The sequence below is a fragment of the Salvia splendens genome, chromosome 19 (genome assembly GCF_004379255.2).
Source record: "Salvia splendens isolate huo1 chromosome 19, SspV2, whole genome shotgun sequence".
In the NCBI taxonomy this organism is placed as follows: Eukaryota; Viridiplantae; Streptophyta; class Magnoliopsida; order Lamiales; family Lamiaceae; genus Salvia; species Salvia splendens.
Window position 1 is genome coordinate 18,908,598 of NC_056050.1, and position 72,089 is coordinate 18,980,686.

Sequence of the window (72,089 nt, forward strand, 5' to 3'; positions counted from 1 at the left end):
CGCATTGCACAGCCCAAACGGCATCCTTCTATAAGCGTATGTGCCAAAGGGCAAGTAAATGTAGTCTTCTCTTGATCTTCGGAATCTACATAGATATGGAAGTATCCACTGTACCCGTCAAGGAAGCAAAAAAATTGCTTTCAAGCCAATCTCTCCAGCATCTGGTCAATGAAAGGTAATGGAAAAAGGTCCTTCCGGGTTGCTTCATTCAACTTCCTATAATCGATGCACATCCTCCACCCAGTGACAAGTCGAGTGGGCACCAATTCATTCTTATCATTCTTAACTACCTGTATCCCTGACTTTTTAGGTACCATGTGAACCGGACTAACCCATTCACTGTCTGGTATAGAGTAGATGATTCCAAGGGAAAGCAGCTTTAACACTTCCTTCAGAACTTCCTCTCTCATGTTCGGATTTAGCTTGCGTTGGGGATCTCTACAGGCCTTTGCACCTTCCTCCAGCCTAATGTGGTGCATACAAAGATCAGGACTGATTCCAACTAGGTCTGAGAGAGTCCATCCGATCGCCTTTTTATTCCTTCTAATTAACTCTAGCAGGTCTCTCTCTTGTTCCTCGATCAAGTTACTGTTGATGATGACCGAGAAAGTCTCGTTTTCTTCTAGATAAGCATACTTGAGTCCTGGTGGGAGCGTTTTCAACTCCTTCTTGGGGGTGCTTGTTTCCTGAGGCAAGGGATCATTTTCTTCATCAGCTTTCATTCCCTTCCCAGACCTGGGAGAATTTTCCATACTAGCCACATGGGCTGATCCCCTAGACCTGGCTGACTCTGGATTCGCACAGAATTCCGAAATAGCTTCGGCCAGCTCTTCATCTGTCAAATCCCTTGTGTTCATTGCCTCACACCATTCAGCTACCTCTCTGTTAATAGAGTGACTTAATTCTGAATTAACAACCTGCTCCTGCATCAACTCAGTCTCAAGATATTCCTGGACCAGGGGGTTAATGACATCGATAGCATGCAAATTCTCAACATCTAGTGGTTTCTTCATTGCCTCATCTATGCTAAATGTATATTTTTCCCCATTATAATCTAGACATATGGTCCCATCAAAAACATCAATTATGGTCTTAGCGGTATGGAGAAAAGGTCTCCCTAAAAGCACGCCGCTAGACTCAGCAGACTCGTTATCACTCATTATAATAACATGGAAATCGGCCGGATACAGAAAATCATGCACTTTGACAATAACATTTTCTAAAACTCCCTCCGGACAAATGCACGATCTATCCGCCAATTGGATTACCACCTTTATTTCTACCATCCCTACTCCTACCAGCTTCTTGTAAATGGAAAGCGGTAAAACATTTATCGATGCCCCTAAATCACACATAGCATGCTCAATTCTGACATCACCGATTGAAATGAGTAAGGTAAACATACCTGGGTCAGTGCATTTTGATGGCATCCTTCGCTTCTGAATTACTGTTGATACATTTTCTCCAATCAGAATCTTCCCACTGGGTCTGGTCTTCCCAGCTATGAACTCCTTAATGAACTTACTGAATACCGGCAACTTCAGAGCCTGCAAGAATGGTAAATTGATCTCCAACCTTCCAAAGATATCCATAAAATCCACCGGTTCATCCTTCTTCTTCTTAGCCTCTCCTCGGTGTGGGAACGGTTTCACTTGTTTTGTTGCACCTGTAGAATCTTCAGCTAAAAATTTGCCCGGATCCCTCCTTATTACTTCATTTTCTACTTTCGGCTCTGGGTCTAGGAAAAAATGGTTCAGCCGTACTTGGTAAAGGTCTCCCTAAATCACCTTCCTGAAGGTCATCTCTATTCCTAGAACACCTTACTTCCAAATTCTCGGACTCAGGACTCAGATCCTTACTCTCATTGCCCTTCACGGGAGGCGTTTCTTCCACCTTCCTCATCGTTGGACCTTCATAACCTCGCCCAGATCATAAAGTGATTTGACTGATGTTAGCTCTGTCTTGCGGCCTTACTGAGGCAGGAATCTTCCCCGCGTTTCCTCGCATCTCGCTCAAGGAGGTTGCGATCTGGGACATTTGTTTTGCCAACATATCCATTGCCGCCTTTTGTTCCAATTGAGCATCCTGGAGTTTATGCACCACGTCATTGTTGGACTGCAAGTTGCTCTGCATATGCTGTTGAGAACTGACTAAATCATGTACCATATCATCTAAATTCCTTGGTGGTTTAGAATTAGGCTGGCCAGAACTTGGTCCTGGACCCAAATGTGGACCACTTCCTTGACTCTGGCGAATGTTTCCTTGACATCCTGAATTATTGTTGTACTGACTTCCCTGCCCTTGTTAAGTGGTTTGGAAATTCCTTTGGTGCGGTGGTACATAGGAGTTCCCTTGATGGTTTTGGTTCCTGTTCCCCCAATTCGAATGATCTCCCTAGGTCCGATTGTTCCAGCTGCCCTGCCCTTCTTGATTCCTTCCAGACCAGTTACCCTGCCTCTCGGGCTGAGGTGCAAACTGGATATTCTGTTGTGGTGCTGGCTAGCTCTGTTCGTTGTCAGGCCATCTAAAATTGGGATGGTTCCTCCAGGGTCCGTCTCTCTGTCTTTCTAGGTTCCAACTCCCATCGGGATTCCAACTTCCCATCGCATTAACCTAGGTCTGGTACTCTCCCTCCTGGGGACCGTAACATTGCTGAAGTTGGGTATCTCCTAGACCTGGAGGCTTATCTTTCACTTGTGCAGCTGGCGGAGTGGTTTTCTCTATTGCATTCAACAATGCTTTTTCGAGCCTATCTATTCTTGCCTCAACTCTCTCGTCATCCTGCTCTCTCAGGGCATTTGCTGATCCTATTCTCATAGCATTCCTCGGGCTGTCATATGCCTTTTTAGCCTCTATCAACTTTCCCAGAATCTCTCTTGCCTTGCTACCCCTCTTCTTCGTAAAATTTCCCCCGCTCGAGGAGTTCATCAAATCCTTCGACTCGGGGTTTGCTCCTTCAAAGAACAAATAATAAATCTCTGCCTCGATCATTCTGTGATTCGGGCAGGCATCCAGAAACCCCTTGAATCGTGACCAATATTGGCTCAACGACTCGTCGTAGTCCTGCTTGCACTCCACTATCTCCTTCTTCAGAGCATTTGTCTTGTTGGAGGGGAAAAAGTAATCTATGAACTCCAATTTAAAGTCTCTCCATGTGCGGATAGAATCTGGGGGTAACCTTAATAATCACGTGTTGGCTTCCCCCTTCAAGGCAAAAGGAACCGCGCTCAGGCGATAATCCTCCTCCGTTGCATCATTTGGCCTCTTCTGAATGCTACACAATTTGCTGAATTCATTTAAGAACTCATACGGGCACTCATTCCTACGCCCAGAGAATGTTGGTAGGATGCCGAGCACGTTCATCTTGATCTCAATGGCTCTCTGGCACGGATTCATCACTATAGCCTGGGCTGGCTCACCATCTAGATGGGCAGTGAGCGAACCAATCTCCGGATCTAGATCTACTACGTGTGCCATGTCTCCGATCTCTGCCTCCTCTGTCTCTGTTTCTGAAGACGATTTAGGATCCTCCCTTCCTGACGTACTCCAACTCTCGTCGCTTCCTGAACCAAACGGAATGGATCTCCCGTAGATAACCCCGATATGGTGGTAACTGTAAATGCTGTGTCCTTGACTTGCCAAATAAACTGATCGTTCATCCACTCAGATGAGTCACCCCAGTGTCCAAACCGTGAGCCTCTGCTCATAAGCTGAAATTAAAGAAAAAGAAAGAGAAATTAAAAACTATGTACGCCAAAATCTCTAAACACAATCACAAATTACGCCATCCATCCCCGGCAACGGCGCCATTTGAAAAAGCTCGAGTGAGACGATGTATGCGCGTTCTAATGTTCTAGGTCGAGCTACTAACTCCAATGAATCCACTAGATCACTAGGTCTAGGAACTCGAGGGAATATAGAAGACTCAGTCGTTGGACACACAAAGCTCGTGTTTCAAAGATCCCTCAACCCGTTATACTATAGACTAGTATAGAGAAGCAGGGGTCGATCCCACGAAGATGGACACGTAAGAAAGCATCTAAAGACTTTGGTTTAGAAAACGGCTGCTGCCACGCAATTTGGGTTGAGGTTAACTACTATTACACCTAGGCACATAATCAAACACTAGACCTAGGAACTGTAGACATCATGCTGGCAACGAACATCAAAATAACCAACTAACTTTCTAGACCGAGCAAACAACTTCCTAATATAACTAAACAGAAAGCGAGTAACAGTGGGGACCATGTTCCAGAAATAACAAGTACGGAAGAAAAGCTGCAACTAACTAACTAAGGATTTATCTAATAGCAACATGCATCTCATCGGCTAAATCAAATACGAATATGAAGAAAACAGAGCACATACCCAGATTCGAATAGAATATAGAAGTTTGGACGTCGGAAACTTGCGACTAGCCGGAAATAAAACAGATCAACATATACTAGACGGAATGAAATGAACACACGAAAACTAGGCATAAATCACGATCACTCTGTTTCAGCTTCAACGCCGGATGCTTAATCCACTCCGGATCCAAGCAATCCGGTCCCAACAACAACCAAAATCAACTCCATGATTCTCGATTCAACAATCTGCTCCGATCAACACTAGATTCCAGCGAGTCTACTCAAACTCAGCAACCAATCACGAAAATCAAACATCCAATTCAACATTCACAACTAGCTCAAGATAAATGACATCCATAATCGAAATCAACAGCAACATTGACAACTACATACGTCTCAGCTAGTGCTCACGGATTGACATATTGTCCATAAAGATAAAACGACATTCTCTTAGTATGTAGAAGCACCTGAAACCTGCTAGGTACCAGCGAACTTGGTGGAACTCCGAGAATTAGGCTAGGCAATGCTCCTAAGATGCACACTAAAATGTAGAAAGCTGGAGAATGAATGCAGATGAATTTATACAGTATTCTCTTCTACTCCAAACTCATCACCTATTTAAAATCTAAGAAATACCAAATAAAAGATCTTTTCAATCAAAACACCTCACATAAAATTTAAAGGTTACACCAGGTGAAAGGCCAAAAGAATTTATCACATTAAAAGGCCTAAAGCCCTCGACTACCTCACGCTACAATACTATGTTGTGGGACAAGCTATAGCATTTTTTAACCAACTAGGTACTGAAGATACACTCAATGTTGAGGATGGAGTAATAATTTAATAAGTGCAACTATAACTGAATGTTATGTTTGCATGATCTGGTGTACATAATACTCATGCAATTGATCACAATGGTAAATTGATTGCAATTCAAGAACAGACACCATAAAAAGCTTATCGATTTCATTTATCAAATTAAACAGTACCCTTATATAGTACTCTGATAAGTTCATTTCATAAAAAATAGTACTACTAGTACATACAGAAACCATTACATAGCCGTGAACGCACAAATTATTGGAATAAGTCAAAAACCATACCATTCATCTCCTATAAAGATGATCAATAAACTTCTTCAAATTGTTGAAAGACGTTCCACCATCGGCAACACTCTTACCACACATTTCCTTCAGCTTCAGTGCATTTTCCTTAAACTTATTATCAAAAAACAGCATGTCAATTTTGTTCTTGATTTCATATCTTGATCTAATCCCCTCTTCATCAAAATCAATTTTCAATCCAATCCCCCACTTTTCACAAATGTACTTCTCATTATGGAACTGGTCAGCAAAATAGGGCCAACATAGGAAAGGGACCCCATTGGTGACGCCTTCGGTTGTCGAGTTCCATCCACAGTGAGACACGAAACAACCAATGGACGGATGTGAAAGGACTTTTTTTTGAGGTGCCCATTCCACAATCTTCCCGAGCCCAGTCCCGAATCCAGGAGGGTACACGATCGGTGACCCATTGGCGAGATCGGGCCGGACGACCCATAGAAAAGCCCGGCCCGATAGCTCGAGCCCGAAAGCCAACTCATCCATCTGCTGCTGAGAGAAAACTCCCGAGCTTCCGAAAGAAACATACACCACAGATCTATCCGGTTGGGTATCCAGCCAGCGTAAACAGGATGAATCTTCAGAGAAGAAATTGGTGGATTTGACACTGTTTGAGTCGAGTAAATTTAAGGGCCCGACTGGCAAGACGTTAGGGACCAACTCAGTAGCTGCAGGTTCGAGCTCATGACAAGAGTTGCAAAGCAACCACTTTGCTTTACTAGCGTCTTTGAATCCTTTGGTTGTAAATTCGAAGAACACCTTTTCTATTTCCGGGTCTCTAGAGAAACTCCATAGAAACTCACCATTCCTCCAAGCAGGTATATCGTTTGAGAGACTAACTACAACCCCATTTTGGAGAGATCCTGCATTTAATTTGTTAGGATATGATATTGTCTGCTTTGAGTTAAGTCCCAAGATATTATTCACACAAGATAGTAGTAATAGTGATAAAAAAAAATTAAACAAAAGGGATGATTAAGTATTACCATTTATATTAAGAATTCCTTGCTCTAAGAGTTTGGGAGTGTGAAGCATGAAGGCCAAGTTGGCGACGGAAGGTGTGGAAAAGGCGACAGGCTCGGCTCCCATCTTGTCTGCAATATCGAAAATCCATGAAAATGCGATGTCAGCAATGAAACAAGTAACCTTCTCGTAAGGATTGGAGGTGTTGATCCGTTGAATCAAATCGGTTAAGGTTTGTGGCATTGTCCTTCGGAGATTTTCGAGCAGCATAGAGAGGTTGTTTGGATCGTCTTCAGGAGTGAAACCGTCGGGAATAGTTTCCATCACTATATTGTGGCAGGAATCATCTTCTTCGTCTTGTCGTTTTTGAGATGCGGAAAGCATTTTGTTATGGATAGAATGGGCATTGACAAAGGTGACTTTAAAGCCGTGTTTGGCTATTTGGCGACAGAGGCTCATGAGCGGCTTCACGTGGCCTTGGGCCGGAATTGGAACGGCCAACACATGAGGTCTCTTTCCGGCCATCGGAGCTCCTTCTTTTCAATTCCTACCGACTAGTCGGACATGGATATAACGACGCTTATCAAGTTTCAACTTTCAACCACATATTTCTTTACATGCTCAATGATATCTTATCTTGTTCGCTTCCTAGTTTTTTATTAATCTTGTAATAAAAGTGTTGGGACAAATTTAAAAATGCGGATAGAACTAATAATTATAGTATAGTTGTTATTATACTAATAATTACTCTATGCGTCCGTTATTAGTTATCACTATTTTTTTTATTTGTCCCTCAATGTTTATTACTATAAAACTAATTCATTATGTTGACATTGTTGTGTTGACATTTTTTATTGCTGTTATTTTGTCATCTATTAATATTTTCTAACGATTCAAATCATACTTTGAAGTTTGTATAATATATAGAGTTTGCATTTTATCACATCCGATGGATTCATGTGCGAAGTGGTTGAATAAGTCTTCATACTTCTTTTGCATTACTTCATCCGGTCCCCATTAAATGTCTCATATTTGACCGGTGTGGATTTTAAGAAAATTGTTTGACTTTGTGAAGGAAAGTGAGTGGAAAAAATTAATGGGATGTCGACCCCACTTTTATATAATAGTTTTATAATAATTGTGAGTAAAATAAATTAGTGGAATGTAAGGTCCATTTACTAAAAGTAGGAAAAATGAAATGTGACATTTTTTGGGAACCGTTCAAATAAGAAAATGTGGAACATTTAATGGGGATCGGAGGAAGTATTAAATAAGACATGCATAGACTAAATTGCAACACTAACATTCATCTTCTATAGTCGAAGGCTCGACCTTACTCTTTATTTCCTATGCTTTTTTTAACCTAATTAAGTTTATGCATTGTTCAAAACATCTTCAATGAGCTTTTCTTTATTAGTTTTAGTTTGGATTTATTAATTCTCGATTACATATATTACATTAATTTTTTGAACTATTACTCCTTCCGTCCCACATTAATTGGTACCGGTTGACTTGACATGAGTTTTAAGAAATGTAGTGGAATGAAAGTCCTACTTTTATATATTAATTTTAAATTAAAATGTGAATGAAATAAGTTAATGGAATGTGAGGTCCATTAAAAAAAGTACTAGTAAAAAGGAAATTAGTGTCAATTAATGGGGGATGAAGACAGTACTAATATTTATTTTATTAATATAATCAAAATATAAAAATCAAATGAAACACGGTATTCAACTACTCTTCCTATTATGTTGTATTGGTTTTTTATTCTTAGAGCATCCACAACGGTACTCTCCGTGGAGTGATGGCTTGTCCCACTAGGACGAGACACCGACGTGACACCGTTGTATGCATTTCTCCACTGAGGGCGGCCCGCCGCCGAGATCTCATCCCTTGCTAGCGAGCCATGCACCCCCTCACACGTGGCGAGCTGTGGAGGGGCAGTGACGTCCAATCGCCTCTCCGCAAGTGGGCGTCGATTTTATTATCGTTTTTTTAAAAACGATAATGGCGCACATATCTTAACTTAATTTTCAAAAATGTAATTGTCTTTTAGTGTAATAAATAAATTAATAACGTGATTATATATGTAAACCAATACTCTCTATCACAAGTTAGATACTACATTTGTCTCATTATAAGTGAGGTATTTTTTAGGTCGTTATTTTGCGAATATGAAAATAATATAGAAGAGAGTCGTATCTACATTATTCTATTACTTACTTTACTTTCTCTTTAGTCTAACTACTTATTATCATTTTCGCAAAACAAAGGCCGAATAGAAACGCCTATAATGAGACGGATGGAGTATATATCATATCTGGGTGTTGACATGAGATTTTATGGAATATATTGTTTGTGTGTTAAAAGGAGAAAAAAATACTCCATCCGTCCACGAAAAATAAGGCACTTTGTGAATAACACGAGGTTTAATGTAAAATTGGTAAAGTAAGAGAGAAGTAGTGCTAGTGGAATAAGGGGTCCATATTATTTGAATGTGTCTTATTTTTCGTGGACAACAAAAAATGGCAAATGTACCCTATTTTTTGTGCACGGAGGGAGTATAATTTTATAATTTCTAAAGAGAGAATAAAGTAATAAAAGAGAAGGAAAAAAGTAGAGGTGGAGGAATTTTCATTTTAGAAAATATTTTATTTTTATTGGGACAACCGAAAAAAGATAAGATTTCATGTTTAATGGGACTATGGGTGTTTAAACGGTTCTCTGGTTCTTGGTTAAGAAATGAAAAGTTATGAGCAAATGAAAAAGGACTATGATTTATGAAAAAGTGAAACTGGATAACCGGTCAACCGGTCCGGTTAGAATCATAACAGGCCGAATAAGTTTCTCAATGCTTACTAGTGAACTACACTCCAATTTACAAATGAAAAATTATGATGTAAAACATCAATATTTCAATACAAACATCATGTCTCTTTGCGCCCCAGCACGAAAGATAGCATTTCTGATCCAAGTAGAGCGAAAAATCTGAAGCCCTTGGTTGGCAGCAAGAGACCTCACATCCACACAGGTTCAAACAATAAAATTTCATCACCTGCAGCTCTATAGCTTTTACCTCATCTTTTTATGGACCAAAATTTTCCGCGCTCAACCTGGGTGCTTCATATTCCCTATGGTATGCGCTACGCTACAAGAAGTATATTAATCAGGTTCTACACATACAAGGTGTCAAGGGGTTCTCCCAGATGTCATAGTTGGGGAAAGTTTCTTCCGGTAGTGCAGTTCGAGTATGGTGGGTCATGATCACATCTTCTACAAATGTGGCCCAGCCCATGTAAGGGTCTCCTAAAGATTTGGACATCAGACCCTTGTCTGGTTTTATGGATTTTAGGTGGTGACCTAGATACCTCCGGTTCCCTATAATTAGTTTAGCAAAGTTTCCACCATGTGTCATGACGAAGACATCAGACTTCAAACAGACCAAAAAGTCTAGAGCCGCCAAACTGGTCACGTGCTTTCTAAATCCATCCAACTCCAACTTGGTCGTTAATTCCTCCTTTGTGACCTGTAAGGGATCCTTAATGAAACTAAAACTAAGATCTCATAGTATCTTGTTTCTTTAGAATTGAACTTACAAGATTTGGGAACATGTTCCTCAGTGGTGCCATGCGGTTCTGTCCACCATACACCTGTCCAGAAGCCACATATATTTGTGTTTCTTTAGGATAGCCCATAGCACGAAGCATCACTGCTACTTCACCGGGTTCAAGAGGGCAACGTCCTTCCTTTCGCTTCTGAAGAGCCAGTGCCCAAAGATGGGAACCATCCTGTAATGCCAAGCCCAAGAAAGATATCACAATACTTGCCTGAATTAAAATCAAAAGAGAAAAAACTCAACTTGAGAAGAACAATACCTTGAAGCGCCGGGGCCATTCTTTAAGTCTGTAAAGAGCCATCAGAGCTTTCTCTACCCTAGTCCCCACAAAATCACAGAAAGAGAGACCCACCATACCTTTCTCAAACCTTAAATGAAGAGCCCTGATATACAAGCGAATATAGATAAAAAAGATTCTGAAGACCTTTCAACTGAAAGGTCAAATCTGTAGCAATTATTACTTTATATATTCTGGTTTCGGGAAGTAGCAATTGGATAGTGCATGTCACTTACATGAAAGGATTAGAATTGCCAGTCCGATTTCTCATTCTTGATACTAGTGAATCAGCCATATTTTCAATTTCGGGAAGAAACTTCAAAGCATGGTAATTCACTCTGCACCTTAGCCTGTTGATTTCTTGAGGAACATTATCATACCTTGTGAGCAAGAAAGGTAGGTCATGTCAACACTAACACATATACTGTCTTTGATGCACATGGAGTAGGACAGATGTAAAAACAAGTCAATTGAAACAAACAACTCACCCCAGTCGATCAACAAAAGGTTTCAAGGCCATTATCTTCTTTTCTTTGACCCGAGGCAAAACATTGTCAATGTAGAACTGAGCGGGAGCATACTTTGGAATGTTCTTTACAGTACGTCTGTTATGAGTAAATGCCAATAAAGTAAGATCCGCAAGCAACAAAACTGTCCGTTCGCATGATATTATAACCAAAAGGATCAGTGAAGTTCATCAAAAGCTAACATTTTTGCTTCTAGTTACAATGAATTACTGAAAAACCTTGGTGTATATATAAAACACCATTGCTAAGTATCACAGTTTAACTCCTTTTTGCATCCTACACAACACAACCTATGCTGATAATGGACAAAAATGCACAGTATAATTTTTTAACAAAGCACTCAAAAGTGTCTGTTTTCGAGCAACTATTGGATAAGAATAACTCCATAGTTATACATATGGAAAAACTAAGATTCCATTTCCTTATCAGATGTTTGAAGTAATAGAAATTATTCCAAACACTCAGTGACTCAGCAAATCTTCTTTAGATGGGAGCCAGGTGGGGCCATTTTTTAATCTTTCATAGGTCGGTCACATGTTTACAGAATTTGTAAGCAATTAAAAAAACCAAACCTTATACTAGAAAACAGCTCTGCTTTATCTGAAAACCATTCCGGGATATCTCTGACAATTGTAACATCATCCTTCAAGTAATTAATAAAATGATCTACATCAAATATATCTTCGAATTTCCTGCAGTCAAAAGGTTAACAATAAGCGACCCTATGTAGTAACAGAATAATGTACATCAAATATGTCCTGAAGTTTTCCACAAACAGCTATACATCATAGAATCCTACAAAAGAATTTACATCACATTGCAAAATGATTGTTGGTGTTTCCTAAGCCATGAGTGTAATGTATCTAACAGTAAGAAGTAAGAACCCATCATCAACTAGAACTTGACTAAAATAAAAGATATTTAAGTATTAACAGCAGCAGGCTTGATAGAGGTTACAATGGAAAGATTCAGAAACCAGAATACTGCATAGCCAGTGCATTAAACTTAAGTATATCAAGCTGGCTAAAAAAATAGAGGAAGCATTTTAGGAAAAGGAAAATTTTGTGTTCTTGTTATTTTCTGCGCAGTCCCAGAAAGAAAGCCAAAGAAAGAGCTAGGACACATTTATTGGTAGCAGGCTGGCAGCATAACACAAAGTTCTCTTTAGTATTCCAGTAATCTGGCAGTCATTATTGCAGTATACAGATAAGTGGACAATCAATGCTAAAGTAATATAGAATGAAATACATTTTGTATCATAAGGATTGCTCACCCACGTTTGATCTTTCCATATCTGGTCTTGCTTCAGCACAGGCAAAATAAGAGTAGCATTCATGATCTTTGCCACAGCAACAGCATTGCATATCTGTTGAAATAATTATGAATCTAAGGCAAGTATTTGAAATAAAAGAGTACTCCACGATCCATGCAATATCAAGATAAATGAAGAAATTTCTAAAACAATCTTAGCAGCATAAAAGTGACCGCTATCAAATAGAGGAAATCAGTTGCATGGTTAAAAATTTATTTAAGTCAAATAATTAAATGTGGCAGGTGAACTTATATATCTAAATAATGTCTTTCATAACAAAAAACTTGATGCAAAAGATGGTTTAAAATTTTCTACAAGAATCGCTTACAGCAATTCTTTGCTGGTTAAGACCTCCCTCCGCATGAATAAATATATAACCACTTGTTGAATTCTCAGATGGAAGATCTGCAAGGGAAAGAAAAAGGTTATTATTCGTGCTAATATTGACAAATGCACATTCCGAAAGTTTATCTGAGCAAATGCCATACTATATATATAGTATATTCTACAAAATGAGATAAGTACACAGTTTCCTGTTAAAGTTTTCACTTAAGCAGCCAGAACATTATTTTCTGCTTTTACAAACCATCAAGAAAGAGCTGTAATCTAATCCCCGAACCATAACAAATGGCAAATAAAATCATTGGAAAGATACACATGGTAGAATTCATGAATTATGTACAAACAAAGCATTGAAGTGGCATCACTATATTCTGTGACATAGTCTATATAGTTATCAGTACACAGCCACTCACCCGTAATTCCATAATTCATTTATCCCAAGGCTGAGTCTTCTGGTGTGATATTTAAAGTTCACATCTAACATACTGATATTCATTTTGTTAAATCATCACATGAGTAGTCATATGCGTCAATGAGTTGAGGTTTTAAATAATGAGTTTAATAAAATATCATTAAACAATTTAGCCATAAAATTTGAAAAAGGGTTTAAATTCGTTGCTGATGTCTAAGGGTAACTGCACCAGTTTTATGATTTTTTTCATACATCCATCCACATATTTGAGTACCTAAAATTACACCCTCGCGCCTTTCTGCACAAGGTTTCCATGATGTAGTGGCTGAATAAGGATTTTCCCAGAGTGAGGGTAGCTCCTTAACCTGCTTATAATGAAAGTGATGATATTAAGAAAACAAAAAATATAAAGAAGATGAAATGACAAAGAAGTGGATAACCATTTTAGCTTACACGAGGGCACTGAAGAGTAATGCCATCTTTTTTGCACAGATAAGGAGCATTCTGCAGCCAATGCGGAAAGCAGGGTCAAAGGCTTACAGTGATTAGAGCATGAAGGAAAGCATGGAATCATAAAGTGCCAAACTTCTAGAAACAAAATAATAGCAAATGAGATCAGAAGCTAGCATCCCAATTGAATTCATAAAACTAACTAGAAACAACGAAATCAAAATAGCAATGAACTTCAAGCCACAATGCCAAAGAGAATATAGAGTTCGAAACCCCAAGACAAAAATTCGCACATAAACAAATAGGCAACGCAGGAAGAGGGCATTTCGGCATATACCAATCGTTGAACGAGGGACAAAACTGTAATTACACCCGCGAAGACGACAGCGACGAGCACGATAGCCGAGATCTTAGATCTATGGGGATGCGCCTTATGGAGATCGTCATTGGGAGAAAAGAAGTGCGGGAGGAAAGGTTGGAAATAGGAGCAGAATGAGCGATCCCTGGAATGCCGATGGCGGCCGTCATGATCGTCGCCGGAGGCAGCGGCGGAGCTGTGGTCGGACGAAAATGGGGATGAGGCCACAGCGGAGGCGGAGGGGGACGAGGCGGCGCGATTGCCGATGGAGCTCGAGTGGGGGAGCTCCGCCGTCGCTCTCTTCGGGCTGAACGCCAGCTTGGAATTCGGGATGCTGCTCCAATTGGCCTCTCCTTCGATTTTGTTCCCGTACAGTGCGCAGTGAGCTCTCGAGTGTTTCTGTGTGTGAGATAGGGGTGTACATTCGGGTTTCGGTTCGATTTTTTGTCAAAACCGAACCAAAACCGAAAAACCGAAAAATCCAAATCGAACCGAATCCGAAAAACTGAAAAACCGAAACCGAAAACCGAACTTAAAAAACCGAAAAACCCGAACAAAACCGAAAAAAACCGAAAAACCCGAAAAAATAAATATAATATTAATATATATATGTGTGTAATTTATTTTATATATACTAATAGAATATTTATATATAATTTAAATTAATAATACATATAATATATATAATATAGTAGAATTTATTAAAAGAATATACTATATATTATATATAATATAATATATTAAATTAATAGAATATATATATAATTCGGTTTTTCGGTTTTTTGGTTTTTTTCTTCGCCCGAACCGAACCGAACCGAAAAACTGAAATTTTTGTATTTTCAAAACCGAACCGAACCGAAAAAACGAAATAATCAAACCGAATTTCAAAATTTCGGTTTGGTTCGGTTCGGATATTCAGTTTCCGGTTTTTTTGCTCACCCCTAGTGTAAGAGAGAGGATTGATTAGGAAATGCTGACTCAGCTCACAATTACTGTAAAATTGATAAACAAAATTGAAATATAGCAAAAAATAGTTGAAATCCTGATTAATTACTCGTTGGACATTAATTAGGGCCACAATTAAGAGAGAAAATCGGATTTGGGGCACTCTATCACTACAATAACAAAAATGTACCCACATTGATATATGTTCTACATATGAGAAAAATGCTAACCGAACTGGCGTTTTATTAAGTGAAAACGGCAACCGTGATGGCGTTTTACAGTTAATTTGTGAATTTTTAAAAATACGGTACTTATTTAAACTCACCAACTAGGTTGACGTGTTTTGTTTAAAAAGGCCATTTAGGATGGCGTCTATTGATTAGAACATGCCAGTCGCAATGGCGTGTTACGATCCGAAAAAAAATAAAGATAAATTAAAACACGCCAGTCGCAATGGCGTGTTATGATTGAATTTCCGAAAAAAAGAAAGATAAATTAGAACACGCCACTCTCAGTGGCGTTTATTCACAAAATAGGGCAATATATCGGGATTTCTTCCCCAAATCAACAAACCACACCCAAACAGCAGCAGTAGCGGCGATTTCTTCCCCTTCGACGCCAGTCCCTTGCAATTGCATCAACAAGGAGTTAATCAGTGTCATTCTTCCGTATATTTGATATATCATTCGGTTAGTATTATTTTTGACAATTATGGTGTAATTGTTTTATAGTTAGTTAGGGTTTGTAATGAGTTGTAAATTGAGTTGATCATTTGTGTTGTGTTATTATTTTGTGCAGTGGGTTGTTTGAATGCATTATTGTTGATTAATATTTGACATATTAGTTTTTAGTTATGGTATACATGTTATTAAAATTGGGTTTAAACTAGGTAGTGTTGTTCTAGCTTAAAAATTGGGCTACTTGATTTGGTTTATGTGGATTTTAAATTGGTGTTGCATTATTTGGGTTTAGGTGTTACATTATTTGATATTGGGTTCAATAGTGACAAATTATTGAAATTGTTTAGGTTGAATTGTTAATGTTGTGTAGGTGAATTGTGTTATAATTTTGTGTAATGTTGTGTTGGTGAATTTGTGCATTTTTGTATTGTGCATTATTTGACATTGGTGTTCCATTTTGTGATATTGACTTAAATAGTATCCAAGTATTGAAATTTGTGCATGTTTGTGAATTGTTTAATTTGAATTGTGAATGTTGTGTAGGTGAACTATGGCATCATCTTCAAGTGCTCGTCGAAGACTCTTATGTGGTCCTGAGGACCCTTCCGTATTATATCTTCAGAGACAACACGTCTCTATTAATATATGGGCAGGAGTTCCATCAGAAGGCGTACGCTACAGGAGATACGAAGGAATCATTTGGGATGTTCCCATACATCCTCGTGTTTTGGCAGTGATAGACGAGATGGGGTTCGGCGGGATATTGAGGTGTGGTCAACCAAAAGACATTGACTACCATCTTATCACCGCATTGATTGAACGATGGAGGCTAGAGACTCACACGTTTCACTTTCCAGTCGGTGAAGCGACAGTGACATTAGAAGACGTGGAGGTCTTATGAGGCCTCAAAGTTGACGGTGATGCTCTGACGGGTTACATCCCCACTAAGGATGTCAACTATTGGAAGCAAATTTCTCTGGATTATCTTGGCTTTATTCCAGATGCAGTTGATTTGAAAGAAATGGTTTGGAAGCAGACAAGCTTATCAAATCAACTGAGGATTGAGTTGAGTGATGAACACAACCAATACATATATGTTCAACGTGCTCGTGTTTAGTGTCTGCTGTAACTTGGTGGTCTGATGATCTCGAACGCATCCGGAAATAAAATTTCATTCTTCTACTTGCAATTTTTCATGGATGTAGAACGATGTGCTAGCTATAGATGGGGTGATGCGACTCTTGCATGCTTGTACCATAATCTATGTGAAGCTGCCCTTGCTAGAAGGACCGATGTCGGGGGAGCTCTTACTTTGTTACAGTTGTGGGCTTGGGAAAGAATCCCAAATATTAGACCGCAGATGCTAAATCTCGCGCCTATTGACTACGTACCATGTGCAGTCGCGTAAGTTGTTCACTAATTACTTTTTATAGCATAATTTTTATTAATTTCCGTGTTATTCGCTCATAATTTAATTTTTTTAGATGGACTGGTCCGGCCTCATATGTAAAAGCACCCGGGCATTGCATTGAAAATTTCAGAGATCAGTTCTCCAGAATGCACGCCAACCAAGTAATTTACGTAACCTAATTTGTTGTTTGTTTGCTGTTTTGATTGAATTTGTTTTGACTAAATTTGTTTCATCTGTAGTTTATTTGGAGGCCTTATGTCATGCGAAACCTGCCGGATGTTTGTGTTGGCGGTCGTCCTATATGGACGTCGATCACAACCCTTATTGGCTGGAATCTGGTTGAGCCACACTTGCCACAACGAGTGTTGCGACAATTTGGGATTGTCCAATCGTATATCCCGCTTGTCAACCAGTTCCACGGAACTGATTTTGTGAAACAGGATCGTCGTGGCAAATCTGGTCGGAATTGGGTTAAGTACCACGCCAATCATATACAGGATTGGGACAATAGGCACAACATGGTGTGGACTGATGTGGAGTACTCAACTGAGCCTATTGCAACTGATGAGTATATGTATTGGTTTCGCCGGATAACCGTGGTGTACTTAACAAAACCTGGTGTGCATGCTCAGGAGGGCTTCCATGAAACGGCATCCTCTCATAGCTACGCGGTAAATTGAAACAACTATTAATTATTTAAATTCATATGATGAAATGTAATTAACTTTGAAAATTGTAGGTGGAGACACTTCACAAAATACGCCACTTTCTAAGTGGGCAAGACATGACAGGACGACCGGATTTGTTCACAATTTCGAGGATGGTTGAAGATGGCCTGCAGATATCCGGGGAAGCTGAGATGATGGACTACCGTCCTTCCCAACGCTCTGAGCAGGACATTGAAATGCCCGTGAGGCAAAAAGGGAAGCGACGTAGAAAGAAGAAAACTGGTGGAGAGTTGTCATCTTCAAGGATGGATGCTCATTTGCTAGATGATTCTGATGACGATTTTATGCCTCCACCTCCACCAAGATCTGCAGTTCGAGGTTGTCATTCTGTCAGCCACACTGATGGTACATGTGAAGATATCGGTCTCAGTGATGTCCACCATTCTCTACCTCGGTCTTCTGTGCGAGACGAATTTTTTAGGTGATTTAGAGAATGTCGTTGTTCAAGATACTCCTCCGTCTAGACTCCCTACCTCCAGAATCGGGAAGGGAATCCGTTGCCTGTTTATGCGGAAAAGGCGAGACGATTGAAATCCGTGTTTGTGAACCTTATTTGTTTATTCAGTTGAACTTCGTGTTGTAAACCTTGTAATCATTATCTTTGATAATTTTACAACGCCTTTCTGTTCTTAATTAAATTTTTTATGTGGGAATGATTGCAATATTTTGAATATGCATTGTAAAAAGCAGGATTGAGTAGAAAGGCTCTAATGAAAGTGTAAGGTAAATGTTTTTCTGGTTGGCGTGTTTAAGGAAAATGCCATTCAGGCTGGCGTGTTTAAGAAAGATGCCATCTCGGTTGGCGTGTTTAAGTAAAAACGCCAACGGGACAGGAGTTTTACACTCTGATGTTTCAATCGAGTTTCAGCCCAAGGGAAAGGCAACCACTCTGTAATAACTCGCCGTTCTGGTTGGAGTGTTTAATGAAAACACCATTCAGGCTGGCGTGTTTAAGAAATACGCCATCTCGGTTGGCGTGTTTAAGTAAAAATGCCAACGGGACTGGCGTTTTACACTCTGATGTTTCAACAGAGTTTCAGCCCAACGGAAAGGCAACCACTCTGTAATGACTCGCCGTTCTAGTTAGCGTGTTTAATGAAAACGCCATTCAGGCTGGCGTGTTTAAGAAAGACGCCATCTCGGTTGGCGTGTTTAAGTAAAAATGCCAACGGGACTGGCGTTTTACACTCTGATGTTTTAACCGAGTTTCAGCCCAACGAAAATGCAACCACTCTGTAATGACTCGCCGTTCTGGTTGGCGTATTTAAAGAAAACGCCATTCAGGCTGGCGTTCTACCGAAAGACGCCATCTCGGTTGGCGTGTTTAAGTAAAAACACCAACGGGACTGGCGTTTCTATTCATAAACATTTTTCAATTTTTCATTTTTCCATACCCTGCAATACAATAGGTAACATATTGACTACTACATAAGTCCACAGAAGTAACATATTGAATACTACATAAGTCCACACAGTAATCAATACATAAGTCTAAGTAGTAATCGATACATAAGTCTAAACAATCAAGAAGTCGGGCAGTTGCGCCTGTCGTGACCAGGTTGACGGCATTGTTTACAACGTCGTCGAGCTCGTGGCTGGTCAGCTTCACGGACATCCATCTGATTAGGAATCCTAGTTGTACATTACCGACCTCGACTTCGAGGCATTAACTGAGTTCGTGAACACTGCAAAGTCCATTCAGACACGTCCCAATAATATGGGTGTCTGAGTGGATTGAACACCCCAGAATATTGGTGTATCCAAATACTTGTGTGGTATACGCGATTCACAAGCGACATCATGTTGTCGTTTCTAAACCGCACAACTGCCGTTGCATGTGAACACGAAAGTCTCCACATCTGACACTTTTGACATTTGCAGTTCGACTCCAAGTACAAGACCTTCCACTTGTTACCACCCTTTCCCCAATTCGACGTCTTGTTCGAACCACATAAATCCCTCGAATTGAGCTTGGTGCTCTCACATTATGTAACTGACCTTTTAAATCATTTTTGCACACCTTTTCATGCGCCCACAGGGTAAGTTGTGTCGCACACTGTCTTGATGCAATTGTCCTCTCATTGAACCATTCTATTGTCCTCCAAAATGTCATATCAATGCAAGCTTTGATTGGGAGTTCTCTTGCGCCTCTCAACACATTGTTGTAAGATTCCATCATATTAGTAGTCATCTCACCCCATCTCTTATGTTTGTCGTACGCCAAATTCCAACGGGCAAACATTTCTTATTAGCATCAAATCCAACGGCAATAAGAATTTTACCTCGACATCGTCCACGTAGATGAGTTCCATCAACTGTTAAAACTGGTTTGCATAGTTGAAAAGCCTCCACAGCTGGTCCAAAAGCTCAAAATACGTACTTGAATACCTTGTTCATATCGTGGCTTAATCTGTCATCATGCAACCATTCGACAATTGTACCAGGATTTTGTCTTTGCATTTCATTCAAATAAGCCGGTAAAACTTTGAATGACCACTCACATCCACCATATACAAGCTTAATAGTTGTCCTCCAAGCATACCATGCTTTCTTGTAACTAATTTTCACATGAAATCTATTTTCAATATCCGCCACAATAGCTTTTACCTTGTAGGTAGGATCGTTTTCTATCTGACGTCGAACACTCAATGATATCATGGACGACGAAAGATTAGCGTGCCCATTATAATTAAGATCCCCCATACAAGTATGAGCAGTGCTAAACACTCTAATTTGCCAGTGTTCATCATGCTTTCTCAATGTTGCTCGACACTCCCACAAACATTTCGGTAATGACTTATCTTTCGGATTTCCTTGTGGCCACTTATAAACTGCATGTCATCTCTTTCCTTTACTTTAAGCAACTGTATATTGTCGGTTCTTTTCCAAATGCCAAAAAGTCACAGTTGTCTTCAATTCCAATTTCATTCAAAATTTAGTATGCAAACCGACATTGCTAGGATTTTTTTCACTCCAATAATGCACACTCGGATCAGCAGGCTCAAAGTTCTTTGGATCAAAACTATCATACGTACCTGGTAAGGTGCGAAAATAGTTTATTCCACGCTGTGGGAACAGTGGAACTACTCTGTTCTTCCTCCAACTGCTGTTTCTCCAACCACTATTTCTTCAGCTGCTGTTTCTCCAACTGAAATGGATGGTCTTGAATCAACAAATTGTTCATCATCAGACCATCTAAGTCTATACTAACACTGTTTACATCTTCAGAATCATATGGCGATTGTGGCTCAAGAAAGTCGGCTTTATCAGGACTTATAATGTCATCAACCACATGACAATTGTCACTGTCCCCTAAACGCACGCCTCTAACATTAAAATCTTGTATTGCAGTGAAACTTGGTTCTTTGGCTCTCGTAGACGTACCAACATTATAACTTATGACATGATGACTTATTTGTTGAGTAATTGCTGAATACTCAACAAATAATTCAATTTGACCTCCTGTAGCCATACTCTCACTGAATATTAGTGGCATACAAACTTCTTCTAGTAGAGTACCTATAAACGTGACTTCAGATCTAACGCATATAATACGTTTCCATATTATTTGAACTTTGTTTTCAAATATGCTTATCCTCATCCTTTCACAAATTATTTCCATAAGCTTATCATAGGAAACACTTTAATCCAACATAATGAATCCTTTTTAAAAAGGAGGATCATATGAAATAACTGCTCCGGGAATTATCTTTTCCCCCAATATAAATTGACACACCACGTCATACTATCTGCAATAATGTAAAACACAAATAAATATGTATTATTTTTACATTTATCATTATGTAGAGTAAGCTAAAATTGGTCAAAAATTAGATATTAATTACATCAAATATATACTATCATAACAATCCATCAAATATTGATCAAAAATTAGATATACTAGAATATATATATATATCATAACAATCTATCAAATATTTCTATTAATTACACTACAATATATACTATCATAAAAATCCATCAAATATTGATCAAAATTTAGATATACTAACCGAATAGGAAGACTAATGTTTGGTAGAATGAACCAAAATCGAAATCTTCACCCTCAAATCGACGATTGTGTCGACCCGAGCAAGAGTTTCCTTAAGGTTTTTCGCATTTGGGGAGAGTTTTCGCAATTGGGGAGGGAAAGTGATTAGAGTTCGCGTTTTTGGAAGAAATCTTGCTGATATCTGGTTCAACGCTAACACGCCAACTTGGATGACATTTTTAACATAAAAACGCCAACGTTGATGGCGTTTTTAACCAAAACACGCCCACGTGGATGACGTTTTAAACAAGAAGAAAACGCCATCAACGTTGGCGTTTTTAGACAAAACACGCCAACCTAGTTGGCGAGTTTAAATAAGTACCGTATTTTTTTAAATTCACAAATTCAATGTAAAACGCCATCACGGTTGGCGTTTTCACTTAATAAAACGCCAGCTCGGTGGCGTTTTCACTTAATAAAACGCTAGCTCAGCTGACGTTTTTTCCATATATAGAACAATTAACAAAGTGGGTACATTTTTGTTATTGTAGTGCTATACTCCCATAGATCCGATTTTCTCCAATTAAGAGCCCAAACTATTTGGAAATGGAATCATCTTCTTTCTCCCAAAACCCCTGATCCAATGCTGATTCGCAGAGCCGCAGCGCTGAGCGCCGCCACAATCCGCCATCTCCGGCGCTTCTCCACCGCCGCGCTCCTCCAAGAAATTGACGCTCCTCCTATCTTCACCTACCTGGAAGGATTCCCCCGCCCCGACCCGAAATACGACTAGAGGAAGGCCGGCCGCGTTCCTAGCATCGTCTTCGAGGCGGAGGATGGCCAGCACGGCGGCAACAAGCGCATCAATTCAGTTCAGAGTAATCAGGTGAAGAAGCTCGTGAATCATTTAGGGCAATCCTTTTTCCTCTCCAGGCTCTTTGAACTCGAGGTCCGCCCAGAGTTCGGCTCTTCTGAGGTCGTCGAGAAAGTACGCGTTCTGCTGCGTAAGGTCTGTATTTTGCCGCCTAGCATTGCACAAAGTTGAAAATTTCTTCTGCTTTATACACTGTTGAAACCTTGGATTGGTTTGTTTTGATTTTGTGAATTGTTGAGATTTCTGTGCAGCTAATGAACCTTTTAGCAATGAGCTTGAGTTCTGAATTTAGGTAGAGATGATTCTGCATCTAATAGTGACATTATCGATGGTTTGGATGGTTAGAAAGGATTATGAGTTGGATTACATAAATTTATTATTTCTACTAATTCTATTGAGTTTTTATACTGCACTGGTTGGAAATTCTTGGGTTATGCACTGATATAATGTTTCTTGATAAATATCATCCGAGCACGGATGCTGTGCTTAATGTTACATTCATAAGAGCTCCATTAAGTGCATGGTTGAAGGTTGATGTTCCTTTAGTATTTAGAGGAGATGATGTTTCCCCTGGGCTGAAAAAGGGTACGTTTGAAATCTTATCGTTTATTTCCATTTTATGCAAAGTTCACATTTCTCTTCGTTTTTCACGTTTCGATAATTTTTGGGTAAAATAGATTAAAGCTAGAATCAATTGGACTCCATGTGCTAGTCACAGTATATAAAAAGCAGCATGTAGCCTTGACACTCATGTTTGGGTTGGCATTTTTGGGTTGTTTCTTGCTTACTGTCATAAGCTAGCTGCAGCCGTATCTGTCCAAGTGAGCCCTTAACCTTTAGATTTTTCCCATGCTGTTCTTGACCTGACTTTCTTGATTTGGAATAATTCTTTTTCCCTCCAAAATGATAGGATAAAAGAGTATTAGGAACTAGAAGAACTAAAGTGAATTTGAGGTTAGAAAGACCTAAAACTCAAACCTTGAAACATGTTGATGGAGGAAGAAGTTGAAGACATGATTAGATTTCAGAATAACAAGGAAACATACGAAAAAGTAATTCACTGAAATGTGTTTATGGGCAAGAATGTCATGCTTTTCTGATTCAAGTCTCAATTTTGTTTCACTACCTCATGTTGAAGCTTGTTAGACTGATAAATTTCTGCCACGACACTTCTGCATTTCTACTTACGCCTTGCCAATTGTTCTTATTCTGCAGGGTCGTCTCTAAACATTATCAAGAGAACTGTTAAGTTTCTCTGTCCTGCAGATATAATACCTCCTTTCATAGACGTTGATTTAAGTGAGCTCGATGTAGGCCAGAAGATCGTTGCTGGTAACCTTAACGTTCATCCTGCTCTCAAGTTGCTAAGATCGAAGGATGAAGCTGTTGTCAAGATAATGGGCGCCAGGGTTTCTGACCAAAGGAAATCCAAGTAGGTTATGAGGTTCCAAATTTTGTGTTGGTAGAAAAATCTTTGATTGGAAGAGAATCCATTAATTGTACAAGGCAACTCTGCTGATTGATCTTTCCATTTTTGGGTTTTAGAAGAGTTGTTTTAGTTGAACTCTATCTAGGAGCGATGATTTTCTATCATCTACAGAGCTGCATTCACGTCCCCTCGGGACAGAATACTCGTGCAACGTGTTGCAAGCTCCTTGGGGAGATGGGATTCACTTGTTAAAGTTTAATGAAAATTGAATTGGAATGTATAGATGTAAACCAACTTGCAATATATAGATATAAATCAACAAAGGATATATTGATGATATATTCAACCTCAATTTTAAGGAGGAAAAAGTGTTTTAGAAAAATATTACATCAAACATTTGCAGGAACAAGTTTAAACCATTGTGATTCTGGATCTTGATCAGCGCAAGTAGGTAAATCAGCAAGATCATTCCCAACACACATGCAATTCTTAGTCACAAGCTTAGAATCTGAAGCATTCACTTCCAAGCACAAATATTCCCCTTTCCCATCTTGGGCAGCTAAATGAAGACCAGAACTTGCTACGATCTTCCACTTGCTCGAACAGTCCTCCGAAACACTAGCCACCGCCCCGTCTCCGGCCACACCAAGGCACCCTAAATGATAGGGCCGCCATCTTGGTGTTCATCCCACCAGCTCGCATTTTTGCAGCTAGCTAGAACTATATCATTCTCCACAATTTGCACGCATTGCCCACTCAAGGGATGGAACATTTTGTAATATGTTTCTTGCTTCGACTCGAAATCTAAATAACACACAACAATACTAGTATTACATAAAATGTGATATGAGGTTTGATTAATAGCGAGTGTCTTTGTTTTGAACGCAGTTTTTATAAGATTATTTACACTTCAAGAAACTAGAGGTTCTCTGATTACTCACCAATTCAGTCATTCTGTATACGTTTTTGCATCAGAAAGTAAAGTTCAAGATTAATGTAACAAGAATTGTTAGAATGGGAAGATTTCATCAATCAATTAAGATGATTTGTGGGAATCAATTAAGAAGATTGGGAACATATTTGACTTAGAATAGATTGGTGTTATTTAGGAAACCTTTCATGTACAAATGTATTGAACCTCTATAAGAGGAGATTTATACAATGAATAAAATGTAACAGTAAAGTAATTCTCCCTATGTTCTTGACCCTTGTATCGTTTAACAAGAATTTCATACCTTGATTGATCTGCTGAAGGATTTGCAACCTATTAAGAAATGTAAGGTTTCTTGGATGATCCCAGTTGATATCAACCACTCCATAAGACTCATCAAGATTAAGTTTACCTTGTCTGAGTATGTAGCTGCCTTGTAAAGCCCAAAGAGCCCAGTCGACATCGGTCTCGGCCACAGCAGCCAAGAGACAAGTTATGTACCTATTGCTTACGACATTATCACCACTTTCGCTTGCACCGAATTCATTTAGAAAAAGAGGGAAGGAGTTGTTCCCTTGAGTCAAGTAGAGGTAATTGTTTTGTGCACTTTTGGTGATAGCTGCACATAAATTGTTGGTTTGGGATGCCAAATGTGTACCAGTGTGCTTCGAAGACTAATTTGTTGGAGAAATACTGCAAAAGGTTTGGACTTGAGAAATCCGAGGTTGAGGGCGTAGTTCAATCCTGAGACAATGAGTAGAAAGTCTGGGCTTTGTGTGTGGATTGTGTTGGCTCCTTGTTGCATGTGTTTGTACTAGTCTGCCTCAGTTTGTTTGCTTCCTCTTAACTCATTCCTCATGCTCATACCTACAACCTGTTTTATGTATGTTTTTACAATTAATTAAAGTAATTTAATTGTCCCATTTAAATTGATAATCTCAACTCATTATTTCATAAGCCGCTATCTAAATTAAAAATTTATTGCATAACAAACACACCAACATAACTCATTATTTACACCACATGCGCTATTGAGCTCATTTCTCTTCCCATTACTCTATTACACTGAATATTATCTCTCTCATATTTTTGGACAAATACATCTTCAAAAACTATATAGCATGTCTTATATTCTATTATAAATAGTATTTGTTTCTTACCATTTATATACCGATCCTAGGGCCAATTGAAATAAGATGAAGGGATTATATTATTCTAATTTTTTTTAATAAAAATAAAATTTATAGTACAACACTATGAATCATAATTATTTTTATTTTAAAAAATTGAAGCTAATCAAAATCCTTAACCCTGAATTTATTATCCCTATTGAATTGTTAATTAATAATATTGCAAGTAAATGATCGAATATTATTATATACCCTAATGGATCGATAAATCCCTAACAGATTATTACAATATTATACTAAAGCATACGACATTATAATTCAAGAAACAAAAGTTATGATACTACAAATTTTGAAACACTGGACCATAGTGAACCTTTTTGCATTTTAAAGATCTAATAATGAAAGTGAGATATATAGAATATTTGAAACTATAGATCCCAAGTGAAAAGAAAGTGTCATTTCTAGATTAAAAATCCAAACAAACACTACATTCAAAACATTAAGGAATCAGATTACTTTCATAGTTAGAATCCTGACAAACAAATACGGCGCAAGAGTAACAATAGTGATTTACTCACCGCAGGATGATCCTTGTATGTCGTCGCCACTTGAGCTAGTCCTTGCAACCACTCCCTCGGGTCGAAATCCGCGTCCCCAAAAAATCCATTCCCGTCGTTGTCCCCACAGCACCAATCCGGTCGGCTAACATGGTTATCCAGCACCACCATCACTCCATTCTTCCCAAGCTCATCAACCACAGCCCTATGAAGCTCAAGCACAGTCATGTTCAAAACCTGAGGATTATTCTTAGCAATGCCGTCTCTCGCCGCCGCCAGCTCGTACTTATCCAACGATTCTGAAACCCTAAGGCTTCCATAATCGGGCCTCGTAAACATATACGTCGCCCAAGTAAACCTCACGCAGTTAAAACCATATTCACTTATCTTCTTAATTATATCATCGAGTGGTTGCTTTTCTAGGCCTTCCGCGATCATCGGCTGTAAGTGCGCGGCCCAGCTCACGCACGCGAACTTCACGCGCTGTCCAGTCACGTCGTCGACTATCCATCGCGAGTTTTGTAGACAGCTTCGCTGAATTGGACAAGGCAACGGCTTGCAGAAACAGAAGCGCCAATAAAATGGCAATTTTTGTCACCATTTTTTTTTTTCTTTTTATGTTTGAATTATGTGATTGACTGTGTTAAGGTTGTTCTTATTTATACAGGATTAACGAGGTTTGTTTGAACTGAATGCAGACAATCGGATCTGCTTGTTATTGTGGAAACTCGGTTAACCATATTACTGTAAGAGTTGAATGAAATTACAGATTACAGATTTCCGAATGAGGTATTATATGCTATTATTACCATTAATTTAGCTAACAATATATCTGGAATTCTAATTATTACCATAATATCATTGGTCTGAATACGAATTGATCGTGTGATATTAACTATGAATTGCTTTGAAAAAGTGCGGAGTTTTCGTAATCCTATATTGCTGGTATGATTGATAGTATTCGAGAAGGATTAGTATTGTTACAAGCCATCTCGACGTGCCAATGCAGATAATAAGATCCCCAATAGATAGAAATATCTTAAACATAATGAATAGATTCAATTAAAAAGAAGAATGAATTATTCGTAATTCGAATTTTGATGTTTAAGTCGATATAAATGGAGTACTTATGATAGAAACTAATTGAAATTATAATGAATTTTAATTAAATTACAGTTAATTTAATTTAATTTTGAGTCCATTAAGGGAGACAAAGTCCAAATCTACTAATATCCCGAGTTCAAGCCATCATAATTAGAGTTCTGTGCGGACGTCCGCCATTGCGTTGACTCCCACGGACGTCCGCGCGGAATTCCCGTTTATTGAATTAAATGTTTTTTTTCGGTTCCTATAAATACATCCCGTTGAACTTCACTTCATTCGCACCACTTGTATTAATAAGTTTTTCTCTCTCTAAATTTCTTTTATATATAAAAGAAATGGCCGGATACTGCTGGCCGGTAGTGGCCATTACGTATACAAGTGGTGCGAATGAAGTGAAGTTCTCTCTAAATACGGATACAAGTGGACGGATACAAGTTTTTTCTCTCTCTAAATACTCGTTGAACATGTCGGCCGCGCCTCCGTATGCCAGCTGCCTGATTGAGGCAGTGCATTTCTGAATCGGCGTGTCGCCGGGTTTACAAGTTTTTCTCTCTCTAACATGCTGCTGGTAAACCCGACCACACGCCAATTCAGAAGTGCACTACCGCAATCAGGCAGCTGGCATACGGAGGCGCGGCCGACATGTTCGACGAGTACCTCCATATCGGCGAGACGACTGTCCGAGAGTGCCTGAAGTATTTTTGTTAGGGCGTTAGGGAGATATTCGGGGATAGGTATCTTCGGAAGCCTATCCCCGAAGATTGTCAGGCTCTGTTGGATATTCACGGGAATCAGCACGGGTTCCCGGGGATGTTAGGCAGCATAGATTGTATGCACTGGGAGTGGAAGAACTGCCCGCCGCCTGGAAAGGGATGTACACTACTGATTTCAAGGCCAAGAATCCCACGATGATCCTTGAGGCGGTAGCTTACTACCGTTTGTGGATTTGGCATGCCTATTTTGGAGCAGTCGGGTCGAACAACGACAACAACGTCCTCCAGTCGTCGCCCCTTTTCAATGACCAGTGCATGGGCGTCGGTCCGGCCGTCAACTTCGTCGCCAACGGCAACCAGCACAACATGGGCTATTATTTGGCGGATGGGATATACCCGATGTGGCCCGTCTTTGTGAAGCCGATCAGGTGCCCAGCAGATGAACAGAAGATATACTTTGCGCAACGTTAGGAGGCAGCGTGCAAGGATGTGGAGCGGGCATTTGGTGTGCACCAGGCTCGATGGGCGGCAGTGACTGTGGTACGTTGACAGCATCGGTTGTGGTACGTTGACAGCATCGGCTGTGGTACGTTGACAGCATCGCCGACATCATGTACGCATGTATTATCATGCACAACATGATCGTCGAAGATGAAGGTCCGACACTGACTGATTGGGCCAATGATGATGCTGATGCTGCGGGTCCAAGCCACAGCGTGGCCACCAGCAATGTACGCATGGGAATACCCCATGACGAAGTCGATCGAGTCCGTGCATTTGCCGACATGCGCCAAAAACAAGCTCATGTTCGACTCCAGAACAATATTATTGAAGAAATATGACAGCGGAGGGGTCGTCGTTAAAATGTATATTTTTTAATTCGGTGAAATGTACTTTTCTTTTTTTAATGGAATTTTTTCTCTATTTGTGTTGAAATTTTATTTCCGTAAATTGTTTGATTCCGGAAATTGTTTAATATGTGAATTTGTGAATTTTTTAATGTGGGAATTCCGTCGGGAATTCAGCAGGGGAATTCCGCCACTGTGCAGTGGGAAGTCCGTATGACGTGGCAGTGCAGTGGGAAGTCCGTATGACGTGGCAGTGCAGTGGGAAGTCTGTATGACGTGGCAGGAGGTGTTTTTGGGAATCCCGCGGGAAATTCCGCCGGGAATTCCGCGCCACTGCTGATGCTCTGAGCGTGACTTTGTGTTTCTGTGAATATCCGCCGCTCCTCCTCCGTCTCTAAATTCTCAAACCCAAAATCTCTCCACCTCTCATCACTGATTCACCAAGCCGTTGCCTCCAGCGGCTAGCTCCGGCCCAGAGCCCCTCCACGCCGGCAGAGACGTCTCCCCTCAGTCCTCACGCTTCACGCCGTCGCCATTCCACAGCTTCATGCCTTCGTCTTCACGGCTCCAGCTCCAGGTAACACTCTACCCAAACCTTCAATTGCAAAGTTATGTGACCCATCTGCCTCTCTGTACCTTTATTGCGTGGAATATAATTTTGTATTATTACAATATTTGTTTAAGAAGCAATTTAAGTATTTAATTTTATATTCTTTTAAATTTTGTGTGAGTTCATACCTTATATGGCTTTCGGGAATATTGTGTGTGAGATATTGGAAACTTGGAATCATTGGCATCACTTTTTGCATGGGTCAGTTAGATATTCACCCTTGATTAACAATTGAACAAGATTTGGTGGGCACCAAATAATATTTAGGAAGAAATTACCGAAAAAGTCACAAAATTTTGTCTTGATTAATTATGCAATTCTAAAAAATATCTAGTTATACCTACTTTGTTGTTTTTTTAATTACAGTCAGAGAGTAATTAATTCATTGTTTATTTATTAAGTTATCAAGTTCTTGATATGGAAGTGTGATTATTTAGCTTGTGTTTAAATAGGTAGTATGTGTATGCACTTAAGTTTATTCAACAAATTAAGACGTCCAAAAGATAGAACAAGGTTATTAAAACTATAATGAATATGCATTTAAGTTTATTTTTATTGATTATTTCATTTATAGTACTTATATAATAACTCTTTTGTGTAGGTATTGCATTGATGTCTACTCAAGATTCAACAAATTACTCAATTTCCATTATTTGTTGAAACTTGGAAGATATTGAAGACTTGTCACGGAACTTTATTTTGGATTTATTGATATAACTAGAGTTAACCCACGTGCGATGCACGACGGAATATTTTTTCCGTTATACTGTTTTGAATTGTTATTGATTAATTAAAATTAGAAACAATATAACTATATAAGATTTAAAAATAGTAAAATGTACTACTATAGTAATAACAATTCAATAAGCATATACTCCTCAATTCATTTCACACCTAAAGACATAAAATTAATGGAATCAAGACAAAACACAATTATTTGGGGAGCGAAGAGAGTATATCACACTTTTGAAAAATATGATTAAAACAATCCTTCATATCTCTCTACTAAAAATAATGAATCACACTTTTAACAAAATAACTATATTCGAGAATCAGGAACTTCATGTTTCGAGTTAAAAATGTTACTACAATTTTTCCCTCTCTAAGAATTGTTAGAAATGTTGGAATAAAACTCTCGAACCATAACACGCGGTACTCTAACTATTGTAATCAAAGAAAAAAAACAATGAAAATTATAAAATAAACCGAACTATAAGTCTTGTAGAGAAAAAACCTCTTCTCGCAAGACAAATTACATCATGGTTAATGCTCATGGATTGACATATTATCCCTATGGATGAAACAACTTCCTCCTAACGTATATAACATCTCAAACCCACTAGACACCGATGAACTTGATGGGGCTCCAAAAATCATGCAATACAAAGTTACTAAAATGTACAATAAAATGTTGAGAGCTTGAGAGTGAATGAAGAGTGCTTTTGTTGGTATGTATTCATCCACAACTCCATACCTTTGCCTTTTATAGGCACAAAATTGGGACACGAGAGATCATGGAATTAAAAATTAAAAATTATAAAAGTAAGACAATAGAGGTTACAAAATTTGTTTAATGCTCATTATCCCATTTAAGATTTGTAATCGCCAATTATTGATTGTAATCTAAATAAATATTCAAGATTTGTAATCGCCAATTATTGATTGTAATCTAAATAAATATTCATGATAGTTATTGAAACTGCTACTCTTTGCATGTTTTCCTTCTTCTCTTCTTATCGTTGTGAACTGCTCAAGTTGGATTGTCGAATTGATCAAGCTGGCTAAATTGTCAGTGAGTGGATCCAGTGAAGACTCAGGCTGACCAAATTGACTTAATCCTGCTCAAGTGAGATGAATGGAGGAGATCAAAAGTGTTTTTAAAACCTTAATCCACAATACTATTAATTTGTATAGGGAAGTAAGGATCGATCCCACAGAGATGATGCGTTTTACATTTGTTATGGACACGAAATTGGAATGGCTACGGCCATGCTTTCCAGGGGTGGGTTAAGTTAAACTACTTGACTTGAGAGACTAAACTAACTAAATTGATCAACTGGCTTAAGCTTAGCTAAAATCTACTTGATCAACACATATAGAAACTTTCCTGAAATGGACAAACAGAATAAAGTGGGCGATTTGTCAGTCGCCTGCAAAACGTACGATAAAGTAAAACTTTTCTAACAACTTCATCTTCTTCACAGAATCAACATAAAAAGCAGAGTAAAACAGATTTGAACAATTACGAACGACGAAACATCATAACAACTTATAAATTTAAATATGCTGCTAAGATCTAAACTACGCCTACATAATTAAGAAAACTAAGCCATAACCATGCAGAAATAACAAACAGCTATCAGATCTAAACATCCTAAAATAACTTATCCATAATTTCCTTTGCAACCTTGACGAAACTTAACTCGAAACTTAGATCTAACCAAATCAACACATAACGAAACACTTGAGCTAAGATATGCATCATGGACAGAAAATCAAAAGCAGGTCAGAAATATCATGCATGGTAAACAAGGCGTATCAACGGGAACTGAAACCATAACTCTAAATTACTAAATCAAACGCAGCAAAAGTCGATGACATCAAAAGTAAACTGAAAATAGACAAACAAAAGTAGAAATTGTTCCATCGCTCCTTCACGAAGTGGTATTACAGAACCAAAATGATTTAAGTGATAAAACCAGGACCAAACTAAGACTAAACTAAACTAGATCGGGAACCAAGTGTGTGTGTGAAGGAATTAAGGAAAAATGAAGTGAAGCGAGCTCCGATTTCAGCCCTAGAAGAGAGCTGAATTCCTAAGATGTTTCTCCCTGTATCAACGTGTGTGTCCCCCCTTAACTCTTTTACTCGTGTTAGGCTTTCTTTATATAGAGAGGCATAGGGCTCAGATCCCTAGGGTACCATCCTCTCCGAAATGTCATTCCTGCGCTTCACTTTTGTGGTGGGGTCTTCAGCTCTATCTCCCATGCGGAAAACTCTTGCTAGCTCCGTTTGATTCTGACTTGATTCAACTCAGCTTTGCAGTTTTTTGACTTCATTTCTTGATCCGTTTATCCGCCCAACTGATCTGTTCATTTACTGAATATGGCGGATTTTCACACACACACCTTTCCCCCCTCTTCTACCTAATCATGCTTGTCCGTTTTTCAAGATAGCTTTTATCCTTCCGACTGTTGAATTCGCTCAGTCACTCAATCCTCACCAGAATTCTTAGGACCATTCACTCATTCATTTTTTTCATACCATTGATGCTTGAGTTATGTTGACAGAAGCTAACTCCTTAAGGTCTTTATTTAGGTTGTAATGGGGTAAGGGTTGTAATGTATAAATGTGAGGTTCCTATGGGTTCTAAGTTCATAGTGTATGAAGAAGTATGAAGGACATGTGAACTTAGGGGACAAAACTAGATCAACCTCCCTATGTGCAATTTTGACACCCTTGGCCATTTCGGCCTTATTTATCTACTTTTTCTTAGGGTCAGGTTACATCATTTCCTGCCCTCCTATTTTCTATTTTTTATGGGTCAGGTTACAATGTTTCCTGCCCGTTTTCTTGCTAACTTTTGCTTCATATTCTCCTGTTTCACAACCTATTTCTTATTTCTTACCCCGAATGGTGAGTTGCTCCAACCTATCCCTTTGTTCACATGACATGAAAACTTAGGGTTTTCAAAAGAAGGGATAATTGCAATTCAGGCTCAAGGTGTGTTACTAGGGGGGTGCCCTTACAATAAGGCAGGTTCTTCTGGTTCGAAAGAATTAGACTCAAATGGTTATTCCTATTGCCTTTAGTCCTTACTAGCTTATGTCGTTTCCTCCTAAGCATCAATGGCAGCCCCTCTATTTTTTTATTTTAATAGAAAGTGTTCTACTTTGGCTTCTAACTCACATTTAGAGGGCTTCACAGAGGGATTAGATTAAAGCTATTTCTATCTTTCTCACATCCTCCAAACAGATTTTTGCTTATTAAAGGAGAGAATCTCACATTTCAACATGTATCCTCTCTCCAATCACTCTTAGTAAGTGAATCTTGTCATTTTTTTCTTAAACCAGTTCATATCTATAAACACATAAATTCTAACAACTAACAGAAGATTCCTAGCTAATCAACACACAACTTTGACACTAACTACACCACTGTTCCCCCCTCCCACTTCGTTACAACTTGTCCTCAAGTGAATTTGATGAAGTGGAAACATGGTGTTTAGTGTCAAAACAGAGAAACAAACTTCTCACACTTAGACCAAGCATTGGGCTAAGTGGGAGAAGTTAAGACACATCAAATTGAAACCAACATGACATAAAGGAAAAATAGAGAAACTTCTCACACTTAGACCATGCAATGGGCTAAGTGGGAGAAGGTCAAAATAAGCATGTATAAACACAAACGTACTAACACAAACAGACAAACTTCGCACACTTAGACCAGGCACTGGGCTAAGTGGGAGAAGAACACATATTAACAAACAAACAACAAGTAAACATGTGGGCAGAAACATAGTCAGGAAATATCAACATAAAGAACAAGCCACCATGTTTACACATAAACTTCTCACACTTAGACCATGCAGTGGGCTAAGTGGGAGAAGAACAAATAGAACATAAACAAACGTATATACAAGCAAAGATGATCATGCTCAAGTTGAAAAGGACTAAATTTTGAACCAGAAACTAAAATTTACTTAGTTCTGCTAGGAAAGTTCTTTTTCTGGCTCCCATGGGAGCCAGATTATCTGGTCAGCTTGGTCCTCTTGGCCGTGGACGAGTCAGGAATTGTGGAGGGTGGTTGGCTGGTGGTGGTGGTGGTTGGCTTCCTTTTCCTTGATGTTCCCGCAAGGTCGGTATCTGGAACATTCTGCAGAGGTTCATTCTGCCCTAATGCCGAGACCGTCGGTGAGGGTTGGTTGGAGGATTGAGTCTCACTCTCCATCCAGCCCCCTCTGTGTACGAAAACTCCTCCTAATCGCACTCTCACTTAGGGTTTCCTTGTCATCCCCTGACTCCCCTTCTTTCACATTCACCACTTCTAATGCTTTTCCTATTAATTCTTTCCCAACTGACTTCAGAGTCCCTTTTTTCTTTTCTCCCAGTTCCATATTTTCCTCGGCTATTTCTTTCTTCGCCAGACTCCATCCCCTCTTCGATCTCCACCTTTAATTCAAGATTATCGGCAGAACTGGTGGTTTCTGACACTAGGGTGTGAGTATGAGAAGTAGTCGATGTGCTGAGAGGTTGTGCCGCTGATTCTGTCGGGATTAGGTCTCTGGTTGGGAATTCGAGGGGAATAGGAGTTGGTTGCTCTTCCTCCTCCTTAATTTCTCGACCAATTTGGAGAAGACCTCACTCATTTTGCCACTAGGGTTGAACTTCCCCATTACTTCTTCGAGAATCTTCAAGTACGTGCTGTTCACGGACGTCTCCGTTGGCTGAGATGTACCTGAAGTTGGTGATACCATTGACTGAGGAGTCGGTGGTGTCATGTTTTCTGTGACTGGAGTCGAAGGAATTAACTATGCTCGCCGTGGTGTGGATGGATTCTTGGTCTGACTGGATGCAGATGATTTTTCCATGGGTGGTGGTGTGGGATGACTTAGCTTGAAACTGAGAGATAAGAAATTAGGAATTTTGGGGGTGGGGGAAATGTTAAGGGTTTGTTGAAATGTGAAAAAGTGAGAGAGATGAGGAAGTTTAATAAATAGATGTGGCGGGGGAAGAGGGAACGGTCTCCATGATGTTAGCAACCGTTCACCTTCTACGCTAGAATTTAAATTTTAAACTTTTCCACTTTCCCTCCCTTTTTACCTCTTTCGGTTAAAATCAAAAGCAGTAATTCTCTCTCTTACCTATTCAGTCAAATCCTTATTTGAAAATTAAACACCATAAACAAAATAAAAGATTCTCTGGGGTAATAGGCAGAGGACTTTCAAGATTCGAAAAAGTATTGCGTTGAAATTAAAATCCCCTCCAGATACATCCAAAAATTTAAAAATATTTTTACTACTTTATGAAATTAATTTGTTTCGAAATTTTCTTAAAAACAGGAATTAAAATAAAAACATTTATTCCAAGTCGTGGATAATTCTCGGAATCCACTTCATCAAGTGCTTGTGTATGTGAATTGAGCTGAGTAAGTGAACCCCTGAGAATTTTCCAACGATCACTTATTTACTTGATCAAGCTAAGTATGCGCAGTGAGACATCTCTGGCTACACATACTGTTGATTTATTTACCAATTTTCTTTTAATGCGGATTAACAAAGAAAACGTTATAGAGCAGGATACTCTCTCGAAACTTTGCAATTCCCAGGATGTAGTGGATCAACAAAGTTCCTAATTGCTTCATGCTTGTGTGAGCTTGACTCGCTTCAATTTCCACCGAGATTTGAGAAGTAGTACTTCCTACCCAGTTGATCATCTTTGCAACTATGTACTTTTGGTTTGGCAACTTCATTTCCTTTTCGTAGTCATCCATCCTCTGGGTCCTGTCGCCACCCTTGCAGTTAACTGGATCAAGTGGTTTTATGTTCTTTTCCAACTTGATCAGCTCAGAAATAGGTGAAACGTTATGGGAATGGTCATCAATTGGAGATCCTGAATTAACTCTTCTTCTTTCTATCCACTGATTTTTCTGAGGGTGCTTCACCATCATGGCTGCCCTCTTTTTCGCATGATTCTTGTAAGTCCCCTGAATCATTTTCTTCTCCTTGGGACGTAGTCCAGGGTCAGGAGGTTTTTCCATCCTAAGCGGTCCAGGCCATTGTTCCAGTTGTACCCAGTAAGTAAACCTTGCAGCCTTCTTCTTGGTCTTTCCTCCTTCAGCTTCGGCTCACCTTCTTCGCAACACCCATCAGGTTTGTCGATCACTGGAGGTGGTCTCTCTGCCGGTGCATTCTCTCCTTCCATTAAAACTACAAATTTCTCCACCTTCTCACCGAGCACATGCACTTTTCTTGCCTGGAGGTAGAATAGTGTATTGCCGAATTCCACACCGCGCTTGACAACCCCATCTTCTTTTTCTTAAGTTTTATCCTTTGCCTCCTCTGGATTGCCTGTGAAGTTTTATCACAGGAGGTGCGGTAATTGACTCTTCTTCGGCTAGTGTCTCTTTCTCAGCTAATTCTACCTTGACAACCCCTACCTCCCCTTGTTTCTCCGGTAGTGCCTTTTACTTTTTCTTGGGCTCGCTCATGCCTTCTTCATCTGTCTTCATTCTCCCCAGGCCTTGTTCTGTCCTCTTGTATCCCCTTCAGAATGTCAGCTAATAGAGATGCTTGCTTGATCATCTCGGCCATGCTGGATTTCTGCTCATGATGAGTTGTGTGCATCCCCATCGCCAGTTTATCATTTGACTTTATGCAGCTTCTCATATTTTGTTGGGATACGATCAATCCCTCGATCTATTCCTCTGTAAATTCTGCATATTGATTCTTGTTCAAGGGTGATTCAAAACCATGTTGAGGCTGATATTGATGTGGATCAGGATAAGCTTGGTCTTGGTAATAATGAGGATCTTGAGTTGGCCAATCTTCATGTGACCATGTCGGGAAGTGATCCCCTGCATCGGTAGCACAGGTCTGACAAGGATGACTTGGAGGTAAAGGGTAATGACTGGAATGTCAGGTTGGTATGTCGGTGGACTGAATTCATAGCTTTAAAATTCAGGGTGAGGTTGGTAATATGGATATCCCATTGGCCAGGTGGGCATTTGGGTGGAAGTCGAATAGGATTTTGTATGGTCTGGAAAAAATGGGGACTCTTCTGTCCAACTCCATTGAGATGGAGCTCTTCTGTTCTCACAATCTCCACCGTGTAGGTATTCATATTGATGCACCTCTCCTTATCCTCTAGGATTCCAGTTCCTATTCGAACTCCAAATCTCACCCATATTCTCGTGATGACTCTCCTGGTAAGTCTGGATGTAGGTTTGGATTGGAAAGACTTGAGGCTGGCTTGACTCAATCAGTGACTGGAGTGCTTCTTCTAGCTTGTCAATCCGGCTCTTCAGCAGATTGTCATTGTCTTTTGTGGGAGTACTCATAACTTTCCCTTGCGATGGGGTGATCGATGTATAATCGTACTCTCTTTTTGTGTTTAGAAGCCTTTCTATGACAATCTTTGCTTACTCAACCTGAGTTTGTAGAAACTTCCCCCGCTTGATGAGTTCACTAGGTCCTTGCTCTTTGCGTCCATCCCTTCGTATAACCTTGAGTAGACCTCCACTTCCATCAGGTTGTGATTTGGGCAAGCATCCAGAAGACCTCTGTATTTGTGCTAGTATTTGCTCAAGATCTCACCATACTCTTGGATAGCTTCGCTGATTTTCTTCCGGAGTGCATTTGTTTTCGCCGCTGGAAAGAATTGGTTTAGGAATTCCCCTTGAAATTTCACCACGTCTTGATGATGTTGGGTTCCAATCCCCTAAACCAGGTATCTGCATCTACCTTGAAAGAAAGGGGAATAGCTCTCAGCTTGAAATCCTCCTCACTTGACCCCTTTGGCCTTTTCTGCACTCTGCAGATTTTGCTGAACACATGAAGGAATTCAATTGGGCTTTCAGTACTAGCTCCCAAAAACATAGGTAGAATGGTCAGCAAATCTGGTTGAACATTTATAGCTTCTCGTTCCCAAGTGGTGGAGATGGCAGGTAGTGTTTCATTATCCAAGTGGGCACAGAGTGAACCTATCTCCAGATCTTCTTCCTGGCCACAAACCATGGTGGTCTTCTTCTTGTCTGGGGTGGCTATTGATTCAAGCGGACTCACGAGGGTGATGTCCTCACTTTCTCTGTTGTTGGCATCCGAGTTGATTGGTGGAGTGGGAGGTGATTCGTCTTGGACAATGTTTGGCTCCACTCCCTCTTCTTCCTCTGTTTGCCTCCTGAACTCGGTGCCTTCGAACTGGGGAAAACTATAAAACAACAAAAAGTTTATTTACAAAATTTAAGCTAAAATCCTTTAACAAAACCTAAGACGCTTCACCCATCTATGTGTTCCCTAGCTCTAGTTTCCCCCTTGGTTCACACCAGCGGGTTAAGCAGTGGATCCATATAAATTAGGTCATTGATGCTTCACAGTTGTTTCCCTGGGCTGTCTCTCAACTGCAATCAAAAGAAAGAAATAGAAATATTAAAAATATTTACACCAATGTGTCTTGCAACAAATGCATGTTAAACTCCATCATCAACGAAGCCATTTGAAAACTGCAACATTTTGCATGCTTTCCTTCTTCTCTTCTTATCGTTGTGAACTACTCAAGTTGGATTTTCGAATTGATCGAGTTGGCTAAATTGTCAGTGAGTGGATCCAGTGAAGACTCAGGCTGACCAACTTGACTTAATCATGCTCGAGTGAGATGAATGAAGGAGCTCAAAAGTGTTTACAAAACCTTAACCTACAATACTATTAATTTATATAGGGAAGTAAGGATCGATCCCACAGAGATGCTGTGTTTTACATTTGTTGTGGACAAGAAATGAGAATCGCTGCGGCCACGCTTTCTAGGGGTGGGTTAAGTTAAACTACTTGACTTGAGAGACTAAACTAACTAAACTGATCAACTGGCTTAAGCTTACCTAAAATCTACTTGATCAACTCATATTGAAACTTTCCTGAAATGGACAAACAGAATAAAGTGGGCGATTGTCAGTCTTCTGCAAAACGTACGGTAAAGTAAAACTTTTCTAACAACTTCATCTTCTTCACATAATCAACATAAAAAGCAGAGTAAAACAAATCTGAACAATTACGAACAACGAAACATCATAACAACTTGTAAACTTAAATATGCTGCTAAGATCTAAACTACGCCTATATAATTAAGAAAACTAAGCCATAACCATGCAGAAATAACAAACAGCTATCAGATCTAAACATCCTAAAACAACTTATCCATAATTTCCTTTGCAACATTGACGAAACATAACTCGAAACTTTGATCTAACCAAATCAACACATATCGAAACACTTGAGCTAAGATATGCATCATGGACAGAAAATCAAAAGCAGGTTAGAAATATCATGCATGGTAAACAAGGCGTATCAACTGGAACCGAAACCATAACTCTAAATTACTAAATCAAACGCAGCAAAAGCCGATGACATCAAAAGTGAACTGAAAATAGACAAACAAAAGTTGAAATTGTTCCATCACTCCTTCTCGAAGCGGTATTACAGAACCAAAATGATTTAAGTGATAAAACCAACACCAAACTACGACTAAACTAAACTAGATCGGGGGGTAGTTGGGGAACCATCGTTGATCCTCCTAAAAAAAACTAAACTAGACCGGGAACCAATTGTGTGTGTGAAGGAATTCAGGAAAAATGAAGTAAAGTGAGCTCCGATTTCAGTCCTAGAAGAGAGTTGAATTCCTAAGATGTTTCTCCCTATACCATCCTCTCCGAAATGTCATTCCTGCCATTCACTTTTGTGGTGGGGTCTTGATAAGGATAATTTCATGCATCGTTCTAGGGATTTTATTTCATTAAAACGCTGGGTCTAACGCATGTTTAAAGCCAGGTGTGTGAAGGTTTTCGCTAGATCCAGGAAAGGAAGAGGACGCTTGCATGGTCCTAGGAAACTGGCGAAAGAGTGGACATTATGAAGAAAATTGCTTGACAGAGGAAGCTTCGGAGTTGAAGGGTAGAATAGGGATTTCTACGAAGACTCTAGAAGGCTATGTCCGCATCTATAAAGGAAGAAGCATGCAAGCTGGAGGGACATTCTCGGTTGGAGGCCTCGCTAACAGCTTGTAACTTAGTCCACTTTTCACACACTTGGGTTCTTTTTGAGGGGAGATTCAGGGTGACGCACCTTGGGTTCACATCAGGCTTTCTCACGTTCTCGATTGGGTTGTAACACCGTCCTTCTGTGGGGTGAAGAAACAATTTAATTTCCGTTTTCGTACTTTGCTGAATATTTCTCTTATCTTAATGCAAGTTTCGTTTTCTCTTATGTTGATTGTGTTGATTTCTGTTTGTTGATTGTGTTTACTTGAATTCTGGAGTTGGACTTGTTGAAGTTGTTTGTTTTCGTGGATTATTGCAGGTTCGTGGTTGGATCTGGGAGAATGGAGTTTGTTTGTGGATGAATCGGGGTTTTGTCTTGCTGATATTGTAGGATTGTCTGTGATTGTTGGAATTCGGAGTTGATCGGAGCAGATCTGTAAGAATCGGAGTTATGGAGTTGATTTTGATGGTTGTTGAGTTCGGGTGGCTTGGATCCGGAGTGGATTGAGCACTCGACGTGAATCTGAGCAGTGTTGATTTAATTTCATGCCTAGTTTACGTGTTTTCATTTCGCTTCGCCTAGTTTATGTCGATCTGATGTATTTCCGATTCGTAGCAAGTTTCCGGCATCCTGATTTCTATATTCTGTTTGAATCTAGGTACGTGCTCTGTTTTCTCCATTTACGTACTTGAGTCGGTTAGGGAAATGCATGTCGTTGTTAGTCAGGGCATGAGTTAGATGTTGCAGTTTTTACCGTACTTGCTATATTTGGAGTCGTGGTCCCCACTGCTTTTATTCTCTCTGTCTAGTCTTAATTTGTGAATCGTTTACACGGTCTAGGAAGTGATTTTAATACCTCGCGATCATGACGATGTTTGTTGTCAGTGTGTTTACAGTTTTCTAGGTCTAGCATTTACATTTCGTGCCTAGGACTAGAGTTAGGTAAAATTCTCAACCCTTTGCGTGGCAGCAGCCGCTTGTTTCCAGAGTCTCTAGCACTACTTCACGAATCCATCTTCGTGGGATCGACCCTGCTTCCCTATACTAATCCATAGTATTTGGGGTTGAGGGATTTAATTGTTGAAGGGGAGTCGAGTGTGTCCAACGACAGAAACACTCTGTGTTCTTTGAGTTCCTGGACCTAGTGATCCAGTGGATTTAAGAAGCGCGGAGTCTTGACCGAGCATCTGCATTAACTTTCTCTGTGCACACTTGCTCACTCCGCTCCTGAGTCATCTCTTAGCGAGCACTCGCGGGCACAACCTTCAAATGGCGCCGTTGCCGGGGATGGATGGCGTGCTTTGTGATAGTGTTCAGAGCCTGTGGTGTAAATAGTTTTGATTTGTTTTCTCTCTCTTTTATTTGTAGTTTATGAGCAGAGGCTCAAGATCTACCTACTGGAGCAACTCATCTGGGTGGAAGCACGACCAGTTTAACTGGCGGATTAAGGATACAGTCTCTACTGTGACCACCAGATCAGGGTTCACCACGGGAGATCCGTTTCCGAGTGAATCTACTAGCGACGAATCTTGGACGTCGTCAGGACACGAAGATCCAGAGTCACTACCCGAATCAGGAACAGAGTCAGAAACATGGGAAGCAGAAGGAGTAGTCATGGCGCAAGTAGTAGATCCAGATCCAGAGATCGGTTCGCTCACTGCCCATTTAGATGGAGAACCAGCTCAAGCAATAGTGATGAATCCACGCCAGAGGACTATTGAGATCAAGACAAACGTACTCGGCATCTTACCAACGTTCTCTGGGCGTAGGAATGAGTGTCTGTATGAGTTCCTAAATGAATTCAGTAAGTTGTGTGGTATTCAGAAGAGGCCGAATGATGCAACATAGGAGGATTATCGCCTACGTGCAATTCCATTTACCTTGAAGGGGGAAGCTTACGTGGTTATTGAGGTTGCCCCCAGATTCTATCCGCACATGGAGGGACTTCAAGTTGGAATTCTTAGATTATTTCTTTCCATCCAACAAGACGAATGCCCTGAAAAAAGAAATACTTACCTGAAAAAAGAAATACTAGAGTGTAAGCAAGATTACGAGGAATCGTTGAGTCAATATTGGTCGAGATTCAAGGGGTTGTTGGATGCATGCCTGAACCACCGAATGATAGAGGCAGAGACCTACTCTCTGTTTTACGAAGGGGCAACTCCTGAGTCAAAGGACTTAATGAATTCCTCGAGTGGAGGGAATTTCACAAGAAAAAGAGGAAGTGAGGCAAGAGAAATCCTGGGGAAGTTGATCGACGCTAAAAAAACATACGATAACTATAGGAATGCAGTGAGGAGAGGATCGGTGCATCCTGTAAGAGAGTAGGAAGATGACAAAGTAGAAGCAAGAATTGATAGGCTCGAGAAAGCTCTTTTGAACGCGATTGAAAAGACGATTCCACTGGCTTCACAAGGGAAAGAGAAACCTCCTGGTTCAGGAGATAATCAAATTCAGCAATATTACGGGACCCAGGAAGGAGATTATCAAGCCCAGGTCAATGCAATGGGAAGTTGGAATCCCGATGGGAGCTGGAATCCAGGGAGACAGAGAGATGCACCCTGGAGAAACCATCCAAATTTCAGATGGACTGACAATGAGCAGAATCAGCCGGCACCACAACAAAGTCAGCACTTTGTACCTCAGCCCGAAAGACAAGGTAACTGGTCAGGAAGGAATCAAGAGGGGCAGGGCAGCTGGATCAATCGGAACCAAGGAGACCACTCGAGCTGGGGAAACAGAAATCAGAACGGTCAAGGGAACTCTTATGTACCACCGCACCAAAGGAATTTTCAGAACAATTACCAAGGTCAAGGAAATCAATACAACAACTCTTCAGGAGGTCAAGGAAACGTTCGTCAGGGTCAAGTGAGTGGACCGACTCTGAGCATAGGGCAAGGGCCCAGTCAGCCATCGAAATCACCAAAGGGTATCGATGATATGGTGCACGATCTCGTCAGTTCTCAGCAGCATATGCAAAACAACCTGCAATCGAACAATGACGTAGTGCACAAGCTTGAAGAAGCTCAACAGGAGCAAAAGGCAGCAATGTATATGCTGGCCAAGCAGTTATCCCAGATAGCTACTTCTTTGAGTGATATGAGGGGAAATGAAGGGAAGATTCCCGCCTCCGTAAGGCCACCGGATAGAGCGAATATAAGGATATGATGGGCCAGAGGTAAGAACGAAAGAAACGACAAGCCCCAAAGAAGGCAAGGACGAGGCTACAATTCCTAGGCCTAGGAACTTGGAGGGAGGAACTTCCTGGATCAAGGATGACCTTAAGACAGGGGATGTGGAGAAACCCTAGCCAAGGTCAGCTGAGTTTTTTTTCCTCGATCCAGAGCCGGAGTTGGAGAATCGAGCATGCTATGTGTGATTTGGGTGCATCGATAAATGTGTTACCACTGTCTATATACAAGAAGTTAGTGGGGGTAGGCATGGTGGATACGAAAGTTGTGATCCAATTGGCAGACAGGTCATGCATTTGTCCTGAAGGGGTACTTGAGAATGTGATAGTGAAGGTACATGACTTCTTGTACCCAGCTGATTTCCATGTGATTAGAATGAGCGATAATGAATCTGCAGAATCTGGCGGTGTACTTTTAGGGAGACCTTTCCTACGTACCGCTAAGACTATCATTGATGTCTTTGATGGAACCATTTGCCTTGATTATAATGGGGAGAAATATACATTCAGTGTAGATGAGGCAATGAAGAAACCTCTTGGCGTCGAAAATCTGCATGCTATGGATGTTATTAACCCCTTGGTCCAGGAATATCTTGAGACCGAATTAATGCAGGAACAGATTGAGAATTCCGAGATGAGTCATGCCATTGATAGAGAAGTGGCCAGTTCGTGTCAAGCAATGAACACAAGTGAGTTATCAGATGAAGAGTTAGCTGAAGCAATTCTGGAATTCTGTGCAAACCCGGAGGTAGCAAGGTCAAGGAATACACCTTATGTGGCGAGTGTGGAAGGTTCTGCTGGGTCGACGAAGGGAATGACAACGGAAGCAACAGAAAAAAATCCCTTGCCCCAGGAAAAAGACGTTCCCAAGAAAGAATTGAAAACACTTCCACCAGGGCACAAGTATGCGTATCTGGAGGAGAATGAAAATTTCTCGGTAATTAATAACAGCAGCTTGACCGAGGGACAAGAAGAGAAATTGATGAAGGTGATCCGGAGACACAAGAAGGCTATTGGGTGGACACTCTCTGACTTAGTTGGGATTAGTCCAGATATGTGCATGCATCACATTCGTCTAGAAGAAGGAACAAAAGCCTGCATGGACCCGCAACGCAAGTTGAATCCGAACATGAGGGAAGAAGTGCTGAAGGAAGTATTGAAGCTGCTATCCCTTGGAATCATATATTCTATACCAGACAGTGAATGGGTTAGTCCAGTACATATGGTACCAAAGAAGTCAGGAATACAGGTGGTTAAGAATGATAAAAATGAGTTGGTCCCCACTCGACTTGTTACTGGGTGGAGGATGTGTATCGACTACCGGAAGCTGAACGAGGCTACTAAGAAGGATCACTTCCCGTTACCTTTCATTGACCAGATGTTGGAGAGGTTGGCTGGCAAGCAATATTTCTGCTTCCTGGATGGATATAGTGGGTATTTTCAAATCTATGTGGATCCCGAGGACCAGGAGAAGACGACTTTCACGTGTCCCTTTGGAACGTATGCTTATAGACGGATGCCGTTTGGTTTGTGCAATGCGCCAGGCACCTTTCAGCGGTGTATGATGAGTATCTTCTCGGATTTCCTGGAGGATTGCATCGAGATTTTTATGGATGACTTCACCGTGTACAGGAATTCATTTGACTCGTGTTTGGCAAGTTTGGATGTAGTACTGAGGAGGTGTCAGGAGAAGCACTTGGTTTTGAATTTCGAGAAATGCCACTTTATGGTCACCGAGGGAATTGTCCTAGGGCATATGGTATCGGAAAGAGGCATACAGGTAGATCAAGCAAAAATCGATGTTATCTCAAAACTGCCTTACCCGACGAATCAGAAAGAGGTGAGAGGATTCCTAGGGCATGCAGGATTTTATAGGAGGTTTATAAAGGATTTTGCGAGAATTGCTCAGCCACTCACTCACCTGTTGCATAACGATGTTGATTTTGTTTTCGATGAGGAGTGCAAAAAAGCTTTTCAGTTGTTGAAGGACAGGTTAGTTTCTGCTCCCATTATTAGAACACCCGACTGGAATCTACCTTTTGAGATCATGTGCGAAGCAAGCGACTATGCCGTGGGAGCGGTGCTAGGTCAAAAGGTCGATGGGAAAAGCTATGTGATCTTTTATGCTTCAAAAACGCTGAATCAGGCTCAGAGAAATTATGACACTACTGAAAAGGAAATTCTGGCGGTAGTGTACTCATTTGAGAAATTTCGCCCGTACTTGCTTAGGTCGAGGGTGATAGTCTTCACCGACCACGCGGCTATAAAGTACCTGTTGGCGAAGAAAGAATCCAAACCGAGATTAATCCGTTGGGTGTTGCTTTTGCAGGAATTCGATTGGGAAGTCAGAGATAAAAAGGGGACAGAAAATAAGGTGGCCGATCACTTGAGTAGGATATTTCAAGGGGAGACCGAGGAAGCAATACCGGATGCATTCCCCGAGGAACATCTGTACTATGTGAAAGAATTTCCTCGACCTATCAACTGGGACGAGATTATGGCGTTAACAGGTCCAGGGGAATCCGAAAAAGGGAAATGTCATCAAAACGATGAGCCATGGTTTGCTGACCTGGCAAATTACTTAGTCGCTGGAGAGGTGCCCAGTTCGCAGGAAATTTTCCGGGCCCAGAGGATGAAGCTCAAAAGTGAGGCCAAGTATTATTTCTGGGACGACCCGTATTTGTGGAAAATGAGAGCTGACCAAGTGATTAGAATATGCATACCAGAATGGGAACAAAGGGATGTGATGAACCATTGCCATGCCCTAGCTTGTGGAGGTCACTTTGGACCTAGGAAGACCGCAAGGAAGGTGTTAGATAGTGGTTTTTACTGGCCTACATTGCATAAGGATGCTTTTGAGTTTTGTCAGAACTGTGAGAGGTGTCAACAGACAAGGGGAATCTCCAGGAGGGACGAAATGCCACAAGTTCCAGTGATTGTGTGTGAGATCTTCGACGTCTGGGGAATGGATTTCATGGGTCCATTTCCGTCTTCATACGGGAACGCATACATACTTGTGGCAGTTGATTATGTTTCAAAGTGGATAGAGGCTAAGGCGACCGCATCGTGTGAAGCCAAAGAGGTAGCGAAATTTCTTAGAGCTAACATCTTTAATAGGTACGGCGTGCCCAAAGCTATAATATCTGATAATGGGACGCATTTCCGTAACCGGACTATTGAAGCTCTAATGAGAAAGTACGGAGTTCACCATCGCCTTTCCACACCATATCATCCTCAATCAAATGGGCAAGCTGAAATATCAAACAGGGAAATCAAAGTGATTCTGGAAAAGACGGTTAATCCGTCAAGGAAGGACTGGAGTAAGAGACTTGATGACGCACTATGGGCATATAGAACAGCATATAAAATGCCTATTGGAATGTCTCCTTACAGGTTAGTATTCGGCAAGATGTGTCACTTGCCGGTGGGAATTGAGCATAGGGCGTACTGAGCAGTCAAGGAGATTAATATGAGTCCTCAAGCCTGTGAGGGAGAGAGGAAACCGCAGTTCCAGGAGTTGGAAGAATTGAGGCTTGAATCTTACGAATCAGCGATGTGGTACAAAGAAAAGACCAAGCTTTGGCATGATAAGAATCTCCGGACCAAGGAACTGCAAGTTGGGCAGAAAGTTCTCATGTTCCAATCCCGGCTCAAGTTAATGCCTGGTAAGCTGAAGTCCAAATGGACTGGACCATACACTATTGTGAGTCTTCGTGCAAATGGAGCAGTAGAGATCCAGGGAAGTGCTTCAAACTCAACTCCTTTTCTTATCAACGGTCATCGTGTGAAGGTATTTAGGGATAACTCGGAGCTGTGTGTAGTAGACAAAATGCCACTACGCGCACTCCCTGATATCGCCTTATCGGTCTAGGAAGAGAGTGTTCTTAAGGACTTCCTAGGTCCAGTATCCAAAAAGTTTTATCATGACCTGACCTAGGAATCGTGAGAACACAATTTGTAAATATTTAATTGTTTTCCTTAAATCAAGAAAACCCAAACAAATCAGAAAAAAAATAATCTTCCAAAAATATTTTCGAAATACCAGACTCCTTGGGAATGTTTTTGATATTGTCATATCCTAGATCTGGGGGGTCTGGCGTTTCAATTTTTTAGTTTGATTCTTTTTATGTGTAGTTCTGCAGAGAGTATCTACTGGGGCAGGGAGTTGAGGAGCAAAACATTGGCGGGAATTAGCACCGGTTCGAATTTCAAAACTAAAGGGGCACCTTTATGAGGAGACGTATGGTTGCTAGCGTCATGCCTGCAAAACCGTCCTCATCCATACCCATCAGCTAATAACCGTGTGCTGCCTTTTATTTTTCCTTACTCACTCTCTCTCTACATCCAGAATTCCCCAAATTTCTATCCAGGTTTTCTTTCTCTAACCCTAATCCAAGAAAATTTCTGTCCAAGTTTTTGTCAAAATTTCTACAGAATTCTTCATGGATAACAAGCAGAATACCGGAAACACTTCGAGTTCCGCCGATTCTAACGCGGCGGCATTCATGGCTGACCTACTACAAAAATTTGGGGGGCCAGAAAAAGCTATGGAGACGTTCGCCATGTTCGCATCTATGATGGGGAAATCCGTACCAGCCGTTTCAACATCCGCCACACCGCCACCAGAGACAGTTCAAGAAGCCACCGCTGAGCCGGAGGCAGTTCCAGAAATCACTACTGCCGTTCAAGAAACCACCGCCGCGGAAACTCGTGAAGAAGAAGCAGATCTGACCGCGGGGTTGGAATTGTTGGCCGTAAGTGAACCCAGGTTAGGTTCTATCACTGAGGGGGAAATCCCTGTTTTAGAGGTAAAAGGTAACGTGGTTGACGTTTCTGAAGGGGTGAATCCTGTGTTTGCCGCTGTGGATTTTGTTGAGAGAGAATCCCTACCTGAATCTGAGGGTGTGGATCTTTCTGCTGTTACTGATAGTCGTACAGAGGGGGAAACCCCTGTTTTGGAGGAGTTTGTTGAGGGGGAAACCCCTGTTGTTGGTGATGATGTTCCAAAAACCCCTGTACAAGCGGTGGGTGCCAAAGCCCACGTTAGAGATGGTTTGGAGGGGACAGAAACCCCTATTTACATCACTGGGGCAACCCCTTGACTGCGTGAAGAGGGAGAAGCCCTCGTCTTCGGAAATGTACAGGAACCCGTCGCCGACGGGATGAATTTGATAGTGGACCTGACTGATGTCCCTGAAGGGACCGATTCACCGGTTAACGCAAGGGAAGCAAGGAGGCAAGCTCGTCGGAGCCTACTTGATGAGATAGATGAAACCGTCCAGCAGATGGAAGAACGGTCGCTGGGTCTAGAGACTGCAGCCCCTGAGCAGGTAATCTCTCCTAGTCTTAACGATGAAGAGAGTGACAAGGAGGAGCGCCGCCAGGCGGTGGATAGAAAGAGGAAAGGAAAACAGATTGCTCCTTCCTCGACCAAGAAAGCAAAAGGAAAGACCGTTGAACACTCTCTCACTCCACCTGCTAAGGTACCGTACGCTGCTGAGTCCAGTGACTCCGACGAAGAACAAGAGGTGGAGCTCAACTTTGAGCCGAAAGAAATCTGGATTACTAGAGAGCTGCTGAACGAGATGAGGAAGTTTGCGGATCCAAAACGCACAGCAATATACATGGAGAAGAGTGGTTTAGGAAAGGTTGCTAAGTCCGGGAAGATGTATGACTCGGCGGAACTAAAGGAGATCTCGAGCAACGATGAATTTCGGGGGTATATATAGACAATCGGCTTTGACTGGTTGCTAAAACATAGCACCCTTGAGGTTCCGATAGACTTGGCCCGGGAATTTTTCTCGACTTTTTGGTTTAAGTCCACCACTGACTTGGATGCCGATTCCATCAACTTCCGGCTTTTCAATGAAGAGCATGTGATGAGCATCCGTGAGTGGACTTTACGAATGGGTCTGCTGACGCGTACAGAAGATGACGAAGGATTATTGAACGAGAGAATGGTTGGCCCACCAAAGTTCACACCAGGCTTCAAAGCGCAGAGCGCGTGGGAATTCTTGACTCACCCGAGGGTGGGTCAATTTAAAACTAGCTTTTCGAAGGCTCACCACATCAAGGACAGGGTCATGAGGTTCGCCCAAACCTTCATTAGCTACAATCTGACGGGCACAACCTTCAAATGGCGCCGTTGCCGGGGAGTGCATTGACGACCCTCACACACTTGGGTTCTTTTTGAGGGGAGATTCAGGGTGACGCTCCTTGGGTTCACATCTAGCTTTCTCACGTTCTCGATTGGGTTGTAACATCGTCCTTCTGTGGGGCGAAGAAAAAATTTAATTTCCATTTTCGTACTTTGCTGAATATTTCTCTTATCTTAATGCAAGTTTCGTTTTCGCTTATGTTGATTGTGTTGATTTCTGTTTGTTGATTGTGTTTACTTGAATTCTGGAGTTGGAATTGTTGGAGTTGGTTGTTTTCGCGGATTATTGCAGGTTCGTGGTTGGATTTGGGAGAATGGAGTTTGTTTGTGGATGAATCGGGGTTTTGTCTTGCTGATATTGTAGGATTGTCTGTGATTGTTGGAATTCACGGCCAACAACGCATTGACGACCCCCGACTTGTACTTAACCTGGTTAATAGCCACGGGAGTGCGTGTCCACTTGGGTTACTGGTTAGCTCAAGCCTGCCACCAAGTAACTGCCAACCCTTCCCGGCATCTATACACATACCATCTTCTTGGGGCGTATCTACAGCGGAATGTGATTATGAAAATCCACAAGTCCTGCCGAGAAGTGAAGATATGTCTACCCCCAGAAGTTTTCAACATGGATTACTTCTTTAACAAGGGGTTGCTAATCACGCACGGGAAGGACGTCTGTTTCTATGAAGTTGGTAAGTCGGAAGCCCAGATCAAACAAGAGCAAGAGGTGGCGGGAGTGAAGGAAGTTGCTGATGTGGATGGAGCCAGGCAGTCAGTCGTGGAAGTGGAAGTAATGAGGAAGGAAGTCGGATGGATGACATCCGAAATTAAAATGGTGAGAGAAGAGATCGTGGCCCTACGGGGCAAAGGAAAGGACAGTGCTGAAAGTGAGAGAGTACGGAAGGAGGTCACGGGAGTAAGAACGGAAGTACACAACATGCGGATGGAGGTTGGGCAAGTTAGGGAAGAGATCGTGGCCCTTAAAGGGCGTGTTTCCGATCTGGTGGCTACATCGGCCAAGTATACTGAGAAGATGACGGAGGCCGTCGCACTAATGATGACGATGGCAAAATGGTTTAAAAGGAAGTTCCCAGACGCACCAAAGTTGCTTCCTGGACCTGGGAGCACTTCGGAATCGCCGGGGCAGGGAAGTTTATCTCTTCAAAATCTTTCCCAGCCGACAAAACCTCTAACCGCCCCGTCTACCAGCAAGCCCGTGATTGTGAAATCAATCCCCGAATCCATGACCCTGAAGAAGACCGTACCCGGACAGACAGAAGAGAGGACAGAGAAGCGGGAATCACCGGCAAGAAAGGAAGCAAAAGAAACCCAACAGGCCGTGCCGCCCAAGTCTGGCTCCCGAGGGGGCCAGACCCCGAATTAATCTCCCAAACCAAGTAACCTTTACTTTTCTGTTTTTTTTTTACTTTTCGTTTTTCTTGCGTTTGTGTTTTTATGTGCCAGCATGCTTTGTTTTGTATATATGTGCTATACCCTCCTACACTTAGCCCGATTTTTGGTCTAAGTGTGAGAAGGGGTTGTTTTGTCTTGCATGTCTTGGTTTTGTATGATGTGCCTTCTCCCACTTAGCCCGATGTTCGGTCTAAGTGTGAGAAGTTTGTTTTGTTTGTGCGCCTTGTTTGTTTTTGTTTCATGTTTTTGTCTGCTGTTCTTACTTCCTTTTCCCCCTTCACTAGGATAGCTTGGGGACAAGCTTGAGTGAAGAGGGCGGGGGGGAGTAAGTATGGTGTCTGTTTTTCTATTTTAGAGTCTTTAGGATGTGTGTTTCGCATGAGCTAGCAAGATAATAAGGCAAGTTTCCCTTAGTGAGAGCGATTAAAGAGAGAATGCATGTCAACTTTGACACCTTCTTCCTTAATAAACTAAAAGCGGTCTGAATGAAGTTAGGACGATGGAAAAACCTTAGATAACCTAGCTGTGCAACCCTACTATAAGAGTGAGTTGTAAGCCTAAACACCTTTTGTGCTAACATGTAAAATGGGCTACCACTTGATGCTTAGGGAGTAGAGTATGAAGGAGAAAAAATGAGTTATGAAGGTATAAGCTGGACGAAGTCCAGAACAGGAGGTATAAGCTGGACGAAGTCCAGGGGAGGAGTATATTGAAAATATATATATATATATATATATATATATATATATATATATATATATATATATATATATATATTGAAAAAAAAGGGAAAGAAAACGGAGGTATAAGCCGGACGAAGTCTAGGGGAAAATAAAAAGAGGAAAAAGAAAATTAATTACCTAAGGGCAGGAAGAAAATATTACCTGACCCAGGAAAAAAAGGGGGGAAGGAGATGATAGAAAGGGGAAACTCTCATAACCCAACGCATCAGTGGTATAACTTTAACTGTGGAGTGTGTTGATCCTAACATCCCTGGTGAGGAATGAGTGATCGAGCGAACCTAACCGCTGGGAAATCAAAAGGGTATCTTGACGAACTGACAGACCGTTTGGATAGAAGAAGGAAGGGGGAGGATTTGAAGACTGCAGACGATCGGATTGAACTTAAGCTTGTGGGGACGGTCGCCTAAAAGTTGAAACTAGTTCATGTTTATCTGTTATGTTTGTTGTTTGTTTTTGTTTTTGTGATGTTTTCTTTTTTTGAGTCTGTTAGTTGTCTAGGTCTAGGAGTCTGTTTTTGTTTTGTAGAGTCGTACTTGGGGACCGTGCATTGAAATTCGCCTTATTTCTTTTCTTGTCTTTCATACTTGAGGACAAGCATGATTTAAGTGTGAGCAGTTTGATAAGGCTAATTTCATGCATCGGTCTAGGGATTTTGTTTCATGAAAACGCTGGGTCTAAAGCATGTTTAAAGCCAGGTGTGTGAAGGTTTTCGCTAGATCCAGGAAAGGAAGAGGACGCTTGCATGGTCCTAGGAAACTGGCGAAAGAGTAGACATTATGAAGAAAATTGCTTGACGGAGGAAGCCTCGGAGTTGAAGGGTAGAATAGGGATTTCTACGAAGACTCTAGAAGGCTATGTCCGCATCTATAAAAGGAAGAAGCATGCAAGCTGGAGGACCTTCTCGGTTGGAGGCCTCGCTAACAGCTTGTAACTTAGTTCACTTTTCACACACTTGGGTTCTTTTTGAGGGGAGATTCAGGGTGACGCACCTTGGGTTCACATCTAGCTTTCTCACGTTCTCGATTGGATTGTAACACCGTCCTTCTGTGGGGCGAAGAAACTATTTAATTTCCGTTTTCGTACTTTGCTGAATATTTCTCTTATCTTAATGCAAGTTTCGTTTTCGCTTATGTTGATTGTGTTGATTTCTGTTTGTTGATTGTGTTTACTTGAATTCTGGAGTTGGAATTGTTGGAGTTGGTTGTTTTCGCGGATTATTGCAGGTTCGTGGTTGGATCTGGGAGAATGGAGTTTGTTTGTGGATGAATCGGGGTTTTGTCTTGCTGATATTGTAGGATTGTCTGTGATTGTTGGAATTCGGAGTTGATCGGAGCAGATCTGTAAGAATCGGAGTTATGGAGTTGATTTTGATGGTTGTTGAGTTCGGGTGGCTTGGATCCGGAGTGGATTGAGCACTCGACGTGAATCTGAGCAGTGTTGATTTAATTTCATGCCTAGTTTACGTGTTTTCATTTCGCTTCGCCTAGTTTATGTCGATCTGATGTATTTCGAATTTGTAGCAAGTTTCCGGCGTCCTGATTTCTATATTCTGTTTGAATCTAGGTACGTGCTCTGTTTTCTCCATTTACGTACTTGAGTCGGTTAGGGAAATGCATGTCGTTGTTAGTCAGGGCATGAGTTGGATGTTTGCAGTTTTTACCGTACTTGCTATATTTGGAGTCGTGGTCCCCACTACTTTTATTCTCTCTGTCTAGTCTTAATTTGAGAATCGTTTACACGGTCTAGGAAGTGATTTTAATACCTCGCGATCATGACGATGTTTGCTGTCAGTGTGTTTACAGTTTCCTAGGTCTAGCATTTACATTTCGTGCCTAGGACTAGAGTTAGGTAAAATTCTCAACCCTTTGCGTGGCAGCAGCCGCTTGTTTCCAGAGTCTCTAGCACTACTTCACGAATCCATCTTCGTGGGATCGACCCCGCTTCCCTATACTAATCCATAGTATTTGGGGTTGAGGGATTTAATTGTTGAAGGGGAGTCGAGTGTGTCCAACGACAGAAACACTCTGTGTTCTTTGAGTTCCTGGACCTAGTGATCCAGTGGATTTAAGAAGCACGGAGTCTTGACCGAGCATCTGCATTAACTTTCTCTGTGCACACTTGCTCACTCCTCTCCTGAGTCATCTCTTAGCGAGCACTCGCGGGCACAACCTTCAGGTCTTTAGCTCTATCTTCCATGCGGAAAACTCTTGCTAGCTCCTTTTGATTCTGACTTGATCAACTAAGCTTTGCAGGCTTTTTTTCCTTCATTTCTTGATCTGTTCATCCGCCTAACTGATCTGTTCATTTACTGAATATGGCGGGTTTTCACACACACCTGTCTCAAAATTGGATGTTAGATCACAGAATTGAGTGCAGTTTTATGACAGAAAACATGCGTGAAACGAGCCTCTTAAGTTATTTATAAATATTTAAATTTATTCTCAAAACTCTTAAATATTTAAAATAAGACCAAAACTCGTCTTTTATATATTGATAGATTTATTAAAAATGTTTTGTATGTCCTTTTCATCAAGTCTCTATATATATTTGATCAGTTAGCTTGATGGAGAAAACAAAAAAAATGTTATTTTATTATAAATATGGATATACATCTAAACCTTTCGGTTCCAAAAGTTAATTTTTGTAGTTAATGCAAGCAATTGATCTCATCATAAATTTATAACGGTTAATCATTCATATTGTAATAATTTCACTTATTCTAGTTAATGGATAATGGTTTCAATAATTATTGGGAAAAATCGGTTACATCATTATGAATTGTATAATTGTATCACAAATTCATTCCATAACTTACACATATTTTAAAATAAGGACAAAATTTATAAATATTTCAAAATAAGGCCAAAACTCGCCTTTTATATATGTATAGCTATGTTGAAACTATTGAAGACTTAGAGTGAATTATTTTGCTGTAATATGTTGTGGATTTATTTTGGTTGATATTTGTTATCGTGAAATGTGGATTGAATATTTGTTTTTTGTTGGTTGATGGATCATGGATATAATCATGTTATGTTATGGTTTGTACTTTAAAAATCGTAACTTTGTAGTTTGTATGTTTTTTTCCCTGTTTTTACTCAAAAGAGTCAATTGAAACAAAGCAAATCTCTATAAATACTCATTCGCAAAATAATTATTTTACTCAAAAGTTCTACAATGAAAAACGCCGGTGCAGGACGATGGGTTTTTGAACAACGAAACACCATATTTGGGGTTACACTGTGTAAGAACGCATTTTTTTCTGAAATTGTATTTGAAATGTCAATATTTAGTTTTATTTTGAAAATATAGAAAGTGTTTATAATTTATCTCAAGAAACAATATAGAAAAAGAAGGGAGAGCAAGAGGAAAGGTAAGAAAAAGAAACTTATATAGAAGAACGACAGAAGCACTTCCAGAGGATTTGGTGATGAATATTTTGGTGGCAACTATATAACAAGATAAAAGAGAAGGGGGAGTATTTTATTTCATTGAATATCATAATTTAAGGATTTAATTAAGGTAAGATAATTTTAAAATAACTAATGAATTTAGGAAATGAAAAATTTGTATGCAAAATCGTACAATATTGAAAACCAACCGTAGGGATATTATTCATATGGAGTATAATTGTTTAGCATAATATTTATATGCCATATTACTTATATATTTTGAATTACATACGTGTATTATAGATCTAAATTAGTTACAATCTATCACTATAATTATACATCTATCCCTAAAATTTTGGAATTAAATTAGCGTTCTGTTTTGAATTTTCAAACAAAATTCTATTCTTTAAAGTTTGATTACATATTATAAAATTGTTTTCGTGGATTTAGTTAAGATTTGAAAATTAATTCTGCCATAATTACTTGAATTAATTTATTTTTGAATATAATATAGCTGATAAAAACTATAATAATTTAAAATAATACAATGCAAAATAAGTATAATCTGTAATACGTTAATTGACTATGTACTATTTTATTTTCTTTACTTTGCTATTTTTATTATTGTAATATTAAGGTTGTTTACAAATACTCAAATAGAAGTACATTTTTTTTTCATAACTTACAAAATATTGTTTTATTTACTAATGTTAAGTTTTATTAATATTTATATATGTGTGTGCTTTTTTGTTTGTTTTGTAGTTCATCATTTTATTTTTTTACGACAATATTATTGCCCCTAATAATATTTTATTTGTATATAAAATATTTTACTATTAGATTTATATACTTTTAGGTATATACTTCAAAAAAAATTTAGTCTTATGTAATGATATTGTCACTGATTTTATTTATTCATAATATCAAAATGATAGTACGAAAATATTCTAACACGCGCATAGCGCGTGGGTTAACACTAGTTTTTAAAAATAAACTTCACAATCATCCTTTATACATCTTGGACAAGATTAAATATAAGAAAAAAATTGTATACAGTAAAGATGGAACATTGTATTCATGTGGATTTAGTTGAGAACTTTAGTATATATTAAATCCATTCAGTGACATCTAATAAAATTGGAACAATACAGAGAATATTAGCATGACTCATGCACAAGATTACGTGCATAAATAGAAAAATATACTATTATTAATGATTAATTGCATTAAAAATATTAATTATATAAGGTGGGCCTCTGATTAGCTGGTCCTGGGCCGAGCCTGGGCTGGGCTTGGGCCTAGGTCGGGCTTTAGATGATCCCGAGCTTGGGTTTACAAAATGGCCCAAATGGAGCCCACTTCAACCATTGAGCCCAACCCAGGCCCACTCCGTTTCACTGATGGTCTGGGCCTAGGCCGGCCCACACCGGGCCTGGGCCGAGCTAGGCCGGGCCAGACCGGCCCATTTGACAATATTCATAATCTTATAAGTAGAGGAAGGAGAATTAGATCACAGTATCACACACTATAAATTTCCTCTGAGATTGCAAAATATTTGTTCTCTCTATGATATTTTCTAATTTCTTGGATTTGAGAATTTGATAGAACATTTTTCGCGCATTATTCGACTCAAAAAAAAATTTGACTAGAAGACCTGAGGCTCATAGTTATTGGTGGAGTTAGACGTCTCCAAACCGAACCGGCCCGGAACCGTCGCCGGCGGTTCCGAACCGGAACCGGAACCGTCACCGGCGGTTCGAACCGGCACCAGAACCGCCGGTTCCTCATTTTATGCAAACCGTAACCGGCGGGTCGGAACCGCCGGTTCCGGCGAAACCGGCGGTTCGGCGGTTTCCGACACAATTTCAGGCCTACTCCCTAGCCTTTTCACAATTTCAGGGTTAAACCGGCGGTTCCGGGCCTAAACCGGCGGTTTCCCACCGTAATTTTCAAAATTTGAAAATTCAAACGGTCCGTAAACCGCCGGTTCCACCGAAAACCGGCGGTTTCGGCGGCGAACCGGCGGTTTCGGCGTTATTTTTCAAAATTCGATTTTTTTTTTTAAAATTTTTAATACAATTTTCCCCTATAAATACCCCCTCCTCTTCCATTTCTATTCACCCCATTCTTGTGTTAATAAGAATTTCTCTCTCAATCTCAATTTCTCTATTCTCCATCCTCATTCTCTCAAGTTGTGTACGTTGTTTGCGCTCATAATTTACTCACGTTGTTCTTGTTCACGTTATCATATAGTCATATTCACATAAACACTACTATCTATTCTCTACTTCCAATTTTCATAATATCATGTCTTCATCTCGTCGTGGTGGTGATCGGGGCAAGGGCATTGCTCAAGATCAAAGTGACTCTCGGCGTCGTCGTGCCCCTTCTAGAGCACAAGTTGCGGAGGAGGTGGGAAGGCGAGCCGCTCTTCGATTACAAGTAAGTTCTAAACTTCTAAATTAAATGTTTTACTATGTTAATATGTTATAATAAGTTTTAATATGTTAGTAGTTTTTTAATATGTTTTATTATGTTATATGATATAAGTTTTAATATGTTAGTAAGTTTTAATATGTTTTAATATGTTATATGATAAGTCTTTAATTTGAGAGCACCATTTGGTATACTTGCTCGGAAAAAGATTATGTGCGGACTACCGCCTTTTCTTATATCCTTGTGCAAGATGGCCTATTGTGGAATGCCTCAGCGTGGTCCTTCCTTTGATTTATATGTTAGTATGTTTTAATATGTTATATGATAAGTCTTTAATTTGAGAGCACCATTTGGTATACTTGCTCGGAAAAAGATTATGTGCGGACTACCGCCTTTTCTTATATGCTTGTGCAAGATGGCCTATTGTGGAATGCCTCAGCGTGGTCCTTCCTTTGATTTATATGTTAGTATGTTTTAATATGTTTTAGTACGTTTTAATATGTTAATATGTTTTAATATGTTTTAATATGTTTTAGTAAGTTTTATATGTTTTAATATGTTTTAGTAAGTTTTAATATGTTAGTATGTTTTAATATGTTTTAATATGTTATAATATGTTAGTATGTTTTAATATGTTTTAATATGTTATAATATGTTAGTATGTTTTAATATGTTTTAGTAAGTTTAGTAAGTTTTATATGTTTTAATATGTTTTAGTAAGTTTTAATATGTTAGTATGTTTTAATATGTTTTAGTAAGTTTTAATATGTTAATATGTTTTAATATGTTTTAGTAAGTTTTAGTAAGTTTTATATGTTTTAATATGTTTTAGTAAGTTTTAATATGTTAGTATGTTTTAATATGTTTTAGTAAGTTTTAATATGTTAATATGTTTTAATATGTTTTAATATGTTTTAGTAAGTTTTATATGTTTTAATATGTTTTAGTAAGTTTTAATATGTTAGTATGTTTTAGTATGTTTTAATATGTTAGTATGTTTTAATATGTTTTAATATGTTAGTATGTTTTAATATGTTAGTATTATATGTTTTAATGTGTATAATTCTCGTAGGAGGAAGAAGATCGAAATGCGGCCTTGTTACTTGCCACCCTCGGCGACGAAGAGCCACATTCGGCTTCGCGTTTCGAATACGATGTGAATCTATCATCGGACGAAGGCGACGATGGATCGCATCAATTCCCACCTTCTAGCGCCGGCCAAGTTGGCGAAAATGACGAGGAGGCCGAAGCTCCTCCTCCTTCCGGGAGACAAAAGAAGAAGATGCCTCCAAAGTTGAAATCCGACATCTTCACCAAACATTACAAGAAGGTCCCGGTTGTAATTTCTAATCCTGATGATTCGACCACTACCGTGGAGACAGGCGAGTTCAAAGCTTATTGCAACTATTGCGATAAAGTCTATCCATTTGTAATCGGTGGGGGATATGGTACTCTCACACGCCATTTGAAGGCAAAACAACCCGTGGAATTTGGGCATTCTAGATCCCAAACCCAAATCAACTTCCCCGCCGGCTCATCGTCTCAAACAGGTACGCCACTATTTAAATACGATCCCAAAAATACTACCGATACCATGGTAAGATGGGCGGCAATGAAACATTTGCCGTTCAATTTTTTTAATGACAGAAAATATGAAATGACTATGCAACAAGCTTTTAATGTTGCTGCAAAAAGAATTCCCCCCTCTATTGCTCAAAGATCTAACAACCGGCAGTATTTTAAAAAAAAAATGGAAATTGCAAAGAGTCTATCCACCTTGGGGCACAAAGTTAATATTTGCTCCGATGTGTGGACGGATTCTTTCCAACGAAATTCTTACATGGGTATTTCTTGTCATTTTATAGACAATAGTTGGTCTTTAAATAAACGTTTGATTGGTTTTAGACAATTTCCTTCCCCACACACCGCACAAGCAATTGCTTCTTTAATTATTCAAGTTTTGAATGAGTATGAGTTATGCAACAAGATATTTTCAGTTGGTTTTGATAACGCAACCGCCAACACCGCAAGTATATCCGATTTAATTGCGGCTTGCTCCCCGGTGATAAGTGGTAAGTATTTTCATCAACGATGTATTTGTCATATTTTAAACTTATGTGTACAAGATGCTTTGTCTTTATGGCAAAGACATATTCAACCTATTACTACAGCTGTATCCTTGATCCACTGGAAGCCTCAAATTGGCAAGGCGTGGAAGAAGTATTGCCACTCGAAGAAAATAAGGTACACAAAGTTTACTTTAGACGTTTCTACTAGATGGAACTCTACATATGACATGTTGCAATCTACAATGGAGCATATAGACTATTTAGTTGATTTTTATAGAACTTACCCTGTTGATGATTTATATCTAACATCTTCTTGTTGGGAACAAAGCCTGAGTTTATTTAAATTATTCAAAAAATTTCGAAGTGCCACTATGGAGTTATCGGGTGTGTATTATTGCACATCCGTTCGTGTTTTAGAACATTGCATGATCATATCACTTGGTTTTAAAACTGCAATGAAAAATTCCGCAAACAATCTTGAGCTTATGTGTGTTTTATATTACATGGTTGAAAAATGGCTCAAGTATTTCAATGAGATCCCAACAGTTTTTTTGCTTGCCAAAGTTTTGGATCCAAAGTGGAAACTAGTTGGTACTTTCAAAATTTTAGAATTTTATTACAACAGTTTAGCTTCTATTGATCTTGAACCACTCCGAGCTTTGCAAACTGACGACGACGACAACTACATAAACCTTGCCCAAACATTCCAAATAAACCTCCCCCACCTCCCAAGCCTCCAAAGAAATTTTGTGTTCGACTTGCGGGCTCTCTTTCACGATTACGAAGTCAAGTACAACACTACCCACCAAGTTCGACCTAGACCCCCCCGTCAAACACAGAACTTTGGCTTCTTCCAAGTTGATGACCCCGACACCCAATCCCAATTGGCGGACCTATACGCCTTCAGCAGCGGAGGAAGGACGGCACATTCGGTAAGTGAGTTAGATTTATATTTAGACTCACACTTTTCATTCAATGAGGAAGAAGGAGGTCCCGTTCCCCAACAAATCGACGTCCTAGATTGGTGGTCTTCACACGAGAAAGATTTTCCCATCCTTGCATCAATGGCCATGGAGATCTTTTCGGTTCCGGCTTCCACTGTCGCCGTCGAGTCCGCCTTTAGTGTTGGAGGCAACGTCTTGGACGACCGAAGAAGTAGGCTCACCGGACAAAACATGGAAGCCACCATGTTACTTGATGATTGGTGCTCCGCCGAAATTAGAGACCAAGAACCGGATTGGGACAAACTAGTAGTACAACCCGACCAAGACTACTTCCCCGACGAAGAAGAGTAGGCGCCAATACTTCCGATCAAGCCAAATAGGTAAGCAAGGTAAGAGAACTACGTGGACTTTGATTCCAAAATGCAATTGAGCATTGAGGATACGTAGGCATCTCAACTTATATTTCAACTTAAATTTTAAATTTAAGTTGAGCTCAAGTCCTTTTCCTTTATTTCTTTTTTCTCCCCTTTATTTCGAATATGTAATTTTGTAAATTGTAATGAAGACTTTAAGTCTTTCGTAATTTATAATTTTGAAGTTGTAATTTCTAATTTTTATGTTGTAATTTGTAAATTTTAACTTGTAATTTGTAATTTTAAAGTTGTAATTTGTAATTTTGAAGTTGTAATTTGTATCAATAAAATTACATTTGTACATCGCTTCATTCTAATGTTATTTACGCAAGTTTTTTTACATTTTAAACTTGAATTACAATTTACAAAATGCAAAAAAAAAAAAAAAAAAAAAAAAATCGGATAAACCGCCGAACCGCCGAACCGGCCCGGAACCGGCTCGGAACCGGGTAACAACCGACGGTTAGGCCGGTTCAAGTGAACCGGCGGTTCACGGTTCATAAACCGGAACCGTGCGGTCTTCGACGGGCCGGTTCCGGTTCCAACAAATCTTGAACCGGAACCGCCGGTTCCGAACCGTGAACCGGCGGTTCACGAACCGTGGTGACGTCTAGGTGGAGTGAATGGAATTGAAAGCACTCGTGTACAACAAAAGATCAGCAAGACTAACATTCTCCTTTCACATTAATTTGTGAATAAAAATATACTCCCTTAGCAAGACTAACATTCTCCTTTCACATTAATTTGTGAATAAAAATATACTCCCTTTGTCTTCTAAAAGTAGAAACATTTGAAATGACACGAATATTAATGTAAAATTGGTAAAAATAAGAAAGAGACTGAAAGAAATTAAAAGTGTGTTAGTGGAAAATGGGTCTCACCTCATTAGAGAGAAAGAAATTTCCTAAAAACGAAAGTTTTAGGAGACAGACCAAAAAGGAAAGAATTTCTCTTTTTAGGGAATGGAGACTATAAAATTTTGAAATTCTTTAAGATCTTCAGGAAAGTTGGGGATCTTCTCCATAGCATGTTTATGTGCACATCTTTTATTTTTAATTATTTTTTAAAAATTTTATTACATAATATAAATATATATTTATATATCAGAGAGAATAAAAGTTATAAAGCGACAATAATGAGAAAAAGTAAAAAAAAAACAAAAAAACAAAAAAATCAAAGAAACATTAAAATCAAAAAAAGAAAAAAAAACATTTAAATTGGAGCCGCCGGCAAGAGCAAAAAACAACCAATTCTGCCACTTGGATACACCAATTTTATGTGTATTAATTCAATTATGTAATACCCCGCTAAAATTAATATTATTAAACGTTTATAGAGTAAATAATTATATTAAAGCAAGTAGTATTTTAAACTCCTATGTTTCGTTGTATTAAAAATCTTTGATGGGTTTTAATTGATAGTTAAGCGCCAATGTGAAACTAATTTCGATCAAGGACTTTGATATGCAAGAAGATACATGAAGCGATAAAATAAATGTCCATGTACATTTATAAATCAGATGGATATTAAATGACCATTTACAAAATATAGTCATTTCTCTTCAATGAGAAATGTACTAATTGTATTTAGTTTATGATGTTACAAAAAAACGAGCTAAAGCTTCTTCGCAAAGCTAGTATTCTATCTTCAGGAAACCCTAATTTCCTACAAATAATGGGACAAGTAAAAAACGACAGTGCAATAATAATACAATAACAAAAATAACTTTTACCATCTTTAACCAAGTCAACATATGAATAGTGCGGCACTATTCACTGAAAATGATCCGAAGTCATCACATATGTCTATATATCACGTTTTATAATTAAAGTATATATATTTACATACACACACATATATATAGGGATATATATATATAGGGCAGCGTTATTCTCCTATTCATCCCTTAGATCCTTCATTCTTCTTAATATGGGCCGTTAGATCTCATTCATCAACGGTCCAGGTGATCTGCATTATTACACTATAATGGTGCATTATTAGTCGGTGTGCATTATTCAACTGAAAATCTGCATTATTACACAATAATGGTGCATTATTAGTCGTTGTGCATTATTCAACTGAAAATCTGCATTATTAAATGACACGTGGCACCAATCTAACCGTCGGATGATAAAATCGTGGGGCTGAGATTAAAAAGAACAAAGAACAAAAAGATACAAAAAGGAAATAAATACATCCCTATATATATATATATATATGTGTGTGTGTGTGTGTGTGTGTGTGTAAAGGTGAGTAATTTTCTCCAAAATCTGCAGACAAGAATTGGGCTCAAGGGAGACATATCCTCAAAATCAAGAAGAGCATTGAATTAAAAGATTTCACTAGTCATTCAATTATTTTCGTTTCACGTAGGTGTCAGCAGAAATTAGTATAAGAGGAGAGTTGTAAAAATTTTAGTTTCATAACTTCTCCAACACATAGCTTTACTACATACATCAAAATCCAGTTTCACACTTCTTCGACGCACTCTCAGATTTTTTTTCTACCAAGATCCTATACACCTAAAATCCCTTTTCACCCAAAATTTTAATCAAGTAGACAGAAAAAGTTTTCCACCTTTCCTAGCAAGTTTTCAAGCAAGCATTCTTCAAGAAGGAGAATTTCAAGCAGGAGCACATTTAAATAAATCTTTTATCTTTCTTTTGAGGTAATGATTATCAAACCACAAGTTAAATCTTTTCAAGCATGATTTTATCAAGCATGTCATGTTAGCATGAATTCATATAGAACATAGAATCACAACTAAGCATGCTTCATAAACAAACTTTCAACTCTTTCTTTTCAAATTCATGTATAAAACCATTTTATTCTATGCTGAGTCTAATTTACATACAACATATGCAAAGTCTAAGAATCAATAAAATAATTAAAAAGTACGAAAAACTCCTAAAATGTTTTCTCTTTGGAAGATAAGAACCTTTGGAAATTTATAAGGAAAATCTAACCGTTCAAATGTAATTTTCTTCGGTCAAAGTGAAGTTAGAAGAGTTTTTTACCTTCCTTTAAAATTTCAGAACGATCGGACCATGTTTAAACCTTCGATCGTGTACAAAACCGACGTTGCTACTGTTGAAACGACAGCCACTTAAAAGCTTAATAACAGAAGATCGATCCGTTAAAGTTAGATCTCCTTCGGTTAGGAATGATGTTTTATGAGTCATCCACCTTTGGGTAACATTTCGTGACGATCGGATATTATTTGGACCTCCGATCGTGAAGGAAATTGAGACTATCTCTTGTTTGGAGAAAATGAAAAGAAAGAGATAGATATCTGCGATGAGTGAGAGAGAGTTGGGTGAGAGGGTGATAACGCAGTAGAGAGAGAGGCAAATTTATGTGTGGGGTTGAGGAAGCTTTTATTTTTACTTGGGCTCTCTTATTGGTTCTTTTGTTTTGGCCAGTTATAGTAATTAAATTAACAAAGCTCAAATCTTTTAATTTATGTGCTTGTGGGCTAGTATAATTTAATTGGGTCAAGATAATAACTATAGCTACAATTAAGTTAGTTAATGAATCGAATGAATTAATTACTTGGGCTTAAGTTCCCTTCAATTAATTTAGAAAGATCTTGCAAATTTTATTCAAGTTAAAATACTTGAATTTATCGAGTTAATTAATCTCTTGATTAATTGATGCCAAGAACTAAATCTCCAGATTTAGTTAAAGTGAATGAGTTTATGAAAGAGAAAAGAAAATATGATGCATATCCTAGGAGCATATCATCCAATTTCATTTATTTCTCGACGCTAAATCGACTATTATCTTTTATTGTACAAGGTCCATCGCACGGAATTAAACTCCAAGTGAGTATATTGTTATACGGAGTCGGAAGCGTACGAGGTGAACTTTTCTATCCTACATACAAATGTGGATAAAAATATGAAGTATATTTTAGATCATATTTATTTATCCAAATGAGGTTGTCTTGCCATAAAGGATGTTATTTTATGTAATGATGCCTATCTGTTTGGTTATACCGAATGTGCTATGCCAAATAAAGTAAGAAATCGAATTCGGGTTCCAGCAAGGGGAGAGTCCCTACTCGGACTAGTGTACACGTGGATTGTGTGTCATCGGTAAGGTTGGCCGGTCCGGTACCCGAGGAAAGTGGTCACTTTCCCAGCACATGAATGTTAAGGTGACCGTAGAAGAACACCATCTCTACAGCACAAGTTCAGATATGGCAAAGAACATAAAGAACTTAGATTGTGCAGTCGAAAAATGATTTTTAGTAAGCTCAGGTCTTTTTAATAAAACCCCTAAGTGTTACTGTGATAATGTCTTGACAATATTTTCAAATGTATATTTGTATTTTTTGGCAACGTGTTCACTGAGTACCTTTCTACTCAGCCCTGCATGTATTTATAATGTGCAGGTTGAGCTGTGATGGAGTGGAGGGTGCTAATTAAACCAGACCTACTTCTATTTCCATTCAATACTCTCGGATGTTCATGTCTTCATACATAGAACCGCGTTCAGTTCCTTCCGTTGTGCATTGAAGCAAGTGAAATCATTTGTCTCTAAAGACTCTAATAACTAGCCAGTATATTGTATGGTCCCTAACTCGAGTCATTGTGATTGAGCCATTCTATTCATGTATTAACCGTTTATACTCTAAAGACAGAAAGTTCAACCATTAAATCCTTTTTTTCACACTCAACCTACATTCTTAATATCCACCCCAGTCACGGTATCGAACCTTGCTATAATTAGCAAAGTTAGGTTCGTGACAAATTCACAAATCCATAATAAAGCAAAAAATTCAGAACAAAAGAAAGAAAAAGTTAAGTTTGCGAATAAAGGCACTTGCGGTCACAAATAACACTCACACAACCAAAATTTTCTTCCATTCTCCAAGTAATAAAAATGGATACTCTAATCACAACCTTTTTTCTGCAACCACCACCAACCAAGAAAATGAAAAAAAAGAAAAAGAAATGGAAACACACCAAAATAAAACAAAAATAAAATGTAAAAGAGAAAAAAATGAATCACAAAGTGCAACTCCTATCTTGAACAACCTGGCTTCTGAGATCAACATTCACACCACATGTGATATTCACCACAAAACTCCTCTTTATAACATCTGTAATCTTCACCATCCCTTTAACTCTCGTATACATACTAATCTCCAAACCCCCTCTCTCTAAATCACTCTCAAATCTCGACACTCCCACCAATCTACCAACCATCAAATCAACCAAAATATCCACCCTCCCCGTCCTCCTCGGCCCCGCCTCCCCCGCCGCCGCCCTACCCTCTCCCACCAGCGTTCCGTCGTAGTACACCTCCGTCGCCGCGTCGTGGAACTTGAACGACGCCGCATTGGGGTTCTTGATAGAGACGCCGGCCACCAGCATCGGGTTGGTGTTGTTCTTATTGGTGTTGTTGGATAGCGAATCGAGGCCATCGATTTTGACCGAGGTGATCTCGAGCGTTGGATGCTTCACGTTGAAGATGGTGAGCATGAGGATGAGAATTGTGACGGCTAGGATTAGGAGAAGCGCGGCGGAGCAGCCGCAGCACTTGAGGCACCGCTGGCGGCGGTGTGATATGAACTCCGGTGGAAAAGGGCTGAGCTTGTCGGGGATGGCTGGAGCGAGCGGCTTCTCTTGCTCTCTTCTCTCCGCCATGGCTCAAGAAAATTTAGTTGCACTTAGTTTTCTTGTGCCTTTATTTTACCGGAATTTTGTCAATTTCAAAATTAAAAATTGTAGGAGTATATTATTTGACCAAGTCATGTTTATTTTATTTACTCGTAAGCTATGGTTAGGAGAACTGACTAGTGACTAGAGATGGAAAATTGAGAACTCAACCCAAAAAATTAGCCTAGGAGAGAGAGTCCATTTAATCTATACATCCCAATCCAATTATTCTCTCAACCAATGTGGGAATTGAATCCATAACATACTCCCTCCGATAGTGAAATGTCTTCCACATTTGATTCGGCGGGGATTTTAAGAAATGTGAAGAAAAATTAGTGGAATGTGAGTTCCACATTTATATGCTCTCTCTGTCCCACAGAAATAGGCCATTTAGGGTTGACACAAATTTTAATGCGTAATTAGTAAAATAAGAGGAAATGAGAAAAAGTACTAGTTGAAGTTGTGCAGTGGATGGTAGGGTACATAAATAATAAAGTAAAGGAAAAGGGAAAAATCGTTGTCATAAATGGATATGGACTATTTATATGGGACGAGTGGAAGTGAACAACATTTTACGAATGGAGGTAGTACATTTTTGGGGTCTACGTTAAGACTATACTCCCTCCGTCCATGAAAAATAGGACACTTTGTGAATGACACGAGTTTTAATGTAGAATTGGTAAATTAACAGAGAAGAGAAAAAAGTAAGAGAGAAATAGTGTTAGTGGAATGTGAGGTTCATATTGTTAGTAGGAAAGAAGGGAAAAAAGTAAGAGAGAAGTAGTGTTAGTGGAATGTGTGGTTCATATTATTAGTAAGAGAGAAAGAAAAAAAAGTAAGAGAGAAGTTGTTAAAAACTTTCTTTTTATTTAATGTGCCATATTTTTCGCGGACAACCATAAATGGCAAATGTGCCCTATTTTTTATGAACAATTAAAAATGGGCTCATGCGATATCTCTTTTATCAATTTTGTTTAGGTACTCCATATTAGTGGTCAAATTATATGACTGTATTCCTATGATTAGAAGTTTAGAACCATGAAATGAAACATTGTTTAAGAACGGATGGAAAAGCTATTTTTAGTTGATTAGGATTGGGGAGTCATATTTATTTGTTTGATCAACTAAGCTATATGAAGCTAAAGTGCAGATCGTGCAAGAATTATATATTGTTTTAAAGAATTTTAGTTATTTGGAAAGGAATCTAAGGCAGCTACCAAAGTCAAATGTGGTCAAGCAAATTAATAAGAAAATTGAAATATTGACAAACACTTAGGTGAGGAAACAACTATGTCAGACTCGGTCTTTCTTATTTATTTTCTGTTTACGGCACATATATATGAAAGATGCATTTCATATATGGGAAATGATATATTTCTACATTTTTTAAATTGCCTACGATTTACTTAGATAAGAAATTTCTTAGCGATTTACGTAGAGTAACAATTTTGTCTCTGGCAGAACGTTTCAGCTCCATTCATTCGGGTCTGACTTTGTTTTCTTGATGTAAAAACAAGTTTGTTCTAATTAATACTTTAAAGAAATAATATGAAAATTTTCTATTGTAATTTTACAATAGTCAATTAAAACTAAAGTTTATAAATATAACCAAATTAAATAAAAATAATTAAAATCCTTAATTAATTGGACTAACGAATCTATATATTGAAATATGGATACTAAACGAAATAAATGAAAAAATAATATTTAAAAAGTTGATAATGGGACAAATTAAGTGAAACACCAAACTAGCTATAGAGACCATGGATCCTAAATAAGCTTCGCCACCCATATAATTACAAAAATTGACTTTTCTCTTTAAAATAAATCATTTAATTTTCTCAAAATTCATACTCAAATTAAGTGAAACACCAAACCAGAGATCATGGATACCAATTAATAAGCTCCGCCACATATGATTACAAAAATTTGCAATTTTCTCTTTAAAATACTCATTTTCTCAAAATTCATATTCAAATAATCTGAATTATAGTCACGCCATCAAAATCCAAGACCTGATAACTAATTAAATAACACGCTCCATGTAATTAACCTAATCGAATTAAATTAACTTTTCATTCCAGACTAATTCATCGCAACTTGAATGGCGGCAGGGTCCACCATCAATTATACTCCACTAACAATACTCTAATCAGTTTTTTTTATCTCTATGTAACTTTTTACCAATTGTTCATTAAAACCCGTATTATTTCAAAATTTGCTATTTTTTTTTGGATGGAAGGGAGTATATGAACATAGAAAAATCTCGATTTAAATAATCATAATGCTAGATAAAAACATAAAAAAAAACAAAATAAAACAAAGATGAGATATGTATCTAGACCAAGATGATTAATATGTTCATTGACATGATAAATTCACAACTTGTTGGCCCCTCAAATTAACATCCATGCTACAATTCATCGAAGTAGTTCTATGCCTCTTCACGATCTTCATCACTCGAATCTCACCTCGCAACTCCGCCACCGTCGTTAATCTCACCAAATTCAATTCAATATCTCTGCTAATATTCATATAATTCTCCGACGGCCCGCCGCTCACCTCCACGGCCGCCAACTCTTCCGCCGTGGATGCTCGCCGCCCCAAACGTGGCGTTGCCGTACAACAAAGCGACGCTTCCGCCGCGAAAGTCGAAGCGGCCGAAATTCATGTTGTGGAGGGTGAGTTCGGCGGTCATGGTCATGTTTAGCGAGGAGGCGTTGTAGCGGAGGCCCTGTACGACGACGTTTGATAGGCGGAGAGACGGAGGCCGAATATTAAGAAGGTGATGCTTAGTAGAACGACGGCGATGAGGATGTTAACTAGGGTTTTGCTCGCGCCTTCTTGTTTTGGTGTTGGTTTATTGGTTTCGAATTCGTGGATTTGTTGATAAGTTTTTTGTGGTGGATTAAGATGGTTTTCCTCCTCCATTTTGTTCATATTTGGTGTAAAATAGTAGTAGGAATGTATTAAAGGCGGCAGCTAATTTATACTCCCTTCTGTCTGTCCGAGAAATATAGTCCACATTTGATTCAGCGTGAGTTTAAGAAATGTGAAGAAAAATGATTGGAAAAAGTTAGTAAATGTGAGTTCCATATTTATATATTACTACTAGAATATGAGCGTAATGAGTTAGTGGAAAGTGGGCTACATTTTCTAAAATGGAGAAAAAGCAAAGTAGACAACATTTTGCGGACAGACCGAAATGGAAAAGTGGACATCATTTCGCGGACAGACCGAAATAAAAAAAAAAGTGGTCAATATTTTGCGATACAGGCCAAAATAGAAAAATTGGACAGTATTCCAGGGAGGGAATAAATATTAAGTAGAAGTTTGTTTAATTAGTTGAATGGGTCGGGAAATGGAGATAAGTTCAAGGTGGTCCATTCTGTCGCGCTCGTTACCATCACTATAACTTAATAGCTAGAAATCAATTTCCACTCATTTGAGTGAGATAGTGATAAAAGCGACCCCTAAGGTTTAATTATTTTGGAAAAGTTTCATTTTAAGTTGGCAATTAAGAACGTTTCCATGAGTTAATTAAATGTTTCTGAGAGAATTTATTTTCGTTTCAGAGATAAATTAATCTTCTTAAGCTTGTACGACTCCTTTTCTTAGCGAGTGCGAACACTGCAACTAAAAAAACTCTCTCCGTTTCTCAGTAGTGGAGTCATTTTGCCATTTTTGTACGGAGTCATTGTCTTTTTTTAAAAGTCAACATATTTCTTTTCACTTACTTACTCTCTATTACTTTATTTTTTCTTTATCTCTGTACCTTTTTTATTTCCTACTTTATTCTTCCTTTACTCAACTCACTTAACATTTTTTTTTTCTTAAATCGCATGCTGAAAAGAAATGCATTCACTACTGCGGAACGGAGGGAATATCAATGTACATATTGATGGTTCTTTGTAAATTTTAGAAGTGGCAACATACCGCAAATACTTCATCCAAATGAGCAAGCCATCAATCAAATTTATTCATGAATATCAAAAGAAAAAAAAAAAGCAAAATATAATAATAGAAAACACCTTACACCTTGACCATTGCTCATTTTCAAATGAAATTAATAACGATAGTACATTGAAGGTAATATATACTAGTAAGATAATGTATAACTATATAAGGTAACTCTAGGAGACGGATCATGACAAAACTTTTCTTAAAGTTAAAAAATACAACTATAGTAGTTCACAGATGCACCGATATAAGTTGGTATTACAAACTTATCAGTTTTTGACTAAATATTAGATCGTTGATTTATGAATATCAGTTTCTAACTATATATATATATCAATTTCTGACTCATTATCAGTATAACTAACTGATATATTTTGTGATGTCAATTAATGTATTAGAGAACTGATATGATTTTCAGTTCTCAAAGTTTTCATTTTAAAAAAAGTTTTCACTCGAACCACTCTCGAAATTGTAATTTTCATGCTTTATAATGTTCTACTGTTTACATTTGTAAAAAATTTATATACTCAAAGTAATTATATATGTATTGAAGAAGAGTAAAATATAAAATGAAACGTTAAAATTAGCTATTAGCACATATGCTTTGATTTGAAGTTTCATTTCAAATATAATTAACTTTTTAAACAATAAATCGATTAATCGAAATTCAAGTAGTAGTAATATTTAATAGTGACTGACAGTACAGTTAATAAATTAAAATATAGTATATTTTCCAAAATAATTGTTCCAAAAGAATTTTTCTAATTTTTAATGACAAATATCTATATACATGTGTCTATGTAGTGTACTGGGAAGGAGGTAGAAAAATGTAATAGGACTACGTAATCAGGCGAGCTTCAATTCTGGGCCCAGGTTTGTTAGAAGTCCATCTCAGCCCAGCCAATAATTAACCCAAGCCCAGACCACCAAAGGCCCAATCGAATAATTAGTTCTAGCCTACTCTTTTGTTTTCAATAACTTTTTTGTCTCCATGTAGCCATGTAGGATTACTTGTCGACTTGTCGTATTCAAGTTTATTTTGATTTAAGCTTTATCAACCAACTGTTGAAATCATTTTGAATTTTTTCAACTTATACAAATATAGCCATATAGGTTTAAACCAACTCATATTTTTAATTGGGTCAGGATCTAAAAATTCTACCTCAGGTTAAATGTTTGAATTAGGATTTGGGGTCGTTAAAGATTTCTATATAACGACTCTGTGATCATGGTCAGATTGAATAAGATTAGGCTTTTAATATACGTAAACTTTGATCAATT

At 39.1% G+C, this 72,089-nt stretch overlaps 3 protein-coding genes, 1 non-coding gene and 2 pseudogenes across 4 annotated transcripts; 2 read left to right on the plus strand and 4 right to left on the minus strand.

Moving 5' to 3' along the window:
• Positions 1-5,290: 5,290 nt before the first annotated feature.
• LOC121780454 (UDP-glycosyltransferase 83A1-like) lies at positions 5,291-7,088 on the minus strand. The gene is made up of 2 exons (XM_042178088.1): positions 6,457-7,088; positions 5,291-6,333 (listed from the first exon to the last, which is right to left on the minus strand). The coding sequence occupies exons 1-2, from the start codon at positions 6,956-6,958 to the stop codon at positions 5,456-5,458; spliced, it is 1,380 nt and encodes a 459-aa protein (XP_042034022.1). The 5' UTR covers positions 6,959-7,088; the 3' UTR covers positions 5,291-5,455.
• Positions 7,089-9,210: 2,122 nt separating this feature from the next.
• LOC121779125 (protein PECTIC ARABINOGALACTAN SYNTHESIS-RELATED-like) lies at positions 9,211-15,334 on the minus strand. The gene is made up of 12 exons (XM_042176462.1): positions 15,251-15,334; positions 13,707-14,126; positions 13,373-13,423; positions 13,194-13,284; positions 12,494-12,570; positions 12,131-12,219; positions 11,426-11,545; positions 10,815-10,931; positions 10,563-10,706; positions 10,309-10,432; positions 10,030-10,221; positions 9,211-9,959 (listed from the first exon to the last, which is right to left on the minus strand). The coding sequence occupies exons 1-12, from the start codon at positions 15,332-15,334 to the stop codon at positions 9,600-9,602; spliced, it is 1,869 nt and encodes a 622-aa protein (XP_042032396.1). The 3' UTR covers positions 9,211-9,599.
• A 6,723-nt stretch (positions 15,335-22,057) lies between these two features.
• Positions 22,058-24,075, plus strand: LOC121779981 (annotated as a pseudogene).
• A 99-nt stretch (positions 24,076-24,174) lies between these two features.
• LOC121779126 lies at positions 24,175-36,437 on the minus strand (annotated as a pseudogene).
• A 19,995-nt stretch (positions 36,438-56,432) lies between these two features.
• On the plus strand, positions 56,433-56,532 carry LOC121780475. Its single transcript, XR_006046019.1, has one exon. It is a non-coding gene; the product is annotated as a U6 spliceosomal RNA (small nuclear RNA).
• Positions 56,533-66,194: 9,662 nt separating this feature from the next.
• Positions 66,195-66,836, minus strand: LOC121779127 (late embryogenesis abundant protein At1g64065-like). The gene has a single exon (XM_042176463.1). The coding sequence runs from the start codon at positions 66,834-66,836 to the stop codon at positions 66,195-66,197; it is 642 nt and encodes a 213-aa protein (XP_042032397.1).
• Positions 66,837-72,089: the final 5,253 nt, after the last annotated feature.

Coding starts and splice junctions, on each gene's coding strand:
- LOC121780454 (XM_042178088.1), bottom strand. CDS start 6,958: ATGGCCGGAAAGAGACCTCATGTGTTGGCCGTTCCAATTCCGGCCCAA. Junction 6,334..6,456: donor AGGAATTCTTAATATAAATG/GTAATACTTAAT, acceptor AATTAAATGCAG/GATCTCTCCAAAATGGGGTT.
- LOC121779125 (XM_042176462.1), bottom strand. CDS start 15,334: ATGACACTGATTAACTCCTTGTTGATGCAATTGCAAGGGACTGGCGTC. Junction 13,285..13,372: donor TTACTCTTCAGTGCCCTCGT/GTAAGCTAAAAT, acceptor CATTATAAGCAG/GTTAAGGAGCTACCCTCACT. Junction 10,222..10,308: donor AATGGCCCCGGCGCTTCAAG/GTATTGTTCTTC, acceptor TTGGCATTACAG/GATGGTTCCCATCTTTGGGC.
- LOC121779127 (XM_042176463.1), bottom strand. CDS start 66,836: ATGGCGGAGAGAAGAGAGCAAGAGAAGCCGCTCGCTCCAGCCATCCCC.